This window comes from Panthera onca, chromosome B4 (genome assembly GCF_046562875.1).
Source record: "Panthera onca isolate mPanOnc1 chromosome B4, mPanOnc1 haplotype 2, whole genome shotgun sequence".
Classification (NCBI taxonomy): domain Eukaryota; kingdom Metazoa; phylum Chordata; class Mammalia; order Carnivora; family Felidae; genus Panthera; species Panthera onca.
In genome coordinates, this window is record NC_138345.1 from 114515317 (window position 1) to 114581183 (window position 65867).

The 65867-nt window shown below is 36.9% G+C and overlaps 1 protein-coding gene and 1 pseudogene across 4 annotated transcripts; one reads left to right on the forward strand and one right to left on the reverse strand.

The window, feature by feature from the left end:
• Positions 1–11268: 11268 nt before the first annotated feature.
• MRPL42 (mitochondrial ribosomal protein L42) lies at positions 11269–45852 on the forward strand. 4 transcript variants are annotated; one of them, XM_078449623.2, is made up of 7 exons: positions 11269–11579; positions 14549–14707; positions 19603–19666; positions 21327–21411; positions 27599–27762; positions 30568–30736; positions 44451–45852. In XM_078449623.2, exons 2-6 carry the CDS (start codon positions 14638–14640, stop codon positions 30689–30691), a joined length of 507 nt encoding a protein of 168 aa, XP_078305749.1. In that variant the 5' UTR covers positions 11269–11579; positions 14549–14637; the 3' UTR covers positions 30692–30736; positions 44451–45852. The 4 variants fall into 4 exon arrangements, with proteins under 4 accessions (XP_078305749.1, XP_078305750.1, XP_081652347.1 ...); XM_078449624.2 differs by having other exon boundaries at positions 11567–11613; XM_078449625.2 differs by lacking the exon at positions 11269–11579 and adding an exon at positions 11694–11983.
• Positions 40608–41105, reverse strand: LOC132693957 (peptidyl-prolyl cis-trans isomerase A pseudogene; annotated as a pseudogene).
• Positions 45853–65867: the final 20015 nt, after the last annotated feature.

The window sequence follows — 65867 nt, forward strand, 5'->3', positions numbered from 1 at the left end:
CCATATTCTTCTTTGCTATGTTCAACAGTAACACGATGACTTGACACATATTCCCTCCTTCCTGCCTTCCTTCATTCACTACCTATTGTGTCCAAGCTCCTCCCTAGGAATCAGTTTTTTAAAATGAACTGGGTAGGAGTGCCTGGGTAGCTCAGTCAGTAAAGCGTCCGACTTCGGCTCAGGTCATGATCTCCCGGTTCATGAGTTCGAGCCCTGCATCGGGCTCTATGCTGACAGCTAAGCCTGGAGCCTGCTTCATATTCTGTGTCTCCTTCTCTCTCTGCCCCTCCCCTGCTTGTGCTCTATCTCTCTCTCAAAAATAATAAACACCGAAAAAAATAAAATAAAATGAACTGGGTATTGAGGCACCTGGGTGGCTCAGTCGGTTAAGCATCCGACTCTTGGTCTCTGCTCAGGACATGATCTCACAGTTTGTGAGTTCCAGCTCCAAGTCGGGCTCCGAACTGACAGTGTGGAGTCTGCTTGGGATTATCTCTGTCTCCCTCTTTCTCTGCTGCTCCCCTGCTGGCTCTCTCTCAAATAAATAAATAAATACTTTAAAAAATAAAATAAAATGAACCAAGTAGGACCTCCAGTCTTGAAGTTAATTTCTAACATGGGAAATATCTTTAAACAAATTAATATATTTGATGTGATAACTTCCATAATTGAGATAGAAGATACAGTGAAGAGTATATATAAGCTACAGGGAAGGCTTCATTCACTCAATTATTTAATAAGCATTTAGTGAGTGCCTACTAAGTACCAGGCACAATACTAGTTTCCACAGGTAAATGATGAGCCAAATCAAACTTGGAATTACCCTCATGGAGAATGAATGCAGACATAAATGAATGGAATTAACACAAGATAAATGTGAAATGTTATTTTATTTTATTTTTTTCAATATATGAAATTTATTGTCAAATTGGTTTCCATACAACACCCAGTGCTCATCCCAAAATGTGCCCTCAATACCCATCACCCACCCTACCCTCCCTCCCACCCCCCATCAACCCTCAGTTTGTTCTCAGTTTTTAACAGTCTCTTATGCTTTGGCTCTCTCCCACTCTAACCTCTTTTTTTTTTTTTCCTTCCCCTCCCCCATGGGTTTCTGTTAAGTTTCTCAGGATCCACATAAGAGTGAAACCATATGGTATCTGTCTTTCTCTGTATGGCTTATTTCACTTAGCATCACACTCTCCAGTTCCATCCACGTTGCTACAAAGGGCCATATTTCGTTCTTTCTCATTGCCATGTAGTACTCCATTGTGTATATAAACCACAATTTTTTTATCCATTCATCAGTTGATGGACATTTAGGCTCTTTCCATAATTTGGCTATTGTTGAGAGTGCTGCTATAAACATTGGGGTACAAGTGCCCCTATGCATCAGTACTCCTGTATCCCTTGGGTAAATTCCTAGCAGTGCTATTGCTGGGTCATAGGGTAGGTCTATTTTTAATTTTCTGAGGAACCTCCACACTGCTTTCCAGAGTGGCTGCACCAATTTGCATTCCCACCAACAGTGCAAGAGGGTTCCCGTTTCTCCACATCCTCGCCAGCATCTATAGTCTCCTGATTTGTTCATTTTGGCCACTCTGACTGGTGTGAGGTGATAATGAAATGTTAATTTAATCAAAGTTCCTTGTTGCAGGCATAGAAACTGACACAGACTAACAGAAAAGAAATTCGTTGGGAGGACATAGGGTGGTTCATCTGTTCACAGGGAAGGCCTCAGACCAGGCTCAAAAACACAGAGGGTGCTGGCATTCTGGAGCTGGGCAAGGAAGGGAGCCAGAGGACTCACCTTGTGAGTTTTCTGTTGGACACTTCTCCCCTGCCCTCCTCCAGGTATGCTGTTCTTGGGTGTAGAGCCTCTTGGATTCTGATTGCTGTTTCTGACTAGGGTGGACTGACGGGCATGGGAGTCTGGGGTCTGACTGCACTTTATATGGACTTTCAACCATTCCATCAGTTTTCAGTCTCCTCCTCACTCCCTTTTCCTAAATGCTTGGTGCCACCAACTATATGAGCCTTGGTACGACCTGTAGTCTTAACTTTGCTAAGTCAGGTGCCATTCCTGCATTGGCTGGCTTTCACCCTTGTTCTCATCAGTGTGTGGGTATGATTCTTGAGGTAAGAGGGTAAAAACTCATTTTATGCTGAAATGAGTATTTTTGTGTCTTTGAGGCAACATATCCTGCAAAAGGAGATTATTCACAGATTAGTTTTTAATTAACAATTTATTGAAGTAACAGTAAAATCTAGTTTTTCCGTAAGCTTTCAAATTCAACTACAAATCTTACTATTCCATTTGTAAGACTAACAAAATATTTTTAAAAATTAGAATCACAGGGGCACCTGGGTGGCTCAGTTGGTAAAGCGTCCGACTTTGGCTCAGGTCATGATCTTGTGGTCTGTGGGTTCGAGCCCCATGTTGGGGTCTGTGCTTCAGCTCAGAGCCTAGGGCCTGTTTCAGATTCTGTGTCTCCCTCTCTCTCTGCCCCTCCCCTGCTCATGCTTTGTCTCTCTCTCTCTCAAAAATAAACATTTAAAAATTTTTTAATTAGATTAATTTAATTCTACTATAATAGCTAATCTAACAGACCACAAGTGAAATCTAATACAAATTATCTTATATATTCTAAATATATATTCTAATATATATTTAAATTATATATATATCTATATATTATATATTCTTATATAATATATTCTAAATATTCTTATATATTCTAATATATCTTATATATTCTAAATATTTAAATATAAATATGGTATACACATGTTTGTAAATGTTATATTTTCAAATCTAACTAGAAGTTAGATGGGTTTGATTTACTTAGTCATTTCTACAATTAATTCTAAATCTTTTTTTTTTTTTTGAGAGAGAGAGAGAGACAGAAAGAGAGAGAGCATGAGAGCACAAGTGTGAGCCAAGGAGGGGGCAGAGGAAGAGAGAGAACCTTAAGCAGCCTCCACACCCAACACAGAGCCTGATGCGGGGCTCGATCTCACAACCATGAGAGAAATCAAGAGTCAGATGCTTAACCGACTGAGCCACCCAGGCGCCCCTAGTTCTAAATCTTTGAAGAACTGAAGTCACTTACATCCAAGGAAACAATTAAGGGACCTCCAGGTAATCTGGGATTATCTATACCAACAATTTGGGGTGCCTTCTAGATTGGTTGTGAGGGTGAAGTTTGGAAGGGCAGTCTTCCAGGATCATCTTCTGAGTGACCTGGAGGGAGAAGCAGAGTCCTATTTTATGGTTGCTATGTCAATAGAAATTCCACGTCCATGCCCACCAATAGGGTTGTCTCACTGCCCGCGTCACTTGAATTCAGGTTATCCATATACTTAAATCTTAGTGTGATTTGAGTCCCTAATCTCTTACCTAGGTTGTTTCACTATTTGATTTACCAATACATTCAATAAAGCTCCCATTGCTTGAAACTATTCAGAATTCCTTTCACATTCTATCCATATGGGAGAGTCACATGTTTACGTTTAAGTGAAATCCAATTGGATTCTGCACCAATCTCTGGCTTTCCATTTACAACACTAAACGCATGCTGATGACAATCTTTCTGATGGGGTGCCAGTTATCTTCCTTGTGCTCCTCTAGATCCACCCTTTACCTTGTCCACCCTGCTCTCTGCCCAGGAAGTTGATCTGAATGTACTACCCTGCATGGAGGGGGTTCATTGCCCTTTGGTTTGGAGAAGGATGGGCAGGTGAGAGTAATTATTAACCTAGGTTAGTCCTGGCAAGATCACCTTAGGCTGGCTATGCCCTTTGACAGAACATTACTGCTCTTCTCAAGGTAGCCAACTATAGGAATCTCTCCCTTCTGGGATGGAAGGAATAGTCAGTGCTACGAAACCTGGGTTACACTATTACTATCACTTCTTGTGATTCCACTCACGCCTCTGTAAAGACTCTTTCTGTAAATAAACCCTTCCGGAATGACATACTTTGACTATGTCATCTGTTTTCTGCTCTGATCTCAAGTGATATACCAACTTAAAGATAGAAATTATTGGGGCACCTTGGTGGCTCAGTTGGTTAAGCGTCTGACTTCAGCTCAGGTCATGATCTCACAGCTCATGAGTTTGAACCCCGTGTTGGGCTCTGTGCTGACAGCTCAGAGCCTGGAGCCTGCTTCGGATTCTGTGTCTCCCTCTCTCTCTGCCCCTCCTCCACTCTCTCTCTCTCTCTCTCTCTCTCTCTCTCTCAAAAATAAAGAAACATCAAAAAAATTTTTTTAAGCTAGAAATTATTATTGTTTATTTTAGACCCAAATATTTTTTCGTTTTTAATTACATTCATCAGATTATTCCTGACAGTCAAAAGGGAACAATTGTATCTTAATGCCTAAGAAATAAGTAATCTTCTTGGGCAAGGTATTCACAAATATTTCCTAAACACCTGCAAAGTATAAATGTTACTCACATTGATTGAGTGCTTATTACATGCCAGGTACTTTGCTAAGCATTTTACTTACCTTCTTTTATTTAATCCACTCAACAATTCTATAAAGTAGATCATTATTATCCCCCTGTTATAGAAAATAAACCAAGACTCAAAAATATTAAGAAAATAAATTTTCCCAAATAACAGAATTAGGAAATAAGAAAATCAAGATTCAAATTTAGGCAGAGAGATTCTCAGAATCCACTTATTAATCTCCACACTCTACTGTTTCCTTAACATTAAACTATACATATGAGATACACAGATGAGAAGTAAGTTGAGCCTATATGCAGGAAGCCCAAGATCTTATAGGTAGAGAAGACATGAATATAAAAATCACTTGGAGCATTCGCAAAAGAGCTTTTGAAGGAAAAGCAGTTTATAACTCATGGTCTATATTGTATTTAGTATTATGTATTATGATGTGTGTATTAGTATCATGAAGGCCCTTACTGTTTAATCAGTACAAATTTTTGTATATATTTTTCTCGAATCATCTATGATTTATTTCATTATGTCATTTCAGTGAGGATTTGGCTCCACTAATAGTAAAAATGGCTTAAAGTAACACTGGCTTAAACGAGATAAAAGTTTACTTCCCTCTTTTATAAAAACCTGTAAGTAGGAAGCACAAGAACTGGGAAATCTGGTCCACAAAATTATCAAAATCCCAGACTCCTTCCAGCTGACTGCTCCATCATTCCAAAGTCAAGGCCCTTCTCTTAGTCTTTTAAGATAGTGACCATAACATCCACACTGCAGGAGAAAGGATGGAGTAAGGGGCAGAGAGAACCTATCAGATGTCTTTAAGGAAGAGACTCCAAGCTGCTACAAGACCCATTTGCTTACACCTCATTGGCCAGATTTTAGTCACACGACCATACCTATGTTTGCGAGATATGCTGGGAAATGTGGAGTTTTAAATTATGAGTAGGCAGGGGCACCTGGGTGGCTCAGTTGGTTAAGCGTCCAACTTTGGCTCAGGTCATGAGCTCAGCCACATGTTGGGCTCTATGCTGACAGCTCAGAGCCTGGAGTCTGGAGCCTGCTTTGGATTCTGAGTCTCCCTCTCTCTCTTTCTGTCCCTCCCCTGCACATGCTCTGGTTCTCTCTGTCTCTCAAAAATAAAAAAACATTAAAAAATAAATTAAAAATAAATGAATTCTGAGGAGGCATATACCCAGTCAAAGATTATGGGTTCAATTAATATGGAAGAAAGGGAGAAATATCTATTGGAGAAAATCTCTAGCAATTTCTGTTATAAATTTCTCAAAGCTTCTGGTGGGATCATTTATCAGTGTGATTAAAGGTATACACTTTTTCTCAAGAAGGCAAAGCGGGGGTTCGTGGGTGGCTCAGTTAAGTATTCAGCTCTTGATTTCGGCTCAGGTCATCGTCTCCCAGTTGTGAGATTAAGCCCTGAGTTTGGCTCTGTGCTAGACATGGACTCGTTCTCTCTCCCTTTTTCTCTCTCTCTTAAAAAAATGAATGATTAAAAAAAAAAATAGGGGCACTCGGGTGGCTCAGTTGGTTGAGCATTCAACTCTTGGTTTCAGCTCAGGTCATAATCTCACAGTTCGTGGGGTGGGGCTCTGCACCGGGATTCTCTCTCTCTTTCCTCTCTCTCTGCCCCTCCCTCACTTGCATGCACTCTCTCTCAAAAACTAAATAAACATCAAAATAAAGAAACAAACAAACAAACAAAATAAAAACTAAATGAATCATCAAGAAGGCAAAGCAAATACTTCTTCAGAGGAACACCAAATGCTTACTAGGAAAACAGGGTCTTATGTTTTGGTTAAGTACAGTTCAAACAGATGTAGTCTGTAAATCTAGAAAACTCCTTTTAAGTGTTACCTGTTGAGTGTGAAGTATTTCTGAGAAATATAAAACAGATCTGCCTTTGTCACCAGCTTCATTGTTTTTGTTGCACTCTATATTCTAGTCATATGGAGCTTGTTTTTGGTTCTTGAGAGACCCATACTGCTTCCTATTTTAGGACTCTCACACAAGCTGTTCTTTTTGCCCTCTTCATCTTCCTCGCCTCTGCCCTTCCTTCAGATTTCTACTTACATTCATATCTGTAGGGGTGTCTTTCCCAACCTCATAGACCACTTATATACTCCATGGCATTCTTTTCCTCTGAGACTCTCAGCACAATAGTAATAAAATGAATAATTACATAATTATACATTTAATATTTGTCACCCCCACTTGATGTATACTTCATGAAGACAGAAACTGTTGCTTTGGTGTCTGGTACATTAATAGGCACTTGGGACATATGTGTTGAATGAATGAGTGAAGTAGAATAAATTTAAAATTTAGGAGTTGCATGAAATCACCTAATAATGAAATAATTTTATTTTATTTTTTTATTATTATTTTTTAAATAATGAAATCATTTTAAAATTAAAACTATATTGTAAGGATTTTTAATAATGTAAATAAGTCTTAATGATGGAGGCTTGCAGTTTAAAATTGACACTATTTGGGGCGCCTGGGTGGCTCAGTCAGTTGAGCGGCTGACTTCGGCTCAGGTCATGATCTCACTCGAGAGTTCGAGCCCTCCATTGGGCTCTGTGTTGACAGCTCAGAGGCTGGAGCCTGTTTCAGTTTCTGTGTCTCCCTCTCTCTCTGCCCCTAACCCACTCGCATTCTGTCTTTGTCTCTCTCAAAAATAAATAAACATTAAAAAAAATTTTTTTTTAAATAAAATTGACACTATTTTTGGGCACCTGGGTGGCTCAATTGGCTGAGTGTCTGGCCCTCGATTTTGGTTCAGGTCCTGATTCCAGGACCCTGCTGAGCATGGAATCTGTTTGAGATTCTCTCTCTCCCTCTGCCCCTCCCCTATCTCTTGCACACGCATAAGTGCTCTCTCCTTTCTCTCTCTCTAAAATAAAAGATAAAATAAAATAAAATAAAATAAAATAAAATAAATAAAATAATAAAAACAAAATAAAATAAGAATAAGATAAAAAACTAAAAATAAAGTAAAAATAAAAAGAAATAAAATAAATAAACAAAAATAAATCAATATAAATAAAATAAAATACTAAAATAAAATTAAAAAATAAAAACAAAATAAATAATAAAATAAATAAATAGAATAAAAATAGTATAAAAAATAAAATAAATAAAAATAAAAATAAATAAAATAAAACACTAAAATAAAAATAAGCAAAATAAAACATTAAAATAAAAAATTAAAATAAAATAAAATGAAAAATAAACACTAAAATAAAAGAAAAGAAATAAAATAAATTAAAAAATAAACAAATAAAATAAAAAATAAAACAAAATAAAAAATAAAAAAACACTATTTAGGCTATTCATAGGAAAGATGTTCATGATACATTAAGTTATTTGTTTATTATGCACATATCTACGGTTTTATAAAAAGACAATCTAAATGTGCAAGTATATGTGGATTTATACATGGATATTAATAGGAATAAAAGAAAACCTAAACATAATGTGTTTGTGTAAAAGAGAGGGAGATTGAAGGAGAACCAGGCTATCTAGTTCATATCTCAGCTCTGCCATTTATAGACATAGGATTTGAAAACAGTACACATAATGTGTCCAATAAATGTTAGCTATTATAACATAGATATAAGAAGCGATTAAAAGTGACAGATTAAACACCAGGGTGTTAGCAGTGATTATCTCCTGGGTTTTGTTTTTTAAATCTGTATTAGCATTTTTAAAAAATATTTATTTATTTTTGAGAGAGAGACAGAGTGCAAGTGGGGGAGGGCCAGAGAGAGGGGGGCGGGACATAGAATCTGAAGCAGGCTCCAGGCTCTGAGCTGTCAGCACAGAGCCCGAAGCAGGGCTCAAACCCACAAACCAGGAGATCATACCCTGAGCTGAAGTTGGACATTTAACCAACTAAGCCACCCAGGTGCCTCTGTATTAGTATTTTTTTTTTAATGTACATTTTCTATTTGGAAATGAGCACTTCACAAGTTCACACAGTGGTCAAGCTCATGGGTGCTGTATCAGTAGTTCTCGGCTTAAATCACAGTTCTGCCATTTGTACCTTGCATGACTTTGAACAAGTTATTTCACTCTCTGTGTTTCTGCAACTTCCTTTGAACAACAACAGTCATAATAATTATACCCATCTCCTAGGACTATCAGAAGGAAGAGAAGAAAAAAAATATGTAAAGTGCTTGAAGAATAAGGTCTGTCACATACTTAGTGCTCAAAACTGTAGCCAATTTTATATAATAAAATAAATAAAAGGTTTTAGAAAGATTGTCCCTAATAGTTTGGCAGTTAGATTGCTTTGGAGTCTTTGATCTCTGATTTATATAAAAAGTGACTTTATTTTATGAAGTTAGAGGAAAATTAAGGCAATCCCCTTTCAGCTGAAGCCATTTGTAGCCAACTCCAAAGTTGTCCAATGTTGTCTGTTTCATCATTTTACTAGCATGAATTTAAACTGCTTTTATGTAGGCCGATGTAAGTTATTCGCTGGTGTTTCAAATTGTATTTTGGGGAATTATAGTTTTAAATTTGCTGGCACCAAACTCTAAAGTTAATGAAAACACTTCATGACATGCCTTGCTTCACTACTCACACACCACGGTCTCTTGGTTTTCATACTGCCTCTCTCCTTGCCACTTCTGAGAGGCCCTTGCTGTCTGTCCTCCTCCACATGACCTCTAAATGTTGGAATTCCCTGGGCCAGTTTCCAGGGCCTTTTTCTTTTTTTTCTACACTCTCTCCCTGTATGCACTCAACATTCCCGTGGCTTCAAATCTGCATCTAGCCTAACCTCTATTCTTCGGACACATCTGTCCAACCACCTGCCTCATTTTACGTCTCTATTATATCTCTATTTCTATCTCAGAGATATCTCAAATCCAACAAGTCCCAAATGGAATTATTCACTTCTACCCTCATCAGACTCCAAAACCTGCTCCTCTTCGAGTCTCCCCTACCTCACGAACCACACCACCTTCAGGCTAGTGGTCAAAGAATCTCCTGAGGTGTCTTTCCTCTCCCTCAACTCCCACATTAATCAATCCATCAACAGGTTCGGTCATCATTTCTACTTCCAGTATGTATCTGGACTCTTTGCCCTTCTCTCCATCTCATCTTTGCCACCCTCCATCACGCCATTGCTCCTCACAAGCACAGCCAGAGTAATCTTTTAAAAACTTATATTGTAGGGGCACCTGGGTGGCTCAGTCAGTTAGGCGTCTGACTTCAGCTCAGGCCATGATCTCATGGTTCTTGAGTTCAAGCCCCACATTGGGCTCTGTGCTGACAGCTTAGAGCCTGCAGCCTGCTTTGGATTCTGTGTCTCCCTCTCTCTCTCTGCCCCTCTCCCCCTCATGCTCTGTCTCTCTCTCAAAAATAGGTAAATATAAAAAAAAATTTTAAACATATATTGTATCATGTCTCTTCTTTTGCATTAGAACCCTTCAGTGACCCCCTACTGCATTTAGAATAACATCTGCGCATATGGCTTCCATCCCAATCCCATGTTATCACTACCAACACCTACAAAGCCCAACGTGATTTGGCTCTTATTCACCTCATCTCCCGCCACTCTCCTCCACACCATACTCCAACGCATGGCAAGCTATTTCTATACCCTTTAGAGTTTTAAGTTGTTCCCTTCTAGAACTGTCTCTACTCCCTTTCCCATGCACGTGGTTGGTGTCTTTTTCTGGTCTCAGCTGTCAATTTTTCCTGGCCCCAATAAGTGAGTCTTCTTGTTAGTCAGTGGTCCCCACTCAACTCACTGTCATCAAGATGTGTCCTCTGGGGTCACCTTTGATCCATCCCTCTTCTGCTTTGCTTAGCAAATGTTTAACAAGTCCAGTTGATTGTTCATTCAAATCTGTTCTCCTTTCTGTCTCTTCCTACAGCAGAGTCCAGAAACACATTACAGGGCAGCTTTGAAGGATGGGCGAGATTAGAAAGGACAGAGTCGTGTTCTCAGTGTGGGCTCTACAGGAACAAAGATTAGTAGCAAAATGAGCTTGGCATTCTGTGAAAAATACGGAGATACCAAAGCAGCTCACATTTATTTTTCTTTACTGTGAACTTACATTCACTTATTTTCAATATTAATCACTCAGGACTATGGCCCTTACCTTTTTGAGTTTATTGCCCCCCTTGAATACATGATAGAAGTTATGAACTCTTTTCAGAAAAATGTACATAAATACGAAATTTTGCAAATCATTTGGGAAAGGAATTAGTCAGTCATCTACTGTTTTGGATACCCACAGTGTTATTTGTTTCATTTATTCAACAAATGTTGGAGACCTACAATGGGGCCAAGAGCAGTTCTAGATGTTGGGTTTGTATACAGTGTAGAACAGGATAGATACTTGTTCCTGCCTTCATGGAGCTTGCATTCTAGCATAAGAGACAGACAAACAAGGAAAAAATGATAATAGAATGTTAAATAATGATAAATGTTATAAAGAAAAATAAAGGAGGGCAATGGGATAAGGGTAGATGAGGCTCTTTTAATGATATGGTCCTCTCCGAGATGACATGTGAACTGGACCTGTATAAAGTAAGGCAGTGGTCATGAGAAGTGGTGAGAGAAAAGCCTTACTGGCAGTGAGAGCAGAAAGTGCAAAGGCCCAGGGGCTTCTCTCTGCACTAAATATAAGGCAAGGTCCAGGATTCTGCACATTTTCTTCTTCCGTAATGAATACTCAGCACAATTCTCAGAACACAGTGCTGGGGTTTCGGGTGGAAGGGCCTCCCCACTTGCCCATTTCAAACGCCAGATCCAAGCCACCGGCCGTCGGAGCTTCTCTGAAATACCTCTTCCTCCAGGAAACCTTAACTCATCCACCTAGGAGCGATCTTGAGCTCATCTATTAATTTGTATGAACTTTAAAAAAAGGTAGCGCTTGTTTATTTCTAAGGATGTGTGCGTAAGGCACTAATTTTGTTTTTTGTAGGTGTAACGCCGCTGAAGTTTAGCCAAACGGCTAAAACTAAGCGCTGGAGCCCGTTCGGTGGAAAAGCTTTCGGCCCTCGGAGACTACATTTCCCATACTGCCCCGCGGGCCAGGGAGGTGCGTGAAGCGGTGTCTCCTAAGACCCGGATTGAGGTAAGATGGCGGGCTCGCGGTGAGCGTCTGTCAGGTAACTGCTGCCTTCTCCTCCTCTGGTCAAGGAGTTCCTAGAAGCTAGACAGGCTCAGAAGCTTTATGGGGAGATGTTGAGGTCCCCTACCTGTCGTTCTCGGTAGCATAAAGCTGGTATCACCAGTCGCGGTCCATCCTGCAGAAGGGTTGGCATAATGGCCGTGCGCTTGTGGGGCTTTCCTCGTGCCTGGGTGGGTCACTCGGGGACCCCTCCAGTCCAAGTCATTTGGATCTGTCCCTGGGTCCTAGTCCCGGTGCTCCTGGTAGCCTGTTTCTCAGACCGCGCGTCCTCCGAGGCTCTCCGCAGCTTTTGTTTCGGGGTTGAAGTATGGGCCAAGGAATTGACTCCCTGAATTTCTCGCCCTGGAGTGAGTAATCTGGCTTCCCGCTGGGGGTGCTTGTCCCGGATTGAGGGGACCTGATGTTCCTCCAGATATTTTGTTCCTTGGTTTGTGGTCAGAAAACATGGCATTGCTTTCCATCCGTGCCACCTATAAAGCAGGGGTAGAAGTGGACAAGTAAATCGTTTGACCTCCCTGAGCCTCGGTTCTCAGCGTATAAAATGGAGATGCCTACTTCACAGACTTGTGATAGAACATATATTGTATAGAGAAACGTGAACTGCAAAAACCACAGTGTATGAACTCAGGGAAAGTAGACACATGTACTAACCGTGCAAGGCATCGCCCTGTATAGGTTAGTCCAGCGTATAAAACTGTGCGGCCTATGTCCCCATTCCATTTTATCACTGTTGGGGGAAGGGAACCAACAGTTATCGAGGCCATTTAAAAACAAGGGATGTAGCAATGGTTAGAAGTCATTTACTTACAAAAGCCATGGAGGTTGTGGTGGTTTTCCCCATTTTACCATCGAAGAAACAAAGGGTCCAAAGTTTCCCAGTTTCTAAGTGACTGATAATAAAGTTCTTGTAAGCAAATCACAGTGAAAGCACATTGTTACGTTTAAAACCTTGTGCATGTATAAGAGGGTGAAATTTTACTTGGGACTTCAGAGAGTTTATATGTGTTCCCCTAAATCAGTATTTACTAGGCCAAGGATAGGACTTGTTTAAATTTAATCAGTAACAATCCTACTTCAAATGATGTAGTAAGATCTTGCGTATGGCACCTGAGAGGCTGTACACAGACACAATAATATGAGGGAGGACGCTCTGTGTAGCATGTGTGAGTGACTGTTTCTTTTCTTTTTTTTTTTTTTTGAGACAAAACTTTCTATTATTATTATTATTTTTTATAATTTACATCCAAGTTAGCACATGGTGTGCCAATGACTTCAGGAGTAGATTCCTTAATGTCCCTTACCCATTCAGCCCATCCCCTGGGTGGGATGGGAGCACAACCCTTCCAGTAACCCTCTGTTTGTTCTCCATATTTAAGAGTTTCTTATGTCTTGTCCCCCTCCCTGTTTTTATATTATTTTTGTTTCCCTTCCCTTATGTACATCTGTTTTGTCTCTTCAAGTCCTCATATGAGTGAAGTCATATGATTTTTGTCTTTCTCTGACTAATTTCACTTAGCATAATACCTTCCAGTTCCATCCACGTAGTTGCAAATGGCAAGATTTCATTCTTTTTGATTGCCGAGTAATACTCCATTGTATATATATACCACATCTTCTTTATCCATTCATCCATCGATGGACATTTGGGCTCTTTCCATACTTTGGCTATTGTTGATAGTGCTGCTATAAACATGGGGGTGCATGTGCCCCTTCAAAACAGCACACCTGTATCCCGTGGATAAACGCCTAGTAGTGCAATTGCTGGGTCGTAGGGTAGTTCTATTTTTAGTTTTTTGAAGAAGCTCCGTACTGTTTTCCAGAGTGGCTGCACCAGTTTGCATCCCCACCAGCAGTGCAAAAGAGATCCTCTTTCTCCGCATCCTCACCAACATCTGTTGTTTCCTGAGTGATTAATTTTAGTCATTCTGACAGGTGTGAGGTATCTCCTTGTGGTTTTGATTTGTATTTCCCTGATGATGAGTGATGTTGAGCATTTTTTCATGTGTCGGTTGGCCATCTGGATGTCTTCTTTGGAGAAGTGTCTATTCATGTCTTTTGCCCATTTCTTCACTGGATTATTAGTTTTTTGGGTGTTGAGTTTGGTAAGTTCTCTATAGATTTTGGATACTAACCCTTTATCTGATACGTCATTTGCATATATCTTTTCCCATTCCGTCTGTTGCCTTTTAGTTTTGCTGATTGTTTCCTTCGCTGTGCAGAAGCTTTTTATTTTGATGAGGTCCCAATAGTTCATTTTTGCTTTGGTTTCCGTTGCCTCCAGAGATGTGTTGAGTAAGAAGTTGCTGCGGCCGAGGTCAAAGAGGGTTTTGCCTGCTTTCTCCTCAAGGATTTTGATGGCTTCCTGTCTTACATTGAGGTCTCTCATCCATTTTGAGTTTATTTTTGTGTATGGTGTAAGAAAGTGGTCCAGGTTCATTTTTCTGCATGTCACCGTCCAGTTTTCCCAGCACCATTTGCTGAAGAGACTGTCTTTATTCCATTGGATATTCTTTCCTGCTTTGTCAAAGATTAGTTGATCATACGTTTCTGGGTCCATTTCTGGGTTCTGTATTCTGTTCCATTGATCTGAGTGTCTGTTTTTGTGCCAGTGAGTGACTGTTTCTAAGAGGAGTTATGCATTTGCTGAATGCTCACTAAATGGAAAGAACTATAGTAAGTTCCAAGAAGTTTGCATTTAAGAAAAATAGTAATGGACATAGTTCTAAGGCTTTAGGTCTTATATTTTGGTGTTGATCTTTGTCCTATATCACAGGGAAATTTAAAGTTGTTTAAAAGTTTTTCTTGTGACTAGTTCTAGGTAGTGGTTCCTATCTTGTTCTTATAGTGTTCAATATATTGTACCACTTTAATTTACCATAGGTAGCACTAATTTTTCTTTATCTCTTACGCAGGGATGAAAATAGGTATGCCTGGAAGCAGATTTTAAAAGCAGTTTCTCCAGGTCATCTTTCACATCACCGGATAAGCATCTTGAGTCACCATGGTATTAGCAGCAGTAAAACGGGTGATATCAAACAGAACTATCTGGAAACATTTATTTCCGATTCAAAGTGAGATTTTTTTTTTTAATGTTTAAAAAGAGTTTTAAAATTTTTCAAATATTATAGAAATCCTTGTTCACTGTAGAAAATTTAGTGTCTAGTTATTAATAAAAAAATGTTTATTGTATATGCACTTAATAGCAGGAATGTTTGCAACAATGGAAAAGGGGAGAAAGTCTAAATGTCTATCAAAAGGGGATGGATAAATTATGGCATATCTTTACTATGAATATCATACAGCTGTTACCAACATGAAAAGATCTCTAAATAGCAGGGGGTAAAAGTAGGTCACAGAACGGTATCTATTGTATGATCCCATTTGTGCATTTTAAAGAAGATCTACCATATATGTGTGTATGTGTATGTATAAATACAGAGTAAAAGATGTGGACCAAAGAGATTATCTGTGTAGACCACTACTGGGATTTAGCTGAGGGCAAGTGAGGGATTGACAAAGAGGAACTTTCTCTGGTCTGAATCACTTACGTTTACTATGTTTTCACACATTACTTTTTTACTAGTTCTTAAAATTAACAAATAAAGGGCAAATTTACAATTCCATCTTATAAAAATCATTGCTAATATTTTGGGTTTCAGTTTGTGTTTTCTATGTACTAAGCCATTTAAAAAATATATTTATGTATAATATAAAATGTTTTATGTATTATAATACATAAAGTATTTATAATTTATAGGGGCACCTTTCTGACTCAGGTCATGAGTTCAGGCCTCATGTTGGGCATGGAGCTTACTTTTACAATTTTATAATTTATATAATATATAATTTGTACCTTTTTTTCCTAAAGACATGTGGGTAGTCTAATATTTTCTTCAGAGCCTATTAATACATGTTTGATAGTCAAAATATTGACCCATATAAATAAGTAGACTATTAAAATCTTATTTCCCAACTGGTCTTGCTTTCGCTCTCCCTTCCTTCTGTCTGTGAACTCTCTTCTTCCATTTCTAGAACAAACAGTTATAGTGTTATAATAGGTTTGCATTTTCATCTTTAGCTATGCTAGCCAAATTTTTTTTTATACATCTCTGGTTGACCTTAATCTCTTCCTTCATGTTTCCTATTGATTGCAATTTGTAATTGAACAGTGGTTTATTGAGTTAGGGGGAAAGAGTTGAAGACTAGGGTAAAAACTGAGTAAAAGTATAATTAACCAAGTAAATGAAGGAGGAGATTGCTAAGAGACTGTAGATATAAACTAGAATCAGAATGAGAACAAAACAAAACTATAGTTTGCTCTTGATTACTTAGGAGCATTTTAGTTGTTGAGAATTGGGAGAGACCTCTGCTGTTTACCCTCCCCTTTGCCTTGACTAGAACGCAGCCTGAAGGCTGATGGGAAATCAGACCTAATCCATTTTTCCCTGGTCTATGTGCTGAAAGAGAGCCCTCACTGAGTTAGTGTGAAAACCAGTTAATATGCTCCTCGATAAGTGAAAATTTTCCGTATATACTTTATCCACTGGATTATAAATTTGTAGTATCTAATTTATTTTGGTTTCCTCGGTACCTCTCATACATGGTAGATGATAAGTGGTTGAACTGATTTGAATGGATTGGAGTTGTCAAAATGTGTAGTTAACTAAGAATTAATTTGCATTACCCCAGTAAATGAATCCATTTCACTCAGTCATCCTAGTATTTAGTGAATACCTCACTTCTTGCATTCTGAAGCCTCTTATTCTTCACAAGTTCTATTATTACTATTATTGAAGGTAAAGTATTACTATTATTGATATTTTATATGAAAAGGAAGAACATTAAGATTAGAGGCAAAGCAAAACCATGATTAAGGGAGAAAGTTCAGTGAATAGAAATAAAAAGTCCTCCCCATATGCCAGAAGGAACTTTTAAAACCTTTAAAAATATGTAGTCAAAATGGGAATGTGTAATATTTTAGTTTTGTTAAGTGTACTAAGTCATTTGATCTTTACAACTTTGAATTTTACAACTTTGAATAATGGTAGGTATTTAATAAAGGTGAAGGAAGTTGAGTTCTCTGACCTCTCTGAAACCTAATCAAGTTTGTATATCTGATAGATGAGAGCCGTAATCAAAACTTAGGTCTTCCCATCTTGTTTAGCCTGATACACTTTCTCCTGTACCTTCTTTCCTGTACTAACTTAAAATATTGAGTATTTGAAAGTTAGGCAAGACTATTAGTTCTTATAGATCTTAGCAGAAAGCAATTGAACGTATGTATACATAACAAGAATAGCTTGTAAGTTATGGAGAGCTGACTCTCTGAAATTCTTTTTAGTGCATTGAGTTGATTGATGTTAACTTTGGCATTAATTCTAGTTACATGTTAAAAACCTCTGATATTTACCATATCTAGAGTTTTTCTCTTGACAAAGTGTCAAATTAGTTTTTTAAATTATGTACTAATTAAGAAGTTAACATTTAGAGGCAGTTTGGGGATCACTTTTTTATTAGTAGTCTCTATAGGGGACAGAGTAATGATCAAAATTTGGTTCCTGGCCTTAAGGAACTTATTAATGCTTGTAGGTGAAATAGACATCTATGAAAATAAGAAATACCTGGAATATGAGGTAGAAGGCAATGTATGTCATGAGGGCACAAACAAATGTCTGCACAAGTGTAGGGTAGAAATTTAACAAGAGTTTCTTGTTCACCTGAAATACCATTGTCTTGAGTTTCCCCTTTGCCTATTTTTTTTTTTTTTTTATTTTTAAATTTTTTAATGTTTATTCTTGAGAGAGAGAGAGTGTGAGCAGGGGAGGGGCAGAGAAGGAGACAGAATCGGAAGCAGGTTCCGGGCTCCGGGCTGTCAGCACAGAGCCCGATGCGGGGCTCAAACGCAGGGCTCGAACGCCCGGCTTGAACGCGGGGCTCGAACTCACAAGCCGAGAGATCATGACCTGAGCCGAAGTCGGATGCTTAACTGACTGAGCCACCCAGGCGCCTCGTCCCTTCCTGCCTGTTTTAAAAACACTTAAGTCTGTCTGTCCTGCCTCTGCCACCCAACCCTATTTGTTTCACTGAACGTATATATCACCTAGCTCGTTTATATTCAGAGAATACAGACTTCTTTTAAAATTAATTCATATATGATTAGGAAGACCCCCAACAGTGTCAGAGAAGAAAATAGTGTAAGTGGTTTTTATGTTGTCCTCTGATTTGTCTTTTTGAATGCTTCTCTATATTAGCACAGATAATTGAAAATCAAATCTTTTGAGAGGTGAGGTTAAATTTCTAATTCTTTGTATTTTATTTTACATCAATAGAATTTTGGCATTGACATTTTGCTGAACAGTCTTTTATGATAAAAGAGAGTTTTGCTAAGTTACTTTTTATGCTTTGGAGTAAGAATTTATATTTACATCTATAAGTATATGCAGTTTTCGGGGAAAGAAGTATACAAAGATGGAAAATACACCTTTTTTACACATCTTTTGTACATATAAATAACTGACGCAGAAAAAAACAAGAAGGACCTCACAGAAGTTATAGTAATGTCATATGAAATGTAGGTTGTGGGACATGCAAAATAGACCACTCTTTTCTCTGTGTTGGGGGTTGTGGGGCAGGGAGAGGAAAAAAGATTTCATGAAAGAGTAACATTTGACTTTGAAGGATGAGTGGTATTTGAACAAAGTGGGGATTTCACCCCATACTGAAGATGCAGAGGCGGGGTTGAAAGAAGTTGATCTTGGCTTTAACCAAGATACGCAGTAGTTCACCCTTATCCCCGAAAGATACATTCCAAGTGTCCCAGGGTTGCTTGACACTGTGGATAGTACTGAACACTACGTTTTTGCCTGTACATACGTGCCTGTGATAAAGTTAAACTTCCTAGTTAGGCACAGTAAGAGAGATTAACAACCATAATTAATAATAGAATAATTTTAATTAATATACTGTAATAAAAGTTATGTGAATGTGATCTCTCAAAATAGCTTATTGTATTGTACTCACCTTTCTTTTTGTGATGATGTGAGATAAAATGTGTATGTGCTAAGATGAAGCAAGGTGGATGACATTAGCATTGTCCTGTAGCTTTAGGCTACTGTTGACCTGACACTATGTCAGAAGGAGGATCATCTGCTTCTGGACCGAGGTTGACCTTGGGTAACTGAAACTGCAGAAGGCAAAAACACGGATAAGGTGGAGGTGGCGGGAGGGAGGACTACTGTGTTCAGAACTGTTTTTAAGTTTACTGAGCTACATTTACATTTTTTCTTTATATTTAAAAACATCATTTCTCTGAACATACTTAACAAACTTAAAGTAGTTATGGCTTTTGAATTTGTAGGTTTTCTAAAAAAGGGAAAATATTCTATGAAATGTGAGCATTTTGATTAAGAAAAGTTAATTTTGAACAATTTATTTTATATTTCATCGCTAACACTCCCCCTTTGTGAACTGTGCACTTGGTCTCACAAAAGCTTTTATTTATTTATTTTTTTTACAGACGTTTTTTAGACTACCTAAATACTTCATGTTCTTTCTTACCTCTGTCCTTAGTACTTATAACTCTCTGCAAAGATCATTGTACTCAACCCCTACCAACTCCTGCTTATTCCTCCATCCTTTAGAGCACTGTAGACATCATCTCTACTGGAAGGGCATTCTTAAACCTGCACAGTCCTATTCTGTAACCTGTCCGGGTGCCCCTCTCGTGGTGCTTACCCATTCTAACAGGCTTATCGTTTATATTGGAATTGTTTGTTTATATTGGAATTATCTCTCACCAGACTTGTACCCTTTTTGAAAGCAGGGACTAGATCTTGTTGTTGAATCCCTGGTCTCTAGCACAGCCCTGTTTCCTGTCAATGCAGTAAGTGTTGGCTGAATGAGTGAAACTAGCTTTACATTTATGTGAGAACGTATGCTGAAATTAACTAAATCCATTTTTTTGCAGACGGAGCTTTATATTGTGTTTGTCATAAATCTACGTATTCGCCTCTTCCAGATGACTATAATTGGTATGTATTTAAATTCAATTGAAAAAATAACAGTCTGTTTGTTGTATCTGAAATGATTTAATTTTATTTCTCCTTTTGGTATTTTCTGCTTTCTTTTCTGATTATTCTTTCTTTAATTTTGTATTTAAAAATTATTTCAGTGGTCTTATTTACCCAGTATCTGGGCTCATAAATATTTTAAATAGAAATCATTATCATTGTGTTTCAGTGAATACTTAATTTGTTGTAAGACATGTTGTTAGAAATGCTGTCTTTTATCCCAAAGCCTTCCTTAGCTTTATAGAAAAGTTAATTAGTTTTTATAGTTTTTTTCTCTTGGGGTTCATAGCTGTTAGCTTAAGCAATTATTTATCTTTTGTTTGATGAAGAATAATCCTAAATTACAAATAATTTAATGCAGTCACAATTTATTTGGTATTTATTTAATTCTTGTCACTATGTTAAGAACTAGGAATAACGTGAATAAGATGTTGGCTTTTTTTCTCTGTAGGAGAGTCTGATGTACAGAAACCGCAACATATCTTCTTAAGCTATGTTTTTATTGCAGATTTTGGTAAAAATGTATTTTCTGCCCTCTTGACGCTAGTTTTAGTTTTAAGTGTATATTTAGTAAGTACTAAGATAGTGATGAGATTAGAGTAGGTAATAGGTTATACTTTCTGAACCTGAAAAGATTCAGTCTTACAGGTGTTTTGTATTATGTAAAACTCCATTCTTCATCAAAAATCATTGGGTAGATGCAATGTTCGTTATAGCTGTGTTACGTTATTCCATCTTAAAATCGTGGTGAAACAACTTGATACCCTATACTGTGTTAGCTAAAAGACGTTGTAGTGTCTAATTGCCACTCTGGTTCAAATCTGCTTGGTATTGAAGTCCTAGAAACTTATATTTATAGATGTGTAGAAAACATATAAGATTAATGAAAGCTGAAAGTTGTTCTCTTTAGAATGTATATGGATCTAAGTATAATAGTAGTTGCTGTGGTCTTTGACAAACCAGCGTGGTCAGTTGGTACCTGAATGAGATCCAGCCACAGCACTCCTGGAAAAAATATTTGGAGGAGTATTGCCCAAAATGCGTTTTTCTAGGAATATTAATGGTGGAAAGTGATACTATTCAGTAATTATGAAATTTATTTGACCTCAGAACTCTTTATGGGAGGCTACTTAGAGTTGCACTGTTCCACCAAAGGCACTTAGAGAAATGCTAATCCAGAAAAAGTGCTCAGCTATAGACTTTATGATTGGAAATTCAGGTGATCCTTTGCCTGGAAGATTATTTACTTTGTTGATCTTTAATAATTCAACCAAGTAATGTACTTCTTACAGCTTTTTGAAGGTAGTTTTTAGATAAGGGGAAAAAAGTTCTAATAATAGTGATGAGTAAACATAAAAATCTCTTCCAAAGATTTGGATAGTCTACAAATAAATAATCTGAAGAATAATTTTGATATGATAGTGGGTAACGCATTAAGGGTTTGTTGTGGTAGTTAAGCTGACATATTTCGTGGGATGGTCAAGTTGTCCTCTATGATTTGGGTACCAGGTGCCATAGCATCATTCTTCAGGGGTTTAGGATTAATTACTTTTATCTTTAAGAAAATCATTCTGCCTTGAATACAGTATAACTCTTTCTAAAACATTTTTTTTTTTTTTAGCAAAGTAGAGCTTGCTTTGACATCTGATGGCAGGACAATAGTATGCTACCACCCTTCTGTGGACATTCCATATGAACATACAAAAGTATGTATGAGAAAATGTCTTGTAATTTTTAATTTGCTGTTAGAAGTATTCACACTTCCTTACAGTATCCAAAGAGAATAGAACTGTTTGATTTCCTTTATATGGTGTAGATCTTTTTGTTTTTTTAATTTTACCATTTCAATTTTTCTCATTTCTTTTCCATCTTCTTTCTTTAAAAGCTTTTTTCTATACACAAAGTGAACCATTTAAATGCAATCATGGCATCAATTTTCTGGTCTAAAATCTGGTAGATTTTTGTATAGTGTAAATTTACAAAATACATTGTCCCATACTACTTTGTATTGTCATAAGTCATGAAGCACTGTATTTTAGAATGCAAAAGTTTTATACCTTTTATATTGAATAGGATCTGATAATCCTTTTAATGTTTGGTGAATTTCCTTTTTTTTTTTTCCAGTTAGCTTTTTCTAATGGGACAACATGGACATGTATTTCAAGGACTAGTTTTTTTTCCATATTTCTTCAAAAGCCACACACTAGGTAGAGGAGGTTTTTTGTTTTCAATACAATTTATTAAAAAAAATTGTTTTTAATGTTTATTTTTTTGAGAGAGAGAGATCGAGCGTGAGCAGGGGAGGGGCAGAGAAAGAGAGAGACAGAATCTGGAGCAAGTTCCAGGCTCTGAGCTGTTAGCACAGAGCCAGATGCGAGGCTCCAACTTCCCAAGAGCAAGGTCATGACTTGAGCTAAAGTCGGACGTTTAACTGACTGAGCCACCCTGGCGCCCCTCAATACAATTTATTTTAGCTTGACCCAAGTCTTTTTGTTAATTTATCTTTATTTGAAATGCTTTCTCCTATGTCTCAGCCTTCTTTTACCATATTTGATAATGTTTGGTTTACTTTTTGAGGAGAAAATAACTAGATAATTCAAATCATGATGTGATGCATCTAGTTGTGCCTATTTTTAAAAATCATCATTAGGGCTAGAATACTGGCTGATTTGACAAAATAGATTGTTATTTTGCTAGTTTTTATTCCCTTTTTAACATCACCATTTTGTCTGCCTGCTTTATACTGCTTTGTATTCTAGCCAGGTATCATAGGCGATAATCCAGTACCTCTTTTGTTTCATTTCTTGGGGCAATGTGTAGAAAATAGGTGTAAGTCACTGACTTTTATCTTGTAAACGCTCCAGCACATGCTATTTTGTGCCCTCCCTCATTGTTATTTTGAATTATATTTCTGGTTATGTGCTTTATCTCTGTTTTAGCAGTTCTACCAAGACCATGACTGCAAAGTCATTTCTCAACCTCAGACTCTCATCCATATATAGCTTTTTACATCCCTGAATCTGACACTTTTCCTTTCTTTCCTAACTCTCAAAACTTTGCACTGTACTTTTAGAACTTACCAGCATCATTAAAATCTCCCATGATGTTAACTTCATCCAGAATTTTGCCTTCACCTCTGGCTCTACCAGAGACCTGGCTGTACCTGGGGTCATTGCTTTGCCAACCGTTTTTTTTTGTTTTTTTTTTTTTCCAGTGATTGATGTTTTCTTCCCTATTCCCTTTTACTACTGGACCTCCAGGGGAAGTAGAAGTCCCTGTAGCTCCTTGTTGTCATATCCAGACCATTTTCCCTCCTTTCTAACAATTTCTAGCTTTGTAGTTTGTGTCATTAAACTGTAGCATCTACTCCCTTTTTTTGTTGCTGTTATCTCCTGTCTTTGAGTTCACTTCTCCTCCCCCCATCCCTTCACTCTTCCTTGAAGATTTTAGATATACTGTGACACCCTCCAATACTGTTTCTGTTCTAATTCTTTGTTATTTCAGTGTCTATATAGATAATCTAATATCCTGGCCTCTGTCTTGTCTTTTTCCCAACATCATCAGCCCCACTCCCATGGCTGCACTCTAGAGATGTTCTAGTCACAAATGCCTCCTCCTCCTTCTTGCCAATTTAGATTTCAAGAATTCCCCCAGCTCCCAGCTCCAAGAATTCTTCATCCCCTCATTGAGACCTACATCCGTTGATTGAACCCCTTTATCACAGCTGCCACACACCTCACACATCCTCACTTCTCTTACCTGGTGTAGATTCTGTGGTCCATCCTTGCAGTCACTCCTTGCATACATGTCCAGCTCTCGCCTCCTTTTTTTCTGTTGCAGTGTCTGTGTGGTAGCAGTTGTTTCCCCTCCTGCATCCTCAATATTCCTCTCTCATCTAGAAGATCACTCCTATCAGTTTACATGTAATCACTTCACTACTAACCACACTGCTCCCCTGCTGTTATTCAAGTATATTAGGCTCCTGCCTCTGGGCCATTGTAGTTCCTGCTTCCTCTACCTGGAATGCTTCCCTGCCAGAAACCTCATAGTTTATTCCCTTTCCTTATTTGTTAACTAGTGAGTAACTTTTGCATTTAAAGTAGTACCCCTGCCCCTGGACTCCTATTGTCTTTTCTCAATAGCTTTTATCATTTTTGGCACACTAGATATTTTCTTGTTTGTCTGTCTCCCACCACCAAAATGTAAGCTCCATGAGGGTAGGGCTCTGTGTGTTTTGTTCTCTGCTATACCCTTAGCATCTGGAATAGCACTCGTATTTGGTAGGTGTATAATATTTGTTGATTAAATGAATACATTTGTTTCTCCCTCTTCATGCTTATGGGTTTCCTGTTTTAAGGCTAAGAGACATTCATAAAGGGAAACATGGAATTTTTTTGTTTCTCAAGTGATAAATTATAGATTGGGCTGCATAGTAAGAAAACATTCTTGAAAACGTGTTACTGTTAGAATACAGTGTGTTCTTTTTGAATCTAGATTTACAAATCTTATGCAGGTAGTACATGATAGTAAATAAATATCTTCAAACATGACTTCAATTTTAGTATTGATTTTTTTTCTTTTCTCAAGGAGGTAGGGCTGCAACTCCAGCAGGCCCTTTGGTTCTTTAGGCCCTGGAAAGCATACTGCATGCAAAGATCCTAGTCATGTGTAGATATGCCTACTGAGACTGGCTTTAAGAAAGTTAAGTTGATTTGCATCTTTGGTGTTCTGGTAATTTATTTGAATCCAAAACATGTTGATTGTTTTCCACAGATCTAAGTAAAAAGATCCTTTTTTCTTCTTTTGCTGAGTATATACTTTATTAAAAGTACTAATATTCTTAAAATGTTTTTCTAGAATTTAGGATTGATTTCTAAATTTCTAAAGTTTAGGAAAATAAAGATATAATTCCAGGGGTAAAAAAATAAAGACTTGGAAAAATAAAGTAAAATGTAAGTACTAGACGGTTCTTTTTAGTGGCTGATTTAGTGGCAAATTTCAAAAGTCAAATTTTGAAAATCCTTAAGAGAAACAAGGGAAATTCAGGATGATAGTTCTGAATAGTTTTCAAAGTTGACATTCAGTTTTATTTTAGTTTTTCTTTTTTACTGAAACATTCACATATCCTTTCTTTGGTTAAGGAGATCAGATACTACCTAAAAATCAATTCTGAGTCAGCCAGAGGCTCTTGGTGTAGACTCGAAGAATCCATTAATTCCAATGTCTTTTATCTATGTGCCTGGTAAAGAAGTGTTTTTAATCATACAGAGCAGAGAGAATTTGTGATATGTTAGAATTGAGCCTGCTTGGGAATAGGAAGAAAGACCGTGAACATTCATTAACACTTGAAAACAACTTAACTTTTGATAATACTAAAAACATTTAATCTTTAGCATCAAGTATAGTAACCTAAAAGAAAATTATTATAGGCTCTAATCCTGTGTTTGCTAGATCCCTGAGGGTCTGATAGTAGCTTGCAAAGATGCTAATATTTTACTTTACATACAGGTGATGATCTTTTAAAATTACTTTAAATGTCTAAGGAGAGCTTTTTCTTTAAATTATAAATTTAAAGTTTTCTGTTTGAGGCCTTAAATCTTAGTAGCTACCTACCATTATTGAACTCTTAAGAGTACAAGGGACAGGGCCGTCTGGGTGGCTCAGTTGGTTGAGCGTCTGACTTCGGCTCAGGTCATGATCTCATGGTTCATGAGTTTGAGCCCTGCCTTGGGCTCTCTGCTGTTAGTGCAGAGCCCACTTAGGATCCACTGTCCCCCTCTCTCTCTGCCCCTCCCCTGCTCATGTGTGTGCTCTCTCTCTCTTTCACTCTCAAAAATAAATAAACATTAAAAAAAAAAAAAGAGGACGAGGGACAGCTAAGCATACTATATATGATTATTTCATTTAATCCTCATTAAGCCCTTATTGGGTAGGTATTATTTCTCTGGTTTTACATAAATAGAAATTAAGACCTTAAGTAACTTGTTCAAGGTCAGGAGCTAGTAAGTGGCAGAATTAGAGACCGAAGCTCAAGTCCTTAACTTCTTTTATTATTCTACTTCCTCATTTTCTCCTACACTATGTAAGTGGTTCCTTATTTCTGCTTACCTCAAATTGTTACTGGTAAATCTAATTTGAAGACCTTTCATAATCTGGTTTCTCAAGATCCATTTTTAAAGCTTATCCCTATTGTATGTTCTTACCTACTTTCCTTTACTCATAATATTTGTTATACCTTGTAGAATATATTCTGCACTCTGACAAAGTTCTGACTTTGGCTCCTATTCTACTTCTCACTGATATCTTTGTTACTTTGCATTTCTGTAGTACTAAGTCAATTGTATCACCTTCATGCCCATACATACTGCTTTTTAAAGAAGTCTTATTTGGTCATGTGCATATACCAAATAAATATAAGTATATGCTGTAACATTTAATACAATGGTAGAATGTTGTAGTTGACATTAATAGTGTATGAATGTGAGGACTCTTACGTTTGAATTGTTTCCTTTCTGGTTGTAAATTCAGATTTTCATTGTATTGTAATATATATGGTATCTGTAAAGCAAGGCAATGTTCCCACCTCTGTTACATACAGTGTCATTTAATATTTAAAATATACATGACTTCACTTTCCAAAACAGTGACTTTTTTTTTTTTTGAGAGAGAGAGAGTACACTTACAGGTTGGGGAGCGCAGAGGGAGAGGGACAGAGAATCGCAAGCAGGCTGCACACCTAGCACAGAGCCTGATGGCGATTCAGGGCTCAATCTCATGACCGTGAGATCATGATGTGAGCTGAAGTCAAGAGTTGGACACTTAACTGACTGAGTCATCCAGGTGCCCCCAAGACAGTGATTCTTTAAGGCTTTAATGAGCTAGTGTTACTGATGGGAATATGTCATATCACTCATAATGTGTTGTAGAGGAGATGAGATTTTAGTAATTGATGTCTTTGGGCAAAAAATTTCTCAAGTTACCATAAAGCATCATTTGATGACATTTCAGTCACGTAAATGAAAACATTGAAATTTTAAAAATTTCCTTTGGATATAAGAAATACCATTTCAATGAAATGTTTTTCACCGTGGGGCACCTGGGTGGCTCAGTCAGTTAAGCGTACAACTTCAGCTCAGGTCATGATCTCGCAGTTTATGAGTTTGAGCCCTGTGTCAGGCTCTGTGCCGATAGCTCAGAGCCTGGAGCCTGCTTCAGATTCTGTGTCTCCCTCTCTCTCTGACCCTCCCCTGCTCGCACTCTGTCTCTCTATCTCTATCAAAAATAAATGAACATTAAAAAAATTTTATTAAATGTTTTTCATTGTATTTCACTTTAATGATAAGCAAGGTTAGAGACTATAAACTTTTTTTTTAATGTTTATTTATATTTGAGAGAGACAGAGCATGAGTAGGGGAGGGGCAGAGTGAGAGACACATAGAAACTGAAGCAGGCTCTGAGATGTCAGCACAGATCTCAACGTGGGGCTCAAACTCACATACAGTGACATCATGACCTGAGCTGAAGCCAGATGCTTAACCAACTAAGCCACCCAGGTGCCCGAGACTGTAAACTTTTAAGTTAAAAAATAATGGGTACAATTTATAGTTTTAGGAATAGAAATTAAAATAATAAGTACTTTATTACTGGGGGAAAATAACATTAAATAAAGAAATTTATTACTGGAAAAGAAACCCAAAACTTGATAGGAGAGGAAAAGTATTTCTGATTCTTTAGTGGATAATGCAACTAAAGCAAAATTCTGTTCTGAAAACTTATCTACCTTGAGGTACTGTAATAGATTCCTGAATATGGGTATTGTTGTATTGTGAACTCAATGTACTGCTGGCTAACATTCCTACCTTTTGATGTTGTTCATTACTTATTGTTTTGTAGCCTATCCCACGGCCAGATCCTGTGTGTAATAATGAAGAAACACATGATCAAGTGCTGAAAACCAGATTAGAAGAAAAAAAGGAACCCTTGGAGCAAGGACCTATGATAGAACAACTTAGCAAAATGTTCTTTACTACTAAGCACCGTTGGTATCCTCGTGGACAGTGAGTTCTATTTTCTTTTCTTAACTCCCACTCGACAGCTAAAAGAATACATAACTTTTCTTGCATTAACGAACTTCTGAGGTTATATTCTGTGTGGTGAAATTAACACCCAGTATGATCACCTAGTAAATTGTAGTTTTAGATGTACATACATATAAATGAAATAATACTTCTTTTTTCTTTTATTTGAGTGGGGGGATTTAACCAAACTTTCAGTGAATTTTGTAAGAATTCTTGAAACTTTCTATTCTGTGATACAGTCATTTGCTGTGTTGTTTTTATTCATCCTCCTGCCAAATAATTAATTTTGTCCTTGGGCCTTTACCCATTTATTTAACAGATTACGAGCTACTGTTAAAAAAATTGGGGTACAGCAAATGATTGGGCAGTGTATATGGTTCTCAGTTCCTTTAGAAACTAGTTGTCCCTCTGTTTGCTAGTACTCATATTTTATTACATAGATTTTTTTTTAACCTCCTAATTGACTCTGGCTTTAGTTTTTTTTTCTTCTTTTGATTCTTCTTTCTTTTATATCTATCTTACTCCCTATCAAAACTGAGAGGTGACTGTTTTTAATCGTTTATGTTTGAGCAAATTTTGTTCTTACTCAGTCACCAGTCACCCATCACCCAGTAACTAAGTATATTAATGAATACATAATATATATTCATATTCATTAAGTATATTAATGAATATACATTCATCTACCTGCTCTACTAAGTAAGTGCTGGGAGATCACAAACACAATCCTTGTTTGCGAGTTATTTATAGTCAAGGAGAGAGGGTTAACAAAATCGAGTGATTGATTCTTGAAGAGTGGTTAGGAGTTAGCCATGAGGAATTCTGAAAAGGTTCTGTAGGCAGAGAGAACAGGATGTCATAGTTCAGCATGGAGGGGACCCAGAATATGAGGGAATGTAGGAAGGGTCTTATGAAGGATTTTGTATTGTGCTGAGGAGTTTAGGTTTTATTTTCATTGCCATATTTTAAGAAGAAAGGTTTATGCATTAAAAAATCAAGGCAGGGGGTGACGCCTATGTGTCAGTTAGTGAAGCATTCAACTTCGGCTCAGGTCATGATCTCACAGTCTGTGAGTTAGAGCCCTGTGTCAGGCTGTGTGCTGCCAGCGTGGAGCCTGGAGCCTGCTTTGGATTCTGTGTCTGCCTCTCTCTCTGCCCTTCCCCTCCTCGTGCTCTGTCTCTCAAAAATAAATAAGCATTAAAAAAAAATTCATTAAGTGGGTTCTGTATTGGGATAAGGTGATCTATGGAAAGTTTGGAGTCAGGGGGGCCTGTTTGGAAACTATTATAATAGTCTAGGTGAAATTTGTTGAAGGCCTAAATGAAAGGACCAGCAATGGGAATAGAAAGGGGGAACATAAAAGAAAGAACTATAATAAAAGGAGGAAATAAAAGGAGGAAGGAGGAAAATAAAAGAATTTTAATTAGCAGCACTAGGTCACTGATTAGGCATGGGAAGAGACAGGTGGCCTCTCAAGTTACAGACAGAGGTGTTTGGGTGGATGGTGGTGCCATTCATACACATGGGGAAACAGGTTTGACAGTGAGGAAGATGAACCCATTGTTGGTCATACTGAGTCTGAAGGGTCAGTGGATCCATTTGGTAGGGAGCAAGTCTGAAAGCAAATGAATGTATGGATCTGGGGCTTGGTTTACTTTTTTAGTTTCTCTTTAGAAGATCCTCCCATTTTCTTAGTTAAAATAGAGATTCCTTGAGGCTTTGTCTCATACTCCATGTCTTGCTGAAAATCATTGCAAGAGCTTTAATTATATTCATTATACAGATGACATGCAACTTGCTCCATTATACATTCTTTTATTTCCTTGATCTTATTCCCAGTATTTGTCCTTAGAAATTTCAAATTAAGTATCTTGTCCAAAGTTTTAAATTCATTGTAACAAAAACACAGCTCTTCTTTTTCTGTCTTAAAAGAGCTCCTCTTTTAATAATCATTCTGTAATAAAAGTGATCTTTCTGTATCAATTTCTCAAGAAGAAATTTGCAATATTTTGGCCACCATGCTGTCTTTTAATTCCTGCTTCTGTTCGTTCGTTCTTTCTTTCTTTCTTTCTTTCTTTCTTTCTTTCTTTCTTTCTTTCTCTCCTTTCTCTCTCTCTCTTTCTTTCTTTCTTTCTTTCTTTCTTTCTTTCTTTCTTTCTTTTTGTTGAAGTTTTGGGGTGCCTGGGTGGCTCAGTCAGTTAAGCGTCTGACTTCAGTCCAGGTCATGGTCTCACGGTTTGTGAGTTCGAGCCCTGCATTGGGCTGTATGGTGACAGCTCAGAGCCTGGGGCCTGCTTTGGATTCTGTCTCTTTCTCTCTCTGCCCCTCTCTGGCTCATGCTCTGTCTCTTTCTCTCTCTCAAAAATAAATAAAATAAATTTAAAAAAAAATTAAAGTTTATTTATTTTGAGACAGAGAGAGGCAGCACGAGGGAGGGGGGAAAGAGAATCCCAAGCCCATGTGGGACTCCATCCTACAACCGTGATAGCATGACCGGAGCTAAAATCAAGAGTTAGACACTTAACCAACTGAGCCACCCAGGCATCCCAACCTACTTCTGTTTTTTATCCTCTTCTTTGGTTTTTCTTTTCTTATTTAGTACCTACTTTGTTTATACACTCTCTGGGTTTTTTCGTGTCTTTGTAATTGTAATTTAGGGTATGTGGAAACAAATTAGCAAACCATTTCTTAGCCCCATATGTATGCCATTACTGTATTCTAAGATTTCTTTCCATGATTCATAATGTCGCTCATGTTTCTCTTTTATTTTGTCTCATTATCCAGATATTTTAGTTCAGGCCCTATCTTGAAATTCTTCTGTAATGGCTTTCACTACCTGTTTTCTCCCGGCATGTTCCATACTGCTGTAATCTTTTGGCATCTTTTGTTTATAACCAAATTACTGTAGTTATGAAAGTCTTGTAAAGGGGACTTAAAGGGGACAAAATTGAAGGTAAGAAGACCAGTACAGACTCTTAAAACCATGCATGTTATACTCATACTTTTATGTCTAGTATCCCACCTATATTTAATCTTATTTACTTTTTTAATCATTACTGCTAATTAGCTTTTGACTGCTAATTAATTTAATCTCCTGGTATGTCATGTCCCATCAGGATTACTAGGTTCTGCAGTTGTAAGCAGACTTCAATTAGATGCAGTTGATTATCCCAATATCTCTCCTGATAGTTTACTTTTTTTTTTTTTTTTTAATGTTTATGCTTGAGAGAGACAGAGCATGAGTAGGGGAGGGGCGGAGAGAGAGGGAGACACAGAATCCAAAGCAGGCTCCAGGCTCCAAGCTGTCAGCACAGAGCCCGACATGGAGCTCGAACTCACAAGCTGTGAGATCATGACCTGAGCTGACATTGGACACTTAACCAATTGAGCCACCCAGGTGCCCCTCTCCTAATAGTTTAGCGGAAAAACTTCAGATACTAGCTTATGTGTATAAAGAAAATTTTTACTTGTAGGCATTGTCCTTGTGTGATGCATCATCTTTCAGAATTTTAAATAAGCTGAGGTGTGATCACTAATCATTCAACAAGTATTTATTTGTTGTCTAAATATTTATTTTGGATTAACATAAGCCATTTTTCAAGTGTTGATTTCTAGATGTCATTGAGCTCTTCTTAAACATTAGGCATGTATAGAAGGATATTTTACTAAATATTTCACAATTTTTAGGTTATGGCAATCAAAAGACTAGGACCCGTTAAGAATTTAATAATTGGGGGTACATAATATCTTTTTAAATAAGTGTGTATTAACAGATATAAAATGTTTGTTTAAAGTATTTTTAAACAATGCATTATTTTAAAGTATAAGGTAGAAATTTTCTTTATACTTACTCATGTCCTGTGTCCCATAGGTAAGCACTGTTAAACCCTTCTTATATGAATAGACCTATCTCATACTCAATATTGTGCTTTTTAAACTCTAGTAAAGTAAAACTCTTTTCTGAGTGTATGGCTTTGTTTTAAAGGGGCCTGGGCTTACTCAAATCATCTTCCCTCTGCTAGTTACTAGCTCTTTATTTAATCTTGTTATTTATTAAAGAAAATAGAAATAATGCCTAATTTGCCTGGTGGTTTTTAAAAGTTAATTAATTTAATTCCAGTATAATTAATGCATTGTTATATTAGTTTCAGGTGTACAATATAGTGATTCAACAATTCTGTACATTACTCAGTGCTCATCATGATAAATACACTTTTAATCCCCTTTATTTCATCTGTTCCGCCATCCCCCTCCTGCCCCGCACTCCACCTCCCCTCTGGTAACCATCAGTTCTCTGTTTAAGAGTCTGTTTTTTGGTTCGTCTCTTTTTTCTTTGTACGTTGGTTTTGTTTCTTAAATTCCACATAATGAGTGAAATTATATGGTATTTCTTTCTCTGATTTATTTCACTTAGCAGTATATATCCTGTAGATCCATCCATGTTGTTGCTATGGTTGAGTAATAGTCCATTGAAAATATATATACTACAAAAAAAAAAAAAAAGAAAATATATATACTACATCTTTATCTACTCGTCTGTATATACATAGATATTTGGGTTGCTTCTATAACTTGGATATGTAAGTAATGTCACAGTAAACATAGGGGTACATATATCTTTGCAAGTTAGTGTTTTTTATATTCTTTGGGTAAATACTGCATGGTGGTTTTGAGATAAAATATGATCATATAAGTTAAATACCTGGCATATAATATATGCTTAGTGATAATATGGTAATGACAATTATTAATATTGTCTCCTACTCATAGTTTTCCTCTTAACTCTTTTTAAAGCATTTTATCTTAGATAAACTCTTTTGAGGTATAATTTACGTACAGAAAAATTCACTGGTTTTAAGTATACACTGTGATGAGTTTTGACAAATTTATGTACAGTTGTATGATTACTACCACGAGCCTAATAAAGACTGTTACATCACCCCCAAAAAGTTCTCATGCTCTTTTGCAGTCAGTGTCTTCCCTTTAATCTCCACCCTGGCAGTCACTGATCTCCTTCCTATCACTTTTTAAAATTTCCTGAATTTGTAGAATTTCATGTTTGCCCTTTCTAGAATTTCATGTAAATGGAATTATACAGTCTGGAGCCTTTTGTAAAGTCTGGCTTTTTTCACTTATTATAATGCTTGTGAGATTTATCTTTGTTGTTATGTTACCAATAGTTTATCCCTTTTTATTTTTGGATAACATTCTCATATGGATAAACCACAATTTTTTTATCTATTCACCAGTTAATGGACATTTTGGATTCTTTCCATTATGGGCTGCTTTGAATAAAGCTGCATAAATGTTCAAGTACAAGTCATTGTATTGACATATTTTCATTTCTCTTGGGTAAATACCTAGGGTTAGGATTAGTTGGTCATAGGATAAGGACATGTTTAAATTCATAAGACACTGTCAAAGTAGCTGAACCATCTTTCATTCCCACTGACAGTTCTAGTGTTCCACATCCTCCCCAACGCTTGGTATTACTAGTCTTTTTAACTTTAATCATTCTGTTGGATAAGTAGTAGCATTTTACTGTGTTTTAAATTTATGTTTCCCTAACTGCTAATGATTTTTAGCATCTTTTCATGTGTTTATGGGCCATACATACATTTGGCAGGGTTTTTTTTTGTTTGTTTGGGGGGTGGGGGTTTATTTGTTTTTGGTGAAATATCTATAAACAGCTTTTGGCTGTTTTTAAAAAGCAGATTAATTGTCTTACTATGGTATAAAACTTGTGGATCAAAGTCTTTTGTGAGATATATGTCTTGCAAATATTTTTGTCTGTGGATTGCTTTTTTATTTCTTTAATAGTGTTTTTTGAAGATCAAGTTTTTAAAATTGTGATGAAATCCAGTTTACAAATTTTTCCATTTAATTCAGGCTTTTTACATACTACTTAAAAAATCTTTGCTTGACCCAAGATCACTAATACTTTCTCCTGTGTTTTCTTCTAGAAGTTTTATAATTAGCTCTAATATTTAGATGTATTATCCATTTACAGTTAATTTTTATATATGGTGTGAGGTATAATTTGAGGTTCATATTTTTGGCGTGTGTGTGTGTGTGTGTGTGTGTGTGTGTTGCTCCAACACCATTAGTTAAATATACTGTCTTTCACCACTGAATTGCCCTAGCAACTTTGTTGAAACTCAGTTGACAATATATGTGGGTCTTGGCATCTCTTATTTTGGTCTGTTGTTTGTCTTTTCAATACCACTCTGTTTTGGCTAAATAGCTTTAAGGAAGTCTTGAAATCAGGTAAAGTCCTCTAATTTTGTTCTTTTTTTCAAAGTTGTCTCAGCAATCTTAGGTCTCTTAGATTTCCATATAAATTTTAGAATCAGCTTATCAGTTTTGATAAAAAGCCTGCTGGGATTTGAAGGAGATTGTATCCTGTCTCTAGATCAATTTCAGGAGAATTCTTGTCATAATGGTATCGAATCTCTTTATCCGTTAAAATAGTGTATTTCTCCATTTATTTAGGTCTTTAAAATTTTTTCACTTAATAGTGTTTTATATAATTTGCAGTGTATGAATATTCTACATTTTTGTTAAATTTATTTCAAATATTTCATAGTTTTAATACCATTATAAATAGTATTGGGTTTTTAATTTCAATTTCCAAGGTTTTTTGTTTGTAATACAGTTTTGTTGTAGAAGTGTGGTTGATTTTTGTTTACTGATGTTGTCTCTTGTGATCTTGAGAAGTTCTAGTAGCTTTTTAAATATATTCCTTAGGATTTTCTATTTAGATGATCATGTATCATTGAATAAAGACAATTTTACTTTTCCTTTTACAATCTTTATGCTTTTTATTTCTTTTTCTTGCCTTAGTGTGCTGCTTAGGATCTTATATACAATGTTGCGATAGAAGTGTTGAGAATGGACATCATTGCGTTTTTTCCAGTTTTAGTGAGGGAAAACATTGAGCCTTTAAACATTAAGTGTGATGTTCAGTATGGGTCTTTATAGATGCCCTTAATCGGGTTGAGAAAAATCCTTCTTTTCCTCATATGGAGAGATTCTATCACGAATGGGTGTTGAATTTTGTTAGATGCTGTTTTCTGTACTTATTAAGATGATCATTTGGTTTTTCTTTTTTAGTCATATAATGAATTATATTGAATGACTTTAAATGTTGTACCAATCTTTCATTCCTGGGCTAAACTTCACTTGGTTATGGTTACTTTATCTATCTATCTATCTATCTATCTATCTATCTATCTATCTATTTATTGTTTATTTATTTTTGAGAGAAAGACAGACAGACACAGAGCATGAGCAGGGGAAAGGCAGAGAGAGAGAGAGGGAGACCCAGAACTCAAAGCAGGCTCAGGCTCTGCGCTGTCAGCACAGAGCTCAATGCTGGGCTCGAACTCACAAACGGCGAGATCATGACCTGAGCCGAAGTTGGACGCTTAATCGACTGAGCCACTTAGGCGCCCCATGATATATTATTTTTTTTTTAATGTATTGTTTGGATTTGATTTGCTAAAATTTTGTTGTGGATTTTTTACATCTTTGTTTATTAGGGATACTGGCCTATAGATTTATAATATCTTTGTCGGGTTTTGGTTTCAGAGTAATGCCTGCAACAGAGTGGGTTTGGTAGTATTCCCTCCTCTTCAGTTTTTGGGAAGAATACCTTAGAATAGGTATTATTTCTTTTCTTTTTTTTTAACTTGTTTTATTTTTTATTTTTTAAAATTTACATCCAAATTAGCATATAGCGCAACAATGATTTCAGGAGTAGATTCCTTGGTGCCCCTTACCCATTCAGCCCATCCCCCCCCTCCCACATCCCCTCCAGTAACCCTCAGTTTGTTCTCCATATTTATGAGTCTCTTCTGTTTTGTCCCCCTCCCTGTTTTTATATTATTTTTGTTTCCCTTCCCTTATGTTCATCTGTTTTGTCTCTTAAAGTCCTCATATGAGTGAAGTCATACGATTTTTGTCTGACTAATTTCACTTAGCATAATACCCTTCAGTGCCATCCACATAGTTGCAAATGGCAAGATTTCATTCTTTTTGATTGCTGAGTAATAGTCCATTGTGTGTGTGTGTGTGTGTGTGTGTGTGTGTGTGTGTGTGCGCGCGCGCGCGCGCGCGCATGTGTATACATACACCACATCATCTTTATCCATTCATCCATCAATGGACATTTGGGCTCTTTCCATGCTTTGGCTATTGATAGTGCTGCTATAAACATTGGGGTGTATGTGTCCCTCCAAAACAGCACACCTATATCCCATGGATAAATACCAAGTAGTGCAATTGCTGGGTCATAGGGTAGTTCTATTTTTAGCTTTTTGAGGAACCTCCATGCTGTTTTCCAGAGTGGCTGCACCAGCTTGCATTCCCAGAATAGGTATTATTTCTTAATGTTAGAATTTACTAGTGAAATCATCTAGATATGGGATTTTCTTTATGAAAAGATTTCTCACTGTATTCAATTTCTGTGCTTGATAGATAGGGCTGTTTAATTTCTCTCTTTTTGAGTAAGCTTTGGTAGTTTGTATCTTTCAAGGGATTTGCCCATTTCACCTAAATTATTGAATTTATTTGCACATAGTATATAATATTCCTTTATTATACACACTGCTACACTAGTGTGGTGATGTCACTTCTCTCATTCCTGGTATTGTTATTTTGTTGAGCTTTTTGAGAGTCAGCTTTTGGTTTAATTGATTCTGTTGTCTTTCTGTTTTCTATTTTTGACCCTTGTTATTTCCTTCCTTCTGCTTACCCTGGATGTAATTAGTTCCTTTTCTAGTTTCTAAAGGCTTGTTGTTTAGAAACCTGTCTTTTTTATAAATTTTTTTTTAATGTTTATTTATTTTTGAGACAGAGAGAGACAGAGCATGAATGGGGGAGGGGCAGAGAGACAGGGAGACACAGAATCCGAAGCAGGCTCCAGGCTCTGAGCTGTCCGCACAGATCCTGACGCGGGGCTCGAACTCACAGACCCGTGAGATCATGACCTGAGCTGAACTTGGACGCTTAACCAACTGAGCCACCCAGGCGCCCCACCTGTCTTCTTTTTTAATTTAATCTTTTAATGCTATAAATTTCCTGTTAAGCACTGCGTTAGCTGCATCCCACAAATTTTGATATGTTTTCACTTTCATTTAGTTCAAAATGTTTTCTAATTTCTCTTATGATTTCTTCTTTGAACCATGGGTTACTTTTCTGTTAGTGGTTTCTAGTTTAATTCTGTTGTGATCACAAAACATACTTTATATGATTTCAGTCTTTAAATTGATTAAGATTTTTTTACGGCCCAGATTATAGTCTGTTTTGGTGAATGTTTCACATACATTTGAAAAGTAGGTGTATATTCTGCCATTGCCGCTGGTAGTATTCTAAAAATATCAGTTAGGTCTACTTGGCTGGGAGTGTGGTTCACGTTTTCTATACCCTTACTAATTTTCTATTTAATCAGTTATTATTAGAGTGATATGGAAATCTACAGCTATATTTGTGGATTCTTCTATTTCTTCTCCTGATTCTATTTGTCTTCATAGATTTTGAAATTGTGTTATTAATTGTATATACATTTGTTATTGTAGCTTTTTGATGAATTGACACCTTTATCTTTATGAAGTCTTTTTTTTTTTTTTTTTTTTTTGTAATGTTTACTTATTTTTGAGAGAGAGAGGGAGAGCAGAGGAGGGGCAGAGAGAGAGGGAGACAGAGAATCCCAAGCAGGCTCTGTACTATCAGTGCTGAGTCTTATGTGGGGCTTGAACCCGTGAACAGTGAGATCATGACCTGAGCTGAAAGCAAGAGTCGGACACTTAACTGACTGAGCCAACCAGGCACCCCTGAAGTCTTCTTATTTATTGCTGGTAATATTTCTTATTCTGAAGGATAATTTGTCTAGTATTAATATAGCCTATCCAGACTTATTTTGATTATCGTTTACATGATCTGTTTATGTTCCTTTACTTTTTTTTTAAGTTTATTTATTTATTTTGAGAGAGAGAGAGAGAGAGAGAGAGAGTGAGTGCAGGAGAGACAGAGAGAGAGGGAGAGAGAGAATCTCAAGCAGGCTTTGCACTGTCAGCAGAGTCCAATGTGAGGCTCTAGCTTATGAACCATGAGATTATGACCTGAGCCAAAACCAAGAGTTGGATGCTTAACTGACTGAGCCACCCAGGTGCCCCTCTTTTCTTTTACTTTTTTTTAAATTTTTTTTTTAATTTTTTTAATTTTTATTTAAAAAAAAAATTTTTTTTTTTAACGTTTATTTATTTTTGAGACAGAGAGAGACAGAGCATGAACGGGGGAGGGGCAGAGAGAGAGGGAGACACAGAATCCGAAGCAGGCTCCAGGCTCTGAGCCATCAGCCCAGAGCCCGACGCGGGGCTCAAACTCGCGGACCGCGAGATCGTGACCTGAGCTGAAGTCGGACGCTCAACCAACTGAGCCACCCAGGCACCCCTCTTTTCTTTTACTTTTAATCTATCTGTGTCTTTATTTTATTATTTTATTTTATTTTTTTTAACGTTTATTTATTTTTGAGACAGAGAGAGACACAGCATGAACGGGGGAGGGGCAGAGAGAGAGGGGAACACAGAATCAGAAGCAGGCTCCAGGCTCTGAGCCATCAGCCCAGAGCCCGACGCGGGGCTCAAACTCGCGGACCGCGAGATCGTGACCTGAGCGAAGTCGGACGCTTAACCGACTGAGCCACCCAGGCGCCCCTCTGTGTCTTTATATTTCAAGTGGGTTTCTTAGAAGTAGAATTTTACTTTTGGGTTTTACTTTTTTGTCCAATCTGACTTTTCATTTCAGTCAAGCCATCTTAAATGCTGTTTCCTTTGATTTTTGGTACTTTCATTTTTCTACCATTTGCTCTTAGCTTACTTTTTCCATGAAATTTAACTTGATTATAGTCATTTTGACTATAGCACATAGTTATACACACACACACACACACACACACACACACACAGCTAATAGTTTCCCTGTTAGCACAACTATATATAACCATAGATGGCTGGATATATGTTAATGTTATATTTGTATTTATGGGTAATTTTTTGTCTACATCTCCTGCTCTAGACTATTTTCTCTTCATCAGGAATACATCTTTTGTAGTTTTCCACATGATCTCTAATACAGTATTCTTAATACAGTGTGTGGGTACTCAGTTGCTGTCTGATGAAATATATCTTACTAATTATGTCCACAGCTTCTTGAAGGTGTTCAGTTTTTTTTTGAATGGTACTTTATTTATGGTAGTTTTGGGGAAGGTCCACTGGTAAATTTCTCAGTGATTCTTAGAAGTTTTATTCCCAGAGTTTAGCTATCAAGTTATGTGAGTTTATTCAATTTTCATTTTATTTGATAGGGTCACAGGTAGAGTAAGTTGTTTCTTATTATCAAATTCTTAATCAAGGTCAGCAGTGGCTTTATGATGCCAGGGTGTTGCCTCACTTCATTCAGTCCTGAACCTACATACATTTAATTAATGGCCTCCCCCAAAGTGGGTGGGTTGGAAGTGTAGGTAGTGTGACTGTATGCATTCGATGCCGAAATAGCCCAGTGGCCAAAAACATTGGTGATTAGATTATCTCAAGTCTGGAAATCTAAAGTTAATATTGTTACTGTGAAATTTGTGAATTGCTTTTTGCCTTTTCCTAATCCTGGTGATCCTACTTACTTTGGGAAGGCAATTCAAAGATTCTTCCTAGGTTTGAGCTTAATGCTGAGATTGGGTGCCAGAACTATTTAAATTTTTAGTGTGAGAGGTAGATAATGAGGAAACCCAGGACACTGGGTGTGCAGTTAAATCGAACTTTTAGTTCCTTATGTTTTGCCTTTGCCTGAATGACTATTTTTATATTCATTTGTGCCGAGGTTGATTTTAATAGATAACCATGTGGTTCCTGCTACTTCCTGTTTGATAATATTACAGGTATGAAAACAAATTAAACTAGCTTAGCTATTACATCATATTCACCTGACGTCATGGGGCTTTGAACATGTTCTTTGAAGGATACCCATTTTGCAAATCCATTTTTTTTCCGTATTCTCAACAGCAGTTTGCATTAGATATCTCCTTCGTAAATAGTTGTTGAGGACCTGATTCTGAGTGGCTTTGCCCTGCACAGCAGCCCCTACAGTATCTCCTGTTGGCCTTTAGGGTTGCTAGTACTCAGGAAGCAAGTATATCATCTGTGCCCTTATGTATAGCATTTGTGTACAGGATGTTTTCCCTTTCAGTCTTCCTCAGTTGGCATGAAAAACATCAGAAGTGATGGAACATTCTTTCTGTTATAACTCTTTCCAAAACACATCATTTTAGCAGTGTTACAGAGTCCCTAACAGTTGTATTTGGGTTATCTGTTATTTTTCTCATTAATTCAACCTTAATAGCTTCATTGAAACTATTTATATATATCTAAAATTCATATACTAGCCTAGTTTCTCCTACTGATTCCTTTTCATATCCTTTATCAATAAATTTTGGAGTGCCCAAAGATCAGTCCTTGGTTCTCTCTTCTTTTCTGTCCCATTTTCCAAGATAGTGATTTTATCCAGTCTCATGGCTTTAAATATCTTCTGTATGCTGATGGCTCCCAACTCTCTTTTTTGTTGTTGTTGTTGTTTAACTTTTATTTCATTATCATAATCTTCACTCTGAATCCAGCTAGACTTGGAGGGGAGTAAGGAAAACATGGAACCCGTGAAACTGCTGCAAGAACACAAACATTATAGGAGATTTTGACAGATGGAGGTGGAGGGGTGCTTTCCCAAGCTACAGAAGGAATGGTCTAGTAGTTAAGGTAAAACACAAGTCAAATTTTTTAGATTTGTCCACAGTCAGCAGTGGTGATCTTCTTGCTGGTCTTGCCATTTCTGGACCCAAAATGCCTCATGGCTTCCACAATATTCATGCCCTCCTTCAACTTGCCAGACACCACGTGCTTGCCATCCAACCACTCAGTCTTAGCAGTGCACGTGAAAAACTCGGAACCGTTTGTGTTGGGTCCAGCATTTGCCATGGACAAGATGCCAGGACCTGTGTGCTTCAGGATGAAACTCTCATCATCAAATTTCTCCCCATAGATGGACCTGCTGCCAGTGCCATCATGACATGTGAAGTCACCACCCTGGCACATAAATCCTGGAATAATCCTGTGAAAGCAGGAACCTTTATAACCAAGTCCTTTCTCCCCAATGCTTAGAGCATGGAAGTTCTCTGCCATTTTTGGAACTTTGTCTGCAAACAGCTTGAAGGAGATGGAGCCCAAGGGCTCACCATCCATGGAGATGTTGAACATGCTGGGGTTGACCATGGCTGGGCAGCATGGGTGGCTCCAGGGTGGTGGCATCTGCAAAGCCCCAATTCTTTTTTTTTTTTTAACTTTATTTATTTATTTTGAGAGAGAGCTAGAGAGAGCACCAGCACCTGTGTGGGGGAGGGGCAGAGAGAGGGAGAGAGAGAATCCCAAGCAGGCTCCATGCTGTCAGTGCAGAGCCTGATGAAGGGCTCAATGTCACAAACTCAGACCTGAGACTCATGACCTGAGCTGAAATCAAGAGTCTGACCTTAACTGACTGAGTGACCTAGGCATCCCTGATAGCTCCCCGTTTAATCTCTGGCCAAGCCCTGTTCCTTGATCTCCAGAACTGTATATCCAGCTCCAACTGTATATCCACATGTCTAATAGGCAACCCTAACTTAATATGTCTCTAACTGAGCTTCTAATGGTCCGCCACAAACCAGCTTCTCCTGCAGCCTTCCCTATCTCAGTTAATGCTAGCTCCATTCTTCTCATTGCTTGGGCCAGAAACCTTGGTGCCATTCTTGATTCTTCTCTTTGTCTCACACCCAGCGTATGGTCTCTCAGCAAATCCTGTTAGCTCTGTCTCCCAAAATGTGTCCACATTTGACCATTTATCACCATTCCTTCTGCCACCATCCTGCTCCATGTGACCACCCTTTGCCTGGTTTTTTGAAGTCACTTCTTAACTAGTCTCCCTGCTTCTGCTTTGCTTCCCTACTGTCTGTTGTTAGCACATTGCCAGAGTAACCCTGTTAAAATTTCACTTAGTTCTTACAATTTTTCTGTTGAAAACCTTCCAACAGTTTCCCATCTTACCCAGAAAAAAAGCTAAAGACCTTAACTATTACGTATAAGAACGTGTGTGATCTGATCCTCCATTACATCTCCATTCTCATTTTCTTTTGTTCTCTTCCTTGTTCACTCTGTTCCAGCCACGTGGCCTTTTTGCTGTTCCTTGAACATGCCTTTCCTTCAAAGCCCTTATACTTGCTGTTCAGTCTCTGTAGAATTCTCTTGCTGGTATCAGCAAAGCTAGCTTTCTCACTTTGGGTTTTTTCTTTCTGAAACCTTCCCTGGCTAACTTACTTGTTTTCCTGTCTCCTGCACTGGAATGTCAGCTTTATGAGGGTGGAGATTTTGTCTTGTTTTGTGTACTACAGAATTCTGAGCACCTAGAAGTACTGTAGATAGTAGATGTCCACATATTTAAAAATAAATGAATGAATAAATGATACTCATTCTCATAATACCTCTTAAAAAAGCAGATAGTAAGCTAACAGCACTACTAGATGTCAAGTTATGTTGAAAGAAAGAAGGATGGAAGGATTGAAAGGCTGGAGGGAAAGTAAGGATTTGAAAATAATTTGAAATTTCTCAAAATATAGGGCAATCCTATAAATGTATGAATAGCAGTACTACTTTATTTAAATAACTATTTTAATATTTTTCCATGGAGCCCACAAAAATTAGTTACTACCATCAGTAGGAAACAGATTTGAACATCCAGCTGTGGTTTGAACCAGGAGATAAAGTTCTGCTCTCGATTAAGAACTGTGGACAAGTATTTCAGATGTCACTGAATCATTGTGTAGTTGAAGAAGGGTAACAATATGTCTTGGTTTTCCAGGAAGAGTCTTGGTTTCATTGTTTTGTTAATTATTAATAGGGTGGGTTTTTAATTCTCTCAAGAGTCCAGGTCCGAATGGTAAGTTATAAGGGCACCCTATAATCAAGGTGCTTGCTTCTGGCTAGTGATTGTAGCAGAAATTGAAATTCATGCATCCTAAGAAATTGTGACTTCCCAAACCCCTATTCTGGTGACTAGTTGCTTTGAGAGACCCCACCTTTCAGGGTGGCACTAGTAAAACCTTGATTATCTGGCATATAACTGGAGACCTTAAGAAAATGGTGAGTTTTTTTCTGTGCCAGTATAAGTACATGTAGAAAATACATGTATATTACACTATATGTATATTATTCTCTAACTTAATGTTCTGTGTTATTGTAGATAGATGTACTTCATTTTATCAACTTAATTTCTGTGTTTTGTCAATTTTCAAAAAATCAGTATAAAAAAAACAACGTATAGGAAACTTGCCCATATAAAAAAAACAACGTATAGGAAACTTGCCCATAAGATAAGCAAAAAGAATGCTTTTGATATCTTAATCACAGCTAAAGAGCGCAAGATACATGGCTTACTATTTATGGTATAGAAATCCTTACATTGGGTTTCCACATTAGCAAAAAAGTAAATAACTCAGGCCAACTTGCCAAAATCTGGCCTAAAGGGAATTTTTGAAGAGAACTCATCACCATAAACACATGTACTCTATGCAGAAATTCTCTTAAGACAGAAAATAAGGAAATGCAAAGAAGCAAAAAGAAAAATTCTTCATGGTAAAATGACTCAATCACTGGTAACCATGCATTTCATATTTCTCTTTTAATAAGTTTTGTTAGTTTGCCTATTTTTATATGGTCTTAATCCTACTGTATATGTAAATGTGCATCCTGTATCTCCCCCTCCCTGATTAATATTTAATATTTAAATATTTAATATATTTTAGTATTAAAATAGTTAATATTTTAACTATTTTTCTATGTGTTTTAGAATAGATTTCCAGAAGAGGAATTACTAGATCAAAAGTAAAGACTATTTTAAAAAGTTTTTTGATATATATATTGCCACACTGCTTTTCCTGAGTATTTTACCAATTAATACTTTAACCAATCATGTCTGATGGTGCTTATTTCATCACACCTGTGCTTGGGTTGGGAATTATGATTTTTTAAAATATTTGTGATTGCAAAAACAAGTAAAAGATTCCTCACTTTGAATTTGCATTTCTTTCATTTTTTTGTGACCTTGTACATTTTTCTGTAAACATATTACTGATTGTATCCTATTGTATATTAAAATATAATTTTGTAGCTTAAGAGGGCTCCATGTAGGGAAAGACATTGCCTTTTGAATAAAACTTTAATAGAGCATGCTCAGCACGTTCATGATGTGCTGTTTCTTTACGATAAAGACAATTATTCGTTTTTAATTAAGGATTAATTACCCAGGTTACCATATTGAAATTAACCTCAACAGCTGCAAAATCCTTTCCAAAATGCTTAATTAGTAGAAAACAATTCCCACAGTGGGGAAATGTGGCTTCCTATTAAGAAATATTTATCTAGCTAAGTATGTATAAACTATATCTAACAGCGTATATGTGTATATATGTATTAGGTTTTGTTGATTTCATTGAGTGCTAATGAACAGCAAACTAATCATAGAAATTTTATATTTTTATCAGGAACAGTTAACATTTACTAAAATAATATCTTAAATATTTTCTTCTTTTCAAGGTATCATAGACGTCGTAGGAAACTGGATCCTCCAAAAGACAGATGATATTGAGGTTTTCAGGAATCAAAGAGATGTTATCTTGTGTCTTATTTGCCATTTGAGAAAATGCAATTGAGTGTATTCACTGTTATGTAGCAAAACAATAATAAAATGTCTTTTTATGTCTTAGAATGTCTTAGAATGTCAATTTCTTTATATATCTTACATAATTGTGGATTTGACATTCTTATATGCAGAAACCTACTTCATCTTATCTTGCCTTTGAGATATTAAGGTATACCATTTATTTTTATGTATCTAGTTGTGATTAAGTATTTTTACATTATCAGCCAAATATTGTTAGTAGTATAAATATGATTCATAAAAATGTGCATGGTTCTCCTTCACAGGGAGATTTTTTAATTGCCTTTGGAAAGAAACTCATGGGGTCCACCCAGAAAATAAATGTTATGATGTTTTCTTTCTTGTGGCTTCTAGGAAATAAATTCTAGTTGACCCTTGAACCACTTGAGTTTGAAGTGGTCTGCTTATACACAGAATTTTTTTTGATAAATATAGTACAGTACTGTAAATGTATTTTCTCTTAAGATTTTCTTAGTAACATTTTCTTTTCCCCAGCATTATTGTAACAATATAAAAATATAAAATACATATAACATGCAAAATACATGTTAATCAATTATGTTAATCGGTGAGGCTACCAGTCATCATAGGCTATTAGTAATTAAAGTTTTGGGGAGTCAAAAGTTAGACATGCATTTTTGACTGCAATGGGGATTGGTACCCCTAACCCCTTTGTTCAGGGGTTAACTGTAGTTACATTTTAATTAGTTTCTACTGCTTGCTAGGTCCTTTACATATATATACATTATTATTAAATTCTCACAATAATCCTTTGAAGAAAGATCATCATTCCTACTTTATAGGTAAGGCCAAGTGACTTTGAACTCCACTTACCTAGCAAGTGGAGTGGGAGAGCCAGGATCCAAATGGTCTGGTTCCAGAGCCTTTCTACTGTGCATTACAGTGACAAAGGGTTATTTTCTTTTACCTAAGAATGTACTTTCCTAGAAAGGATATTATAGAATTTGTTTTAATTTTTTTTTTTTTTCTGGCTGTTTTAGAAATTATGCTAGCTTCAGAACACATGCAACTCTGTGGTTAAAATGTTAATATCACTAGTGTGATGAGAATGTTAATTGATTATTTTGCTGTTGGTTGTCACTACCACCTTATATGTGATCCTTAATGGCATTGCTGCCCCTGTGATTTCTGTTTAGGATGTGAGGAATCTTTTAAGAAGGTGGAAAGGTGCTTTATTGAAACTTGTAAAATATTTGTGATATTTTAAAATCTGATGTGGAAAATGATTTCATTGAAGTAAAATTGAAATGAAATTCATTGAAATGAAAACTTATTTAAAGTCTGTTGTTTTGGGATGCCTGGGTGGCTTGGTCGGTTAAGTGTCTGACTCTGCATTTTGGCTCAAGTCATAATCCCAAATCTCAGTTTATGAGTTTGAGCCCCACATCAGGCTCTGCACTGACAGCATGAAGCTGCTTGAGATTTTCTGTCTCCCTCTCTCTCTGCCCCTCCCTGACATGTGCACACGTGCTCTCTCTCTCTCAAAATAAATAAAAACTTTTAAAAAATAAAATAAAAAGTCTATTCTTTAATCTAGTTCTTTTAATAGAGGAACTCTCTCTGAAGTTTCAAGTATTCAGTAAAAATGTAAGGAATAATAAATAGGAAAGGATTAAGGAAGTAATAATGGCCACCCTCTGTTACCAAAAGGAAATGTTTTTAAGTGGCTTCCTTTTATCATTAATATATTAATGTGGGGGAAAGACCAAAGAAAAACATGTTGATAGAACTTACTAATCAGAAATTTTAAATATTTACCAGCCATGTTCAGTGACATATTTTTGAAAATGATTAGATTTTTTTCTGGTTGATTTATATCCAAATTTTTAGAAAGATTGAAATATGCCACATTATAAAAGTAGGAAGAATAAAGAATAATTAAATTAATTAAAAACTTTTTTTCTAAGTACAAAGATGTACTAAATAGAGATTGTTTGATTGTAAGATGCCCAAACCACACATCCACATGTCAATGCTTTGGAGAATTAACTTTGATTTTATTGTACTGGAACTACAGGTTAATACTGTAGATGCTAGAATTTTGGCTTTCATGGATTGCTGTTATTTAGTTTGCTAAGTAAGTACATATATCATCACCACCATCACCTCCTTCCTCTCTGCTCCTTCCATTCTCTACCCCAGGGGTAGTAACTTATCCACCATCACAAACATTTTAGCAAAGGTCCACTTACTTGTCTCCTTTTTTCTAGAAATTTAAAAACTGCATAAGGTGGGATGGTCCTTTAAAAGGGAATTCATTCAGTCGTGAAAAATTTTCCGGTTCCCATGTTTCCATTGATGAGGTGGATTAAGACACCTCAAGCTGATATAAAAGCATTGTCAGTGAGCCACCAGAGGGCACTCTTAGAGTTCAATTCAAACACTGCTTACCCAAAGGCAGTAACAATGTGCTTAATTACCAGAGACTATTTGGATGTTCTTTAGGTAAGAATGTCTAGTAGAATAAATGGGAGTAGTGAAATTATGTGTTGAGATATTCTGAGGCCATTATTCATTCTGTTGATCTAGTCGTCAAGGATTTACCAAACCCCTAATACATTTGAAGAGGCATTATACTTTTTGCTAGGCCAACAGCAAAAAATGGTCCCTTCTTAAGGATGATAGTATCTACTTAACTAGTATCTACTGAGCCACTTAATTTTTGTAATGATGTTTATAATTTTTTAAAAATGTTTAATGTTCATTTTTGAGAGAGAGAGAATGAGTGGGGGAAGGGCAGAGAGAGAGGGAGACACAGAATCCAAAGCAGGCCCCAGGCTCTCAGCTGTCAGCACAGAGCCTGTCACGGGGCTTGAATTTATGAACTGTGAGATCATGACCTGAGCCGAAGTTGGACACTTAACTGACTGAGCCACCCAGGCACCCTTATAATGTTTATAAACCATAAACATAATGCATTATTATTTTTTAATTAAAAAATAAATAGAAAATAAAAATTACCCATAATTGTCCCTTGTAAAGATAACACTTCAAGTTTTGCTTCCCTTCTTCCCACTTATTTCACTGCATAAATATATTTCAAAGAGTAAAAACAGTATTAATTATGCATGCTGTTTTATAACTTGCTTTTTTCATTTAATAGAATTTTTTTGCCATATCATTAAATACTCTCATTTAATGAATGCATATTATTCTATAATCTGGATGTCATAATTAACTTCCTCACTGCTTTTAGACATAATCATTGTTTCTCTTTGTTCCCTATTATAAATAATGCTGTTGGAGTGCCTGGTTGACTCAGTTGATTAAGCATCTGACTTTGGCTCAGGTTATGATCTCACTGCTCATGAGTTTGAGCCCCACGTTGGGCTCTGTGCTGACAGCTCAGAGCCTGGAGCCTGCTTCATATTCTGTTTCTTTCTCTCTGCCCCTTCTCTGCTTGCATTCTCTCTCTCTCTCTCAAATATAAAATAAAACATAAATAATGCTGTTATTAACATTCTAGTGGATATTTTTCCTTTTTTAAAAAGACTTCATTTTTTAGAACAGTTTTAGGTTCACAGCAAAATTGAAAGGGAGGTACGGGTATTTTCCATGTCCCCACACATGCATAGCTTCCCATGTTATCACCATCACCCACCCGGATGATACATTTGTTACAATTGATGTACCTACATTGACACATCATCACCCAGAGTTCATAGTTTACATTAGGGTTTACTCTTGGTATTGTACCTTCTGTGGATTTTGACAAATGTAGAATGGCATATTTCTACCATTATATTATCTACAGCATAGTTTTATTGCCCTAAAATTAGTGTCTGCCTATTTATCCTCTTTTCCTTCCTAACCCCTGGTAATCACTGATCTTTCTTGTCTCCACAGTTTTGCATTTTCCATAATGTTATATGTTAGAATCATACAGAATGTTGCATTTTCAGGTTGGCTTCTTTCATTTAGTAGTATGTCTTTTCATAGCTTGGTAGCTAATCTCTTTTTAGCGCTGAAAAACAGTCCATTGTCTGGACATACTATGCTTTATCCACTCACCTACTGAAAGGTATGTTGGTCACTCCCAAATTTGGGAATGATAAATAAAGCTGCTATAAACATCTGTGCACAAGTGTGGACATAAGTTTGCATCTCCTTTGAGTAAATACCAAGGAGCATGATTATTGGATTGTAAGGTAAGAGTAAATTTAGTTTTGTAAGAAACTGCCACGCTTGTTTCTAAAGTGGCTGGACCATTCTGCATTCAGACCAACAGTGAATAAGTTTCTGTTGCTGCACATCCTCACCAGCATTTGGTGATGTGAGTGTTTTTGGATTTTGACCACTCTAATATTAGAGGTGTGTAGTTGTATCTGATTGTTTTAATTTGCATTTCTTTGATGCATGACTGTGGAGCATCTTTTCATATACTTATTTGCCATCTGCGTATCTTCTTTATTGAAGTGTCTGTTAAGGTCTTTGGCCCATTTTTTAGTCAGGTTATTTGTTTTAATCGGGTTATTTGTTTAATCAGGTTATTTAATTGGGTTATTGTTGAGTTTTAAGAGTTCTTTTTATATTTTGTATATTAATCTATTATCAGGTAGGCCTCTTACATATATTTTCTCCCAATCTGTGGCTCGCCTTTTCATTCTCTTCACACTGTCGTTTCACAGAGCAGAAATTTTTAATTTTCATGAACTCTAGCTGATTAATTTTTTCTTTCATGGATCATGCCTTTGATGTTGTATCTGAAAAGTTATCATCAAACCCAAGATCATCTAAACTTCCTCCCATGTTATTTTCTAAGTTTGATAGTTTTGCATTTTACCTTTAAGTCTGTGACCCTTTGTGTGTGTGTGTGTGTGTGTGTGTGTGTGTGTGTGTGTGTGTGTGTATGATCCATTTTAAGTAAATTTTTATGAAGGATGTAAAGTCATTGTCTAGATTATTATTATTATTATTTTTTGCATTTGTAGTTGTTCCAGCTCCATTTGTTGAAAAGACTCTTTGCTTCATTGTATTGCATTTACTCCTTTGTCAACAATCAGTCGACTGTATTTTTGTGGTTCTGTTTTAAGGCTCTCCCGTTCTGTTCTGTTGAAATATTTTGTCTGCTTGTTCACTAGTACTGCCCTCCCTTAACTGTAGCTTTGTAGTAAGTCTTGAAATCAGACAGTGTCAGTCCTCTCACTTGGTTCTTTTTCAATACTAGTGTATTGCATTAATTGATTTTTTAAAGTTGAACTAGCCTTATACACCTGGCATAAGTTCCATTTGATCATGGTGCATAATTCTCTTTTGCACCTTTTTTTTTTAGATTTGATTTGCTAGTATTTTGTTGAGGATTTTTGCATCTATATTCATTTTAGATACTAGCTAGTGGTTTTCTAGTAATGTCTGTCTGGTTTTGGTCTCAGGGTAATGTTGGCCTCATAGAATGAGTTAGGAAGTATTCCCTCTGCTCTATTCTCTGAAAAAGATTGTAGAGAATAGGTATTATTTCTCTCTTAAATGTTTGGTAGAATTCATAGTGATTCCATCTGGGCCTGGTGCTTTATATTCTGGAAGGTTATTATTGATGCAATTTCTTTAATAGATACAGGCTTATTCAAGTAGTATGTTTCTTGTGTGAATTTTGCCAGGTTGTGTCTTTCAAAGAATTGGCACACTTTATCTAAGTTATCTGAGGGTATAGAGTTAGTTGTCCGTGGGAATTGTAATAATGTCCCTTGTTTCATTTCTGATATTAGCAATTTGTGCCTTTTCTTTTTTTCTTAGCCTGGTTAGTGGCTTATTAATTTTTTTTATCTTTATAAAGAATGAGCTTTTGATCTTATCAATTTTTCTATTGATTTCCTGTTTTCAATTTTATTGATTTCCACTCTAATTCTTATTATTTCCTTTCTTCTGCGTACTTTAGATTTAATTTGCTCTTCTTTTTCTAGTTTCCTAAGGTGGGAGCTTAGATGGTTGGTTTTAGATATTTCTTTTTTTTCTAACATGTATATTCAATGCTAAAATTTCCCTTTAAGCATTTGTGGCTTACACTGCATCCCACAAATTTGGTAAGCTGTGTTTCATTTTCATTTAGTGCAAAGTACTGTTTAATTTCTCTTGATATTTCTTTTTTGACCCACGTGTTATGTAGCAGTGTATTGTTTAATCTTCAAGTATTTTGGGATTGTCCAGCTGGCTTCCCATTAATGATTTCAAGTTTAATCCCACTGTAATCTGAGAGCACACATTGCATGATTTCTGGTTTTTTTAGTTAATTAATTAATTTTTAATTTATATTCAAGTTAGTTAGCATATAGTGCAATAATGTTTTTAGATTCCAGTGATTCATCTCCTATGTATAACACCCAGTGCTCATTGCACCAAGTGTCCTCTTTAATGCCTCTTGCCCATTTAGCCCATCCCCCCACCCACAGCCCCTCCAGCAGCCCTCAGTTTGTTCTCCATATTTAAGAGTCTCTTATGTTTTGTCCCCCTCCGTTTTTATATTATTTTTGCTTCCCTTCCCTTATGTTCATCTGTTTTGTATCTTAAATTCCACGTATGAGTGAAGTCATATGATATTTTTCTTTTACTGACTTATTTCACTTAGCATAATACCCTCTAGTTCTATCCGTTTGTTGCAAATGGCAGGGTTTAATTCTTTTTGATTGCTGAGTAATACTCCATTGTAAATATAAACATCTTCTTTATCCATTCATCCCTCAATGGACATTTGGGCTCTTTCCATACTTTGGCTATAGACATTGTATGATTTCTATTTTAAATTTGTTAAGTTGTGTTATATGACCCAGATTGTGGTCTATATTAGTGAATGTTTCATGTGAACTTGAGAAGAATATGTATTCTGCTATTGTTGGTTGAAGTAGTCTATAGATGTCCATTTTATCTATTTGATTGATGGTGTTGTTGAGTTCAGGTATGTCTTTACTGATTTCCTGCCTGCCGGATCTGTCCATTTCTGATAGAGGGGGTTAAAGTCTACAATTATAATAATGGATTCATCTATTTCTCTTTGCAGTCTCATCAGTTTTTGCCTCACATATTTTGGCATTCTGTTGTTAGGTGCATATGCGTTAACAGTTGGTATGTCTTCTTGGAGAATTGATCATTTTATCATTATGTAATGTCCTTCTTTTCCCTGATAGCATTCTTTGCTCTGAAGTGTGCTATGTCTGAAATTAATATAGCTGCTCCTTTTTTTTGAATAGTGTTATTATAGTATATCTTTCTTCCTTTATTTTTAATCTGTATGTGTTTTTATGTTTTAAGTGGGTTTCTTGCAGACAACATAGAGTTAGGTCTTGTTTTTTTATCTAATCTGGCAATCTCTGTCTTTTAATTGGTGCCTGTAGACCATTGACATTCAAAGTGATTGTTGATATAGTTGGATTATTTTCTACTATATTTGCTACTGTTTCCTATTTGTTGCCCTTGTTCTTTGTTTCTATTCTATTTTTGTTTTTTACTTTTTCTGCCTTTTATGGTTTTGATTTATGTGACTCTGTTTTCTCTCCTTTCTTAGCACATCTGTTACACCTTTTTTCCCTTAAGGCCTTCCTACTTGCCAGGCCCTGTTGTAATATACTTCTTTTTTAAAAATCCTTTTTAGTGGTTGCCCTAGAGTGGTTGCATATATACATTTGCAAATAAGCCGAGTCCACTTTCAGGCAACACTATACTGCTTCATGGGCAGTGCAAGTATTTTATAAAAATGAGATAATTCTAATTCCTCCCTCCTGTCTCTTGTATCATTGTGGTCATTCATTTCTCATGCATAAGCGTATATACATATAATCAGATATACTGTTGTTTTTTTTTTAAACAAACTGTTATGTTAGATCAGTGAAGAGTAAGAAAAAGTTTGGGTTTTGTCTTCACTTATCCTTCACCACTGCTCTTTATGTAGATCTGAGTTTCTGACCTGTCTTGTTTTCCTTCTCTCTAAAGAACTTCTTTTAATAGTTTTTACAAGACAGGTCTATTGGCAACAGATTCTTTACATTTTTGTTTGTTTGACAAAGTCTTTATTTCTCCTTCACTTTTGAAGGATAGTATTACAGGGTACAGAATTCTAGGTTGGTGGGTTTTTCTGCTCTCAATGCTTTAAATATTTCCCTCCATTCTCTTCTTGCTTACATGGTATCTGAAGGAAGTTGGATGTAATTCTTACTCTGTAGCACTTGATCAAAGTTTTTAATTAAGCATTTGTGTGTGTGTGTGTGTGTGTGTGTGTGTGTGTGTGTGTGTGATTATTTGATAAATATCCATCTTTCCTACTAAACTCAGCTGTGTAACTTGCAAGGTCCCTGACTGGCTTTGTTTACCACTGTGTCCTTAGTGCCTAATATGGCCTGGTACATTCATATAACCACAAACATGATGTTGTAAAAGATTTGCTGTAGTGCAGAGCACTTTAACCTAAGAATTTTACAAATGGGATTTGGGGATAGGTGATATCTATGTGTAGAATTTTGAGAATATATATCTGTTTGTTTTCCTGGGGATAGAATCTGTTGTTTTTCAGTTCATTAAAGGCTCTAGCACATAATGCCCTAGTTCTTACTTGCCTGCAGCTAAGTACATAATAACATTAGTACTGGAGTGCTGTTGATATGCAAGATAGGAAGTTTGGTTTCCACATATTCTAAGAAAGCAACCTTAGTTAGATTCCAAGCATTTTTAAGAACAGAAGAAAACAAGACAGCATGTACCTCCATTTTGGAAAGCTCTAGCAATGTATGCAAACCCTTACTTACGGAATATTTTTCAGTTGTGTATTTATGATTTCCAGAAAGGAATCAGCTGAAGTATCAGCACATAAGCCCAAGAGGTTAGCAAATTACTTTATTTGCTGAAGGCATAAATAAATGTCTTCATTGCTTACAGGGAAAGGGAATGATTTCTTAGATTTTTTTTCTCAGAAGTTCAAAATGACTTGCTAATATTCTTAGCAAAATAATTTGCAAATACTGTCCCAATTACAGTTTGGCCATTAGCCCCCTACTAGTTTTTAATATGCTGTTTAACCTTCTGAAAGAAAAGATATTTTAACACGCTGGGAAGAAATGCCCAGGTAGAATATGTATGTAATGTGCTTTCTAGTTTGGCACAAAGGCATCTACTTTGATTTAGTCACATCATCTTCTATATTTATATAGCATCTTCCTGTAGGATTCCTGACATGCTTCACAGTTATGATTGCCTGAATTCTTATAATGTTGCTTATAAACATTTTTAGATGGAGAAGCTGAGGCAGAGTTCCACAATTACATATGGAAATTACAAGTAGAATACTGAGTCAGTCTTTAATTCAACAAGATTGTATTTTCTTTCCAATTTTCTCTCCAGGTATATAATTACTTCAGCACATTTTATTAAGCCCTTGTAGAGTTCAAGCCACTGTATATTCAAAGATGAGACCTTATTCCTGATTGACAAAATATCTTGCCCAGACCTTTCCTAATCCCCTCTAGTCAGAATTCACCTCTTCCTTCTCCATAGTCCAAAGCACATTGAATTACTAGTGTATTGCCCTCTTTAATTTATCTTGAATTAGAGCAAAAATTGTGGTTGGTAACATGGTCAGTGTGCCAATTTTAATTAATCCTGTTGGTCTTTTTCATCATTGCCACCCAGGTATAACTACCATCAGTAGGATCATAGAAGATAGAAATAGTAGACCCGAAAATCACCTTAAAGATGATTTTGAGGCACATACTTTGATTTTATAGATAGGGGAACTGAGATCCAGTAAGACTAATTGACTTGCCCAAGATCACAGCATGGCAGAACGAACCAATGTCTTCTTTAAATATTAAGGATATTTTTATATGTGTATTTACGCACACACATACTGATGAAATTTGTCTGCAACAGCAGATGTGTTCATTCATATACTGTGAACTCTGGCTCTGCCTGGTGATGTTTGCCAATTTCCATGGTGCACATATTCTCATCATGGCTGATTTAATCTACCAAAAGTTTAACAACTGGCTCACAAAATTTCTGAAAATTTAATAATTGGATATCAGGTTGCTATGAACCAGCTCTAGCATTCCACTGGATGTGCCCCTGAAATCATGTATTTACAATTAAAACATTCGACCATTTTCTTACTCTTTCTAGTTATCCATTCAGAGACACTTTACCTTATTTTCTGATTAATATTTCTGTGAGGAAATAAATTATTCCTAACATGTCAGCTTTATTTTTTTTTTAAGTTTTTTTTTTTAATGTTTATTTATTTTTCAGACAGAGAGAAACAGAGCATGAACGGGGGGAGGGTTAGAGAGAGGGAGACACAGAATCCGAAACAGGCTTCAGGCTCTGAGCCGTCAGCACAGAGCCTGACGCGGGGCTCGAAATCGCGACCACAAGATCATGACCTGAGCCGAAGTCGGACGCCCAACTGACTGAGCCACCCAGGTGCCCCCTCACATGTCAGCTTTAATCTTCACTTTAAGGTGTTTTTGTTTTGTTTGTTTTGTTTTTAGGATTTAATAACTTGTTAATAAGTGTTTAAAACTACTTGAGGGTCTGTCTATTAAGAGAACTTTGGATGAATCCCTGAGTATCAGTTATCTATTGTTAGGTTACAAATCTCCCCAAATACTTATTAGCTTAAAACAACAACCGGCGCACCTAGGTAGCTTGGTTGGTTGAGTGTCCAACTTCGGCTCAGGTCGGGCTTTGCACTGATAATGTAGAGCCTGCTTCCGATTCTGTCTTCCTCTCTCTCTGCCCTTCCTCCGCTCACACAAGCACGCTCTCTCAAATAAGTAAACATTAAAAAAAATTTTTTTAAAGAAACTAAAAAAAAAAAACCCTATAGTTTACGGTTCTGGCTAAATCTTGTCTAGGTTGGGCTCACCTGATCCTGACGGGGTTTGTCCATGCATCTGAGGTTGTTAATGCGACCCATTAATTGGGTTGATGAGGCTGGCTGGTCTTAGCTGGTGTCACCCATATGTCCAGTGATAGAGTGGCTGTTGGCTGAAGCCATAAGGGGAACTTTGTGTTTCTCACTATCCAGTGAGTCAGACCTGGCCTGTTCACATGGCTTCAGGGTTTCAAGGGTACAGAGTGAAAACTACAAGGTCTCTTAAGGCCTAGTCTCCAAACTGGTACATGACTTCCACAAGTCCATCCCAGTTCAGGGAGTGGGGAAATAGACTCTACTTTTTGAAGGGAGAAACACCAAATAGTGTGGCCATTCCATTCCATTCCATTACTGATTTGTTTTAAGGTTTAGATCGTTACGTCCATGGGACAGAGATGAGTGTACATGGCATGGTTGGCCTTCAGTCAGAAATTGATTAGGGGGCCAGGGTGGCTCAGTCGGTTAAGCATCTGACTTCGGCTCAGGTTAAGCGTCTGATTTCAGCTTAGGTCATGATCTCACAGTTCATGGGTTCAAGTCCCACACTGGGTTCTGTGTTGGCAGCTCAGAGCCTGGAACCTGCTTCAGATTCTGTGTCTCCTCTTCTCTCTCTCTCTGCCCCTCTCCCACTCGCACTCTGTCTCTCTCTCTCAAAAATAAACATTAAAAAAATTTATAATAAAAATTTTTAAAAAGAAATTGATTAGAGTTTTCTTTTCCAGTGTTTAAAAGAAATTAATAACCTTTACTTATAAACCATCTCTACTTGAATGATCACTCACTGATACACTCAACAACTAATAATTTCCTTATCAGTTTAATTCATATATTTTAACACTCTCTTCCGCACACACTAGGTGGCTAAGGGTTGGGTGGGGGCAGAACTAAACAATAAGGCAGTATTGTCTGCCTAACAATTGGAGACCAATATAAGACATTAAGTAATAAATTGATAAAATTTATACCATCATTCAGGTTCAGGAAAAGAAACAGTCACTGGAGAAGAGATTAGTTGGGGAAGATTGCTTCATAGAGAACCACTTTTTATTTATTTATTTATTTATTTATTTATTTATTTATTTATTTATTTAAAATTTAAATCCAAGTTGGTTAACATATATTGTAATAATGATTTCAGGAATAGAATTTAGTGATTGATTACTTACATATAACACCCAGTGCTTATCCCAACAAGTGCCTTCCTTAATACCCATCACCCATTTAGCCCATCCCTCCACCAAACACCCCATCAGCAACCCTCAGTTCTCTGTATTAAAAGTGTCTAATGGTTTGCTTCCCTCTCTGTTTTTATTTTACTTTTCCTTCTCTTCTCCTATGTTCATCTGTTTTGTTTCTTAAATTCCACATGAGTGAAATCATATGATGCCTTTCTCTGACTGACTTATTTCGCTTAGATAATACATTCTAGTTCTATCCACGTTGCTGCAAATGGCAAGATTTTTTCTTTTTGATCATCAAATAATATTCCATTGTGTGTAAATACCACATCTTCTTTATCCATTTGTCAGTTGATGAACATTTGGGCTCTTTCTATACTTTTGCTATTGTCAATAGTGTTGCTGTAAACATTGGGGTACATGTGCCCCTTCGAATCAGCACTCCTGTATTCTTTGGATAAATACCTAGTAGTGCAATTGGGTACTTTTATCTTTAATTTTTTGAGGAACCTCCGTACTGTTTTCCAGAGAGGCTGGAATGCAGTTTGCATTCTCACCAGCAGTGCAAAAGGGTTCCTCTTTCTCTGTATCCTCACCAACATCTATTGTTTCCTGAGTCATTAATTTTAGCCATTCTGACAGGTGTGAGGTGGTATCTCATTGTGGTTTTGATTTGTATTTCCCTGATGATGGGTGATGTTGAGCATCTTTTCATGGGTCTGTTACCATCTGAATGTCTTCTTTGGAAAAGTGTGTATTCATATATTTTGCCCATTTCTTCAGTGGATTATTTGCTTTTTGGATGTTGTTTGATAAGTTCTTTATAGATTTTTGGATACTAACCCTTTATCTGATATGTCATCTTCTCCTATTCCCTTGGCTGCCTTTTAGTTTTGCTGATTGTTTCCTTCGCTGTGCAGATTTTTATCTTGATGCTTTTATTTCCCTCACCTCTGGAGCCATGTTAAGTAAGTAGTTGCTGTGGCTGAGGTCAAAAAGGTTGTTACCTGTTTTCTCCTCTACCATTTTGATGGCTTCCTGTCTTATGTTTAGGTCTTTCATCCATTTTGAGTTTAGTTTTGTGTATGGTGTAAGAAAGTGGTCCAGGTTCATTCTTCTGCATGTCGCTGTCCAGTTTTCTCAGCACCATCTACTGAAGAGACTGTCTTTATTCCGTTGGATATTCTTTCCTACTTTGTCAAAGATTAGTTGGCCATACGTTTGTGGGTCCATTTCCGGGTTCTCTATTCTCTTCCATTGATCTGAGTGTCTGTTTTTGTGCCAGTACCATACCGTCTTGATGATTACAGCTTTGTAGTACAGCTTGAAGCCTGGCATTGTGATGCCTCCAGCTTTGGTTTTCTTTTTCAGGATTGCTTTGGCTATTTGGGATCTTTCTCGGTTCCATACAAATTTTAGGATTGTTTGTTCTAGTTCTGTGAAGAATGCTGGTGTTATTTTGATACAGATTGCATTGAATATGTAGATTGCTTTGGGTAGTATCGACATTTTAACATAGTTCTTTTTCCAAACCATGACCATGGAATATTTTTCCTTTTTTAACGTGTGTCTTCTTCAGTTTCTCTCATAAGCTTTCTATAGTTTTCAGCATATAGATTTTTCACCTCTTTGGTCAAGTTTATTCTTAGGTATTTTATGGTTTTGGTGCAATTGTAAATGGGATCGATTCCTTGATTTCTCTTTCTGCTGCTTCATTATTGGTGTATAGAAATACAACCAATTTCTGTACATTGATTTTATAACCTGAGACTTTGCTGAATTCATGTATCAGTTCTAGCAGTTTTTTGGTGGAGTCTTTTGGGTTTTCCACATAGAGTATAATGTCGTCTGTAAAGAGTGAAAGTTTGACTTCCTCCTTGCTGGTTTGGATGCCTTTTATTTCTTTTTGTTGTCTGATTGCTGAGGCTAGGACTTCCAACACTATGTTGAATAACAGTGGTAAGAGTGGAACAATGAGCAAGTTTTTATTAATCACTCTTTTTCCCTTTTATCTTTGTTCTAATTCTAGTTGCTGAAATGTAATGTTCATTGAATCAGATAATAAAAAAAATAAAGCTTGGACTTTTAATTTTTTTCACTTCTACTTATTTCATTTTATTGTAATTTATAAAAGTGTTAGACCACAAGAGATTAAGGAACTGTCCCTTCAGCAGAAGATTTGACAACTCCTATTTTATAGTATATTTTCCAGACAATTATTCAGCTTTGGCTTGAACCCTTCTAGTAACTAGGAGCTCATTACCTTTCTAGGAAGCTAATTCATTATTGGACTGTTCTGATTATTAGAAAATGTTTTCTTAGACTGAGTAGAAATCAACCTTCCTATGATTTGTAATCCTAAGACTTGATCCTGCCCCTGGAACTATACAACATAAATTTACTCTCTTTTAATGTATGACAGATCTTTGGGTATTCAAAAACACTTGTCATATCCCTCTTTAGTTTTCTTTAAGCCTCACTTTTTCTGATTATCCATATGACAGTTTCCAGAACCTCCTTGTCCTGATTGCCCTTTTCTGGACATACTCTTTTAATAATGTCTTTCTTAAGATGTATTACCCAGAACTAAATGGATCATAAATTTCTTGTTCTGGACAATAAATATACTTCTGCTAATGGTGCCAATAATGCAGTAAGTTTTTTTAGCAGTCCTGTCACTCTGTTGATTCACAATGAGTCATAATTTCTTAAGAGGGAATCAGAACTTCAAAATAGTCTCCATATTCAGCTGATTCCTTGTGTAAATACACTGGTCTGCCTTTTTTGATTCCTTTTAGGGAGGAAAGAAAAAAGTTAATTTTCATTTCTAACCTCACTGATTTTTAATTTTTCCATTTAAATATTAGCAACATGGCTGGTAACGTAACAGCAGATTTTAAGCAGGGGTGCTATATTTAGAAACATCATTGTGGGTAAAGGGTGGAGGGTAGCAGATGAACTGGAACAGGAGGGAGATGAAATGTTGGACGAACTGTTCAGTGACTGATATAGAAACTCAGATGACAAATGACAATGGCCTTAGTTAGAGAAGAAACAAAGAAGATGTAGAGAAGGGAACAGAACCCAGAGATATGTGAGTAATAAAAATTAATAGGACTTGATAACTAATTTATATGGAAATGACAGAGAGTAATGAGTGAGGAAGGGGAAATGGCAGCTCCTGACATTTAGAAGCTGACCTGGCATTTACAGGTAAGCCATGTTATTTCCTGTCGGGCGTAAGAACTTCACAGAATACTATTCGATGAGATTATTCTGAGGCCATAATAACATGAGACAAAACAGGTCCACTCCATGCTTTTGTCTAAGTGTAGACAAAAGCAGTCACTGTGCCATCTACAAAATTCCAAACACCCGCTTCTTTTGACTGAAATGAGTGTTGGTACTTTTTACCAATTATAGCATTGTCCTTGCTCTGGGCTCTCCTTCCTGTACAGAAGATGTGTTGAGATCACTATCATAAAATTTCCCCTTTCTGACAGCATCCAATCTAGAATGGACCACTGCTTCCTTAGACTCTTTCTCAAATTACTCAAATAGCAAATCCTATAATGGGTTTTTTTGATGCTCTTATACTGAGTTCTATGGTTCCCTATGCTGTGCATTCTTTACTGCAAATGAGCCATAAACTCACCTCATTCAACTAGAGATGGGTTCCTGGTTGTCTCCAGCTGAAGGTCATTAAGAATAATTCCAGAGTTTCTTGCTTGGACAATAGGTATAGAAATAAAGTATACTTTATTTAGTATAGAAGTAAAGAATACTAGATGAGAGGAAGGTAATGTCTTCAATTTTTAACAGCTTATCTTTGAAATAATAGTGGTTTAATCTCAGTGGGGATATCTAGGAGGGTTTTGGTTGGATATATGGCTCTGGGGCTTAAGAAAGATGTCTTTTTAAAAAAAATATTTTTCTTTTTTTTTTTTAAGTTTACCTATTTATTTTGAGGGGGTAGGTGTGAGTGGGGAAGGGGAAGAGAGATTGGAGAGAGAGAATCCCAAGCAGGCTCCACACTATCAGCGCAGACCCCGACTCAGGGCTCAGTCTCACAAACTGTGAGATCATGACCTGAGCCGAAATCAACAACTGGATGCTTAAATGACTGAGTGAGCCACCCAGGCTCATCTTAAAGGTTTTATTAATTATTATTATTATTATTTTAATGTTTATTCACTTTTGAGAGAGAGAGAGAGAGAGAGAGAGCGAGCACAAGCGGGGGAGGGGCATAGAGAGAGGGAGACATAGAATCTGAAGCAGGCTCCAGGCTCTGACCTGTCAGCACAGAGCCCAACGTGGGGCTTGAACTCACAAATCGTGAGATCATGACCTGAGCTGAAGTCAAGATGCTTAACCAACTAAGCCACTTAGGCACCCCAAGATTTTATTTTTAAATAATCTCTACACCCAGTGTGGGGCTTGAACTCACAACACTGAGATCGAGAGTCGCATGCTCTAATGACTGAGCCAGCCAGGTACCCCTAAGTGAGATGTCTGTGCTGAATGTATCTATTTCTCATCTCTACCCATACATAAGTATACTCAGAAATATATATTTGAGAGCCATTGTTTATATAACAATTGAAGCTGTGGGGTTAGCTAAGGTCAGCAGGGAGGGAGAAAATGAAAAGAGAAAAGCCTGAGGACTGAACCCTGAGGAACACCTATATTTATGAGGTGAGCAGAAAATGAGATGCCCAGAAAGACTCTTGGGGGAAGCTGCCATTAAGAAGAGAATCAGAAGTAGAAAAAGACCAGAAGTTAGAGAAGGAGAGAGTTTTAAGAAGAACAATGAGATTAGTTCTATATGCTGCTAAGAAGACAAGTGAAATAAGGAGCCCTTCAAGCCACCTGACATGTTCCATTATTTTTTTGAGCACCTCTTTACTTTCTGGCACAATAAGATGTCTCACGTTCCTCTTATTCTTCCCTACCCTAACCCTAGCATCAGCCATTTGTCTAAGAATTCCTGTTTCCTTTGAGTGGAAAATGGTATTTAGAAACCATGATCTGGGATATTATTCCTTTTAAGAAGCTTGTCTGTGAAGGCCAATGGCTATATGGTGGTCACATGGGGGAATGGAAGGATGGAGAGAGGGGGAAACTTGGCTTAAGCAAAGATGAGCAAACCAGAGATCTGATTATCAGACCTGAAGCTTAAGGTCAGAAGCAAGATAAGGATGATTTGACCTTGAGTCCCGGAGTGGCATATAGAACTCCAAAGGTTAGGATTCATTTTAGGAATCTGCGTGGAGCTCTGCCTTTCAACATGCATTAAGAGAGGCCATCTGCCAGGGTTGCACACCAAAACAAAGCTTGAAGCCACCTGTGAAATATTTGGGTTATTTCCTGTGCCAACCATTTTTCCTGGCATGTGGGCTTTAGTGGTGCAATTGTAACTGTAATTATTAAGGTGATAATTATGTTTATTGACTTTAAATATTCTTTATCATTAAGAAAAGAATTGGACATTGGTATAAACATCTCTGGTTTTGTTGACCAAGTATTCCACCTCTTTTTCTTCCAGAAAATATCCATTTTCTTACCACAAACATAGGGAATCCCAACTCCTGGCTGAAGTTATTGGACTCAAGATGAGTAACCACATCAAGTAGGGCTGATCAAAATACTGTGTTTTGGTCCTGAGTGAGCAGGTGACCTGAACCAGGTCAATGAGAGTCTTTTCTTGGGGGTTGAAAAACTGATGCTGGGAAAGAGGCTTACTCCCCCTGTCAGACAGAGAGGTGGAGCATCAATTCATTTGTGGTAAAATTCCCAGGAAGAAGCCAGTATAAGAGAAACAGAGATGTGAGATGCCACTCCGAGTGGCATTTGAATCTCTCTGATCCCTTGTCTGTGAGGCCCAGGTGCACTCTTGCCATCTCAGAACTGGAGGAGCCTGCTAACACAGATTCCTTTTTGCCTAAGCTAGTTTTGACTCGAGTTTCAGTCACTTTTCACCAAAAGAGAGAGACCTCACTCATACAATGACTTCAAATAAGTCTCATTTGAATTTGTATTGTCAGAAGCTTATGACTTCATTGATACTGTCAAGAGTTAACTTCATCCCCCCCCTTTTTTTAAACTGAAGTATATTAACATACCATGTTATATTAGTGTCAGGTGTACAATATAATGATTCAACAATTCTGTACATTTCTTCGTACTCATCAAAAGTAAGTGTACTCTTGATCTCCTTTATCTATTTTACTCCTCCCCCCACCCACCTCCCCTCTGGCAACCACCAGTTTGTTCTCTGTATTTAAGAGTATGTTTTTAGTTTGTCTTTTTTTAATTTGTTTTGTTTCTTACATTCCACATATGAGTGAAATCATATGGTATGTTTCTTTTTCTGTATGACTTATTTCACTTAGCAGTATACCCTCTCGGTCCATCTTTGTTGTTACAAATGGCAAGAGCTCATTCTTTTTTATGGCTGAGTAATATCCCACTATTATATATAGGTGTGTGTATATCTATATCTATATCTATATCTATATCTATACCTATATCTATACTTATATCTATCTTATCCATTCATCTTTTTCCACATCTTTATTCACTTATCTATCAATGGATACTTGGGTTGCTTCCATATCTTGCCATATCTTGGCTATTGTAAATAATGCTGCAGTAAACATAGGGGTGCATATATCTTTTCAAATTAGTGTTTTTGTTTTCCTTGAATAAATACCCAGTAGTAGAATTACTGGATCATAGGGTAGTTCTATTTTTAACTTTTTGAGGAAACTCCATACTGTTTCCCACAGTGGCTGCACCAATTTGTATTCCCATCAAAGTGCATGAGGGTTCCTTTTTCTCTACATCCTTGTCAACACTTGTTGTTTCTTCTATTTTTGATTTTAGCCATTCTGACATGTGTGAGGTGATATCTCATTGTGGTTTTGATTTGCATTTTCCTGATGATGAGTGATGTTGAGCATCTTTTCAAGCATCTGTTGGCCATCTGTAGGTCTTTTTTGGAAAAATGTCTGTTCAGGTCCTCTGCCCATTTTTAAATTGTATCTTTTTTTTTTTTTTTTTTTTTGGTGTTCAGTTATATAAGTTCTTTATATATTTTGGATATTAACCTATTAATGAATATGTCATTTGCAAATACCTTCTTTATTCAGTAGGTTTTCTTTTTGTTTTGTTGATGGTTTCCTTTGCTGTGCAAAAGCCTTTTGTTTTGGTGTGGTCCAAATAACTTAGTTTTGCTTTTGTTTCCCTTGCCTGAGGAGACTTATCTAGAAAAATGTTTCTATGGCTGATATCAAATAAATTATTGCCTATGTTTTCTTCTGGGATTTTTATGATTTCAAGTCTCACATTTAGGTCTTTAATCCTTTATTCTTTATCATTTAAAATGAAGTTAACTTCATTCTGACAAGGATTTCAAACAACCCACTCAAATAGTAAGAAATAAAGTAACCACAAATGGCTATTGCGTTTTTCCTAATAAAAGCAGCAGTTGGGGGGCATCTGGGTGGCTCAGTCCATTAAGCATCCAACTTTGACTTTGGCTCAGGTCAGGTCATGAGCTCACAATAGGGAGTTTGAGCCCTGCTGAGAGTGCAGAGCCTGCTTGGGATTCTTTCTCTTTCCGTCTCTCTCTGCCCCTCCCGTACTTGTGCATCCCAGAAGTTGTTCAAAATGATTTTTTTTCCTACTTATGCCTAATAGTAGAACCTCTATCCCAGGTGGTCTCCCAAGGATCTTTTTCTTATTAACAACCTTAATTTAAATTGTATTTTCTATTCTTCACTTTCTGCACTTTATTGCACTAATTGTATATTATCTTGTTACTTTGTTAAATCTCCCATTAAAAAAAATTTTTTTTTAACATTTATTATTGAAAGAGACACACAGAGCATGAGCAGGGGAGGGGCCAAGAGATGGAGAGACACAGAATCTGAAGCAGGCTCCGGGTTCTGAGCTGTCAGCACAGAGCCCGACGCTGGGCTCAAACCCACAAACTGCGAGATGATGACCTGAGCCGAAGTTGGACGCTTAACCGACTGAGCCACCCAGGTGCCCCTAAATCTCCCATTTCTAAAGCAACAAGAAATAAATGATTTGTAAGAGAAAGTATGTATACTTTCTTATCTTTCACCCCTTTAGTTACAACCTACCAAGTGCTTACTCAGACTTACACTTTCCATAACTGAAGAGTTATTTTGACAGGTTTTACTATCTACTCTTTAGCTTTTCTAGTCCGTAAGGATAAGTAGAAGCCTTAATCCTTATGTTTACCCAGGCATTTGCAGAATTCAAGGACAGCTATCCAAGTTGGCTAATGGCTTTGTACTTTAAAAAGAATCTGGTTAGGGTTCAGTGCTTATAATCACTCAATGCATTCAATGCATTGTTAGTCATTGCATTCCATAGTTTTTCTTTGCCAGCCCCTCCTTACAGAATTATCCTCTAGTTTTCTTCTGGGGATTGACCTTTCCCCCACTTTGAGTCTATGAGATCTCAGTGCACTCTGATCCCTGTATCAGAGCCCAAGATCAAGATCCTTGAGCCATGACCCAGGCCCAAGACAATCTGCACATGTGTTCCGGAGGTAAGTACTTCACCTAACCCAGTACAGTCCGAGCACGTTTCGGGATATTTGTTAATGCTACCAGCAGATATATTTTTCTTCTCCCTTGAATATGAACTTAAGGGTCTGTGAGGCTGGGATTTCTGCAGCCATCTCATAAGCATGAAGGGATTCTCTGTCTGAGGACGGAGCCAGCCTGAAAGACACGGAGCTGAAAGAGAAAGAGGAACCCACGCCTAATTACTTGAACCAAAAATTAACTTTGTGCTCAAGCCCATTTGAATGAATCTTTCTGTTACTTATAACCAAAAGAATCTTTTTTTTTTTCAAAAAGCTTATTTATTTATCTTGACAGAGAGAGAGAATGAGTTGAGGACAGGCAGAGAGAGAGGAAGAGAGAGACAGAGAGAGAGAGAGGAATCCCAAGGGGGCTTCTGATCATCACAGGGCTCAGTCTCACAAACTCTGAGATCAGGGGCTGAGCTGAAATCAGGAGTCAGACACTTAATCCTACAGGATAAAACAGGCAGCAACCTCTTTGACCTTGGCCACAGCAACTTCTTGCTTGACATATCTGTGGAGGCAAGGGAAATAAAAGCAAAAATGAACTATTGGGACCTCATTGAGGTAAAAAGCTTCTCAAAAATAATATAAAAACAGGGAGGGGGACAAAACATAA

Bases quoted from the DNA above. Each gene is read 5' to 3' on its own strand.
- MRPL42 (XM_078449623.2), top strand. From the start codon at position 14,638: ATGGTATTAGCAGCAGTAAAACGGGTGATATCAAACAGAACTATCTGG. The intron at 14,708-19,602 runs GTGAGATTTTTT...ATTTTTTTGCAG, and splicing joins ACATTTATTTCCGATTCAAA to ACGGAGCTTTATATTGTGTT. The intron at 19,667-21,326 runs GTATGTATTTAA...TTTTTTTTTTAG, and splicing joins CTTCCAGATGACTATAATTG to CAAAGTAGAGCTTGCTTTGA.